Genomic DNA, 72,089 nt, shown 5'->3' on the forward strand with positions numbered 1-72,089 from the left:
TACACTTGCTTGTAATTGATTATAAAAGGATGATCTACGCTTTATCTACAATTAAAATACTTAAAAAAATCTAGGAATTGAGTTTTCCAGAAAAGTATTCAAATTGTAAAAAATATTTTAATTGTTATAATTACTATGAGACAAAATTAAAACGTGCTTCAACATTTAAGTTAGTTTCACTAACTCACAAAAGATAAAAATGTTTTTTTATTAAACTATTCTATTTTTGTATTCAAGTTAAGTTGACAATAAAATTTTGAATACTTTTATAAACTAAGAGTAGTTTCAGAAGTGTTTGTAACAAGTTTTTGCTTATTAAAGAATTTAAGTCTAAAACTAAAACTCAACCTGATAAATACAGAAGCTTCAAAACCAAATAACCAAAACAAACAAAAACACAACAAAATCGTCAAACAATTCAACCACTAAGCTGCACAAAATACAAAGACGCAATCTGTCTTTTTATTATGTCATGAAGCTTAAATAAAAGACGAGATGTCTTGATTACACTATAGATAATATTGAATGTTTTCGGTGTTTGATAAAAAGATGTGTTTACTAAAAGATTGAGATTGTTAAACTAAAATGTTTACTTTGAGAAGACCTTAGTACACAACGACTCTTTTGATCTTTTTAGATTAGTAAAATCTAAGCTTAGATGTTAAAAATTGTTTAAATAAAAGTTTGCTTAAGGATTGACAAGACAAGGATTTAATAAATACATTGAGCTTTTAAGAATCTAACTATTTGTAAATTCAAACTTCTAAAAACGCAACTACTTACTAATAATTTCCTCATAAAAAAAGTAAAACACACTTTTAATTTCAATCTTCAAAGTAAGTGCAGTGTCATCTTTGGATTTGCCGCCTGTAATAAATACAACGATTTTGAACGCCTCCCTTCTCGAATATTCGAAACCCATGAGATAAGCGTAGTTGAGCGCCAGTCCCGTCGTTCGATTATCGTTATCGTAGCTGTACAACACTCTTTTTGTGCAGCTTAGTGGTTGAATTGTTTGACGATTTTGTTGTGTTTATGTTTGGTTCTAGTTATTTGGTATTTTTAAATTTGATTATAATAATAATGTTAAAACTAAATCTGTTACTTATAAATACTATCAATTTCTAGTTTGACTTATTAATATTTTGAAGGTAAATTTTTATCTTTGAAATCATATAAATAAGAGTAGATTTAGAATATACCAAAAAGTCAACATTATTCTCAAAATAAAATTTTTACTATCTAAAACTAACTTCAAATGTCGCAATCGGAGCAACAGGTCCTTTTTTGTGGTGTAAGTGGACAATGGAGCCACGTATCTCGCCTCGTTCGAGTATAAAATGATGCCAATTCTGGTCGCATGCCACAACATAACACTTCATAAACGATAGCAAAAGATATTGACTCAATTCTTCTAATTTATTTATTCGTTTTATTTTTTTTACAGAATAGCAAAAAAAACACTTTATTTATTTAAACGTTAAATTTACTTTTTATAATAAAACTACCTTATCATATTGACTAATTTAATGTATTTTACTCTAAAATATTTACATCAAATATATTAACATATAAATTTAATATTTTGTATCAACAGCTACTTTCTAAATTTTAAAATAATTCTCCTAATGTTTTCAATTAATTCTTCTTTTAAATATCTTAATTTTGTTCGTAAAATCTAATAAATACAATAAAAAGTTCGAACGGGAACACTATTGAAAAATTAATTGAAAAAAAGCGTGCAAAACATCAAAGAGCCGATAACATCTAGTTCGATTCGTTCTGAAAGCTTTATTTTCCAAAATACTTATCATTCTAAAACCATAATGTATTTCATAAGCGTTATCAGTAGTTTTTTAATACATATGTGTTTTGGAATGTTGGTCCATTAGTTTTAGTCATTAAATAAATACTGTATAAATGCTAGAAAATTAATCATGAAGTTATATTTTTTTTTACACAATTAACTTTATTTTATGACTGAACATTAACTTTAAAGTTTTTATGAAAACGGAAGCAAAATAATAACTAAAACCTTTTATAGTTGTGTTTTAAATCTTGACATAAATCATTATTTAAGAAATGTACCAGAAAAATATAAGTACTAAACTGAACTTTCTAAAACAACTTATGTGACCTTGTTTTATACTCATTAGGACTCATCAGGTAGACAAAGTCACAATCGTTTCAGTTCAAAAAAAAATCAGAACCAAGCTTGCCTATATTTTAAGTAAAAACTTTAATCATTTTTTATTATGTTTTGCATGAAAAAAAACTCTAAGAAAAACTAATTTAAAAGTATTTCATATAATGACGTCGTACTTGGAAGTGTCGATAAGGACGAGAATGTCGGCGGTGATGCTCGCGCACGACATGTCAAACTCAAACTTGTACTCAGTTGATGACGTATTCATACCGTATGACGTCATATTCATCTCGTACTCGGTACTCTCCAGATTTTTAAGTCGCACTCTTTCTGGAAAACTATTACTTCACTAAGCAAAGAAATATTGTAAGTTAAAACTTTACTTTAAAATTAACACACCTGTTTTAACATTTTGAATGCTGTAATGCTGCTGATCACCGTTTAGAGTTTTGTACTTTATTGAGCAGAAATCAATGAGACCTTTGGGGCGATTCTACCTTATCTTGGCAGAGAAGTGATGATTTATACCAAATCTTATGTATTTTGATGCATCAATGGGCGACAAAAACATATCTGTATACATCTATTTTAAATCAATTTAGTTTGAAGTCAGACTAAACAATACGTTTAAAACGGTTACATGAAAAATAGTACAAAATTCAGATTCTGTACTTATTTTAAGAAGTTTAAAAAGAAAGCTGTTAATAATAAATTCTTTTTCAGTACAATTTTGGTATTTGAAACGTGTTTTTAAGATAAAAATTCACCAAAATACGTGTTTGTTAAAAATAAAAAATAAATGTTTTGTGATTATTTTTCTGCTGTTTTCCAAAAAAATATCTCTACTGACGGCAGGAGTGAGCTTGAATATTAATTACGACGTCATTTTGATATAAGCTGGAACAACAAAGCTTGTAATTTTTGTTGGAAGATTAAAAATAATATAAACTACAAAATATAGAGGCTTTACTGACGGTCTGAGCTCATATTCAGAAGCCTTTCAAAGGCCATTACTGCATTCACGTTAGTATTTATTGTTTTAAACTGAACTGGTTTTTAATAAAAAAACAACGTTGCTTGAATAAATAAATAGAAACTTATTTTAGCACAGATAAAATACGAACATGTAGCTTTTTAAGTTAAAATTTGCTTAATATAGGTATGATAAAAAAAAAGAAGTTTAATAACTATTTTTAACTATATATGAGAATAATAAATGTAAAACTAACAGCAACCTAAAGTTAACCCGAGTAAAAGCTTTAAAATTGATTCGATACTTAGTTTTGATTTTTGTTAGTACGAGAGCAATAACCAGCAATAAAAATGTTATTATATGCTTATTCATTTTATAATAAAAATATCTCATTTTATTACAAAAGTTCTGGCAATTCTTAGAAAGAAAGACAAACGGCAGTGGGGAGGTTTAATTGTTAACGAACTAACATAAACGCTCTTGATAATGAATGACAAATTAATGAAACCGCGCTGTAAGCACAATGCAATCTCGAATACACGTCGACTACATTTTCAGACGGCACTGACAGTTATATATAATAGCTTTTTATGAACAGTTTGAAATAACTTCAAAGAATGAAAAAGTTGCTTGCAGTCTTCTATTGTTGCTAAAGCTGTGTGGTTTCAAATTGAAGGTAATCATGTCCGTGACACTGCATTAACACTGTCGTGATTACCTAATGTGCTGGCTCTTTATGTTTGAATGAAGCCTGCGCTTTTTTTTATTCACCGTGGAAAAATCAAACTGTTGATTAGAGCACATCATGTAAACAGAGTAAACTTTCTTAGTCGCCGGACGCAACTTTAAAAAGTATTAAAAATCAAAACCACCGCGGTCTAATAGGCGATTGTAGATTTTATTTGCATTACACATACATGTTTGTTATAAATTTATTCTGCACTTTTTAATATACTTTTGGAAAAATCGCGTTATTATTCTTCGTCAGGAAATGCAATAAACTTTAATTTTTATGCTTCAATTTTAAAAGGAAAATGTTGTAAAACCTTACAGTGACAGTTTTCTACTGTTTTTGTAGCTTAAACTGAATTACTAAATCATTGATTTATAACAAATGTAATATTGTAAAGAACAAAACACTTTTAATATATATAGGCTATACTTTTATTTTGAAATTGTGTAAAGATACAAAGTGTTTCAAATGTTTTAAAATAAACATTTAGAATATAATTTTAATTTTAATATAAAATACTTTTTATCTGTCGAGTTTAAAATTTGATAGTGTAAGTATTACTTAAAGCCACTTTATAACCTCATAGATAAAATCAGTGGGTTTTGTCATCTTTAATCTAACGTAAAATTGATTAAAAGTTAATTTGTAACTCATTAACACCAACTTTTCTGTTTAAAATACTTATTTCATTCTTTTATCAAGGTCATATCTGTTAAAATGTATATTGTTATGTATATCATCCAAAAAACCTTTTAATTTTTTTATTTGTTGATTAATAGAAAATTTATTTATACATAAAAATTTTTTGCATCAAAATGTAAATTAATCTTTTCGGTAATTGTGATAATCAATGTACCTCCGAAACGAAAAGTCTACGTGGGGTGGGTCTCTTGGATAAATCAGGGTTATATGGACCTAAGGTACAATAATATACTGTGAAACCAGCATTTTAAAACTTAAAAAAGTGAACTAATTTATATTTTGAGAATTTTCATACTTTAGCTAAACTTAAGCCACTTCAGAAAGCATTGAATTCTGTATTCAAAAAACTCGATACGTAAGGCTTACAGTATAGTGGGTTGGCATCTGAACTTTACACTATTACGGCTCGAAAAGGCTATAAAGCTTGGAAAAGATAGAAATAGGTTGGAAAATCTAAGATAAACTACCATGTCGTCTAAACTGTGAGCAATCTATGCCAATTAAGTCGGCCTATGACGGATCAACAACTAATTATTTGTCTTTTTAGCAAACCACTGCTATCTAGTATACAGTGCGTTTCATTCATGAGAGCGAGTTTTCGTATCAAGTGGCTCGAATTCGTGTTAAGATAAAGATCGTCAGCGAAGTTATGACGTCACAGTAAGATACTGAAATTAGGTAACCATCGATCATGTCACAAACAAGTCGCAAAACACCGCGCCGTCCTCTTAAGTCACCCTATCTCCAATATAAATCAGCTGTTGTTGAGCAAAAAAGCAATTAGTCTTGTTTTGTGACAGCGAAGGCTTTCATATGAGGTTATGTCTCGTTTTAAAATATTTTTTTTCAAAATTTAATAAGTAAGTAAAAAAAACAGTTTATAATTTTTTATAACCCTAATAACTACACTTCAATATAACATTTTCTATACATTTCGAATTTTGAGCAATGTGAAATTGGTATTGACCTAATTTTAGAATGTAAGTATGTAAAAGATACTATATTTCTTTTGTCGGAAATTTATAACTTTTCTAACGTACTTTGCTTGCAAGCTTTTTTTTAATTGAGGTTTATATTCTAAATCATTATGGTACTTAACACTACTAAAAAAGTTTGCAACTAATAAAGTTAGTAATAAACTTTTTTATCACCGGTAAAGATATTTACTTTATATAACCTATTATTTTTAAAATAGTACAATAAAAAAAAGTTAAGTTACTTGACTAGTTGATAAAATTTTATAGTTTTCTTATTTTTAGAAGTTATGTTAGTTTTAAAAAGTTTACATACTTTATACCTTTATAAACAGCTCTATTTGATAAAATATTCAACTAATTTATAATCTCAACGGCAAGTTTTTAAATAAAGTTTTTAATGTTCAATATAAAAACATTCTTACAAAAGAATTGTTGAACTTTTTAAAGTAAATGAGATTATGGTAAATGCACCTGCTAAAAAGTAAACAAGTGTTTTAGTTTGTTTTTATTTGACACTAATCCTAAATGCAATATTAATTTAACAGATTATATGCAAAAACTAAATGCTGATTGATGTACAAATAATGCTTCAGAATTTAATAAATGTACAATCCTGACATCTTTCTGACAAAAATTTGTATTTATAGTTAATTTATCAGTTTAAACCCACTTGCTATAATTTTTGCAGTTTCAATAATTACTCTAATCAACTTATCACACTAAAGGCTTATTGAGTGGAAATAAAAGTACTTTGATCAAACACTTATTTGAATTAACTAGCAATAGTTTATTTAAATTTACAAATTAAGTAAAAATGTAAAACAGACATGTGAAAAAGTATTTAGTTATTTTTTACACACTCTTTTGTTTCTGTTTTATATCTTGCAGATTAAAACTAAGCTGAATAACTATATATTCAACCTAAAAAAAAAAACTAACTTACCTTGATTACATCCAATATTTATATCTCTTCCACCAAGTAAAGACAACTCTGTTAAAATTTATAATATTATTATATAAAATTTTACCTTTTACTTTCTATTAATAATCGAGTTTTTTTTAATGAAACTATATTTGAAAATTGTATGAAACAACCTTTTTATTGCACTAAGAAAGTTTAAGTTAGATAGTTCAATCCTATGAGTAGCTGGTTGCAGTTGTAATTATACTAGAAACTGATTAATTTATTTTTCTCAGATAATATGAAGGCCATCTTAATATGACGTAGTAAAATTTGTGTGCATATGTTAAAACAGTTTTATGGTAAAATACAAGCTTATGGTTTTTGTTTAACAGTTTAATTTATTCAAAAATTATTCTTTAATAACTTTTTTAATTACGATTGTGTTTATCTTAGTGTTCTTTGTTTTTTTTTAACTTAAATTAGACAAGTTATGTATACTACAGCATGAATTTAACAAACCAGTAAATAGTCAAATAAATTTATTTTACCTAGTTATCTAACATCTTACTAGCTAAAATCGGCAATAACGTTTTATTTTACAAGTAAGCTACAAAAAGATAGCATTTTATAACACTTATTAAAATTTTGTTTGCTTTTATGACTTGTAATGTATTAGTTTCTTTCGAAACTTATCTATAAGTTGTCTACTTAAATCGGCACTGCACACCCTAAAACTCGTAAACGTTTGTCCATCACAAAAATATCTAGACTGTACAATAATCGTATAACTGCTCAAAAATATTTTAGCTAAATTATGTTCAATAAAAAAGTATCAAAGTATAGTCGATACAAAACTGTCTTTAAAAGTTTAAATACGGATTGTTGTTAAAACATTTCAACATTCCAATTCAAAATCATAGTTATCTTTGCACCTTTAAACTTTCAAAAATTTATGTTTCAATTTTACTTAAGCTTGTACTGCTAAGTGTTAGAATACCATGAATGTAGCTGCATTTTCAAAATCTACTTTTGAAATACATTTAGGTTAAATTAAGTTAAACATTCAATATTTCAAAATCTAGATAGATTACTTTAAAAAAAGATGATTAAACTGTTTGACGGTGCCAATAGTTAACGAAAATTAACTTAAAGATAATATACGTTGGTTGATTTAAAATCAAAGGTTGTTTACTTGGCTAATTAAATTTTATTGAATTATTAAATTAACCCGGTAACAGTTTAACACTTAGATTTCAACTTCAAGTAGTTCTATAGTATTTCAATTGGCAGCATAAATTGTACACTAAACTTGTAAAAACATTTTGCTGTTTTTATTAAAACTTAGATATTATTTTATAAATATTAGTTGTACTGTTAACTAGTTTTCTAACTTCCGTGCTTGTGATAGTTCTCATACCCTATTTTGGATGGTTTTCAGAATATATATTTTATTTGAAGTTGTAGTTTCGACTAGGAAAATTTTTAGCTTTGATTTTATAAAATTCTGACCTAAAAGTCATCGAAGATTTTAATATTGTAAAAAAATAAGTGATAATTTCAGTTTTATACTAGTTTTTATTTCAATATAATCAGTTTCAGATATAAAAACAATGACCAAAAAACTTACAGTTGTTATAAAATAATTAAATGTTACATTTAAAAAAAAAACACTTTAAAGTGTTTATATACTAAACACAATTTTGAAGGTATTTTAAAATCAAGTTAAGCAAAACTCACTATAAAACTTTGAAGTTTGATAAATTTTTAGAAGTAATAACCCTAACCGGTCGCAGTATACCGAAGGCTTGTGGTCTGATGAACAAATTAATATGATCAACCCTTTTGTTAAATTTGAGCTTGTCTCACAGTATACGAAATTCTAAGATTCTGCTCTGCAGACTTTCACCAATGTTTTTGTTGGTAACAAACCTAATTTTTTAAATATTTATCAAATAACAAGGTTTTACAAAAAATTATAATCTTTAACCACTTTTACCTAAAATAAAATAAACTACAATCATCCATAATTACTAGATCCTAATGAAATTAGTATATTAATGAGTTAATTTTCTAGATACATCTTACTCTAATTACCATTAAAAACTTGCTTAAAAAGTCAAGAAATTTGTTCTTTAAACTTTCACTATAATTAAGATTTTGATGTAAAGTATACACAGATTAAATATGAATGCCAAGAACTAAAATGAGCAATCCAAACTAATGGTTTAATTCCACCAAAGTTCCAAAAAGTGATTATATACGTACCAATAATGCAGCTATGCAAACACGTTATTATTAAGTTTAATTTAAGAAGCATATGTGTACGCTCAAACTATCTTGAATAATGGGTATTATAATAAAAACCGTTTCGTTTTTCGATCAGAAGAAACTATGCAGCTTAACATTGCCTAAATTAAAACAGAATTTAATGCTAAAAAGTCCACTGAGTTTAAACTGGTTCAAACCTCTTAGTTTTCAATAATTTTTAAGATAACAATGTGGTAAGATCAAAGTAAAAAATTTGTAACAGATGGGAAAAATAACCCAGTTCAATAGAAATTTAACTGGTTAATCTCGCAAAAGTCTGACTATTGCGGCTCTTTTCATTAATAAACAGCTTGTCTAGTGGTAAGTATTTAGTAATCAGATTATTACGGGTGGATTGCACACTAAATTATTCTGCGAACTTCGGTAATATATGATAACCACAAACTGCTTCCTAAAAAAATATATTTGTTACCTTCATTCCTTTTTACTGAAAAACAAACAGTTTTGCTATTAAAAAACCTTTTACGAATGTTTTAAGTAGTTTAAAAATTAACTAAAAAGCTGTCAAAATTATATTTATGGTTTTCAAACTTGGGTGACTTATTAAGTGCTTGTTTCATATCCGTTTGTAAAAGCTTAACAAATATTTTTCTAATTTTCTAATGTTTTAACAGTAAGTTTTGAATCAAGCTAAAAAGATAGTCATCATATAATTTAACACATCACTTGTTCTGAGCAGAATAATCTGCCACTTGTTAGGCATTTCTTAAGTACGGAACTGCCAGTATGGTACACACTTTTTAACCTAAAAGCGTGGTGTTCATTATTTTTTTTACTTTTAATTTAAGAAAACAACCTAAAGTTAAGAGTACAAAAGTAATATTCGTTTAAGATAAATTGTACTGTAGTAATTTTAAATAAATTAAATTTAAATAAATCAAGAATTTACAAATTGTACACCAAATCCAATATTTAAAACAAAAAGATTAAAGCTTATACTTTTGACGATAATAACGAACGGTGTAACTTAAATTTTCATACCCCATGATTAAAACATAGAAATAATGAATACTAAAAAGGTCACACAAAATTTAGATAAACGAAAATAATGAACAGCGCAATTATCATTTACATACCCAACGATTGAAACATAAATGTAAAGTTTGTAATAAACTACCAAATTTCTTAGGTACACTCTGGTATGGTACGCACATTTGAGTACCAAGGTGATAGGTTAGTGGTAGTGTATATAAAAAACGTCGAGTTCAAATTTAGAATATAATATATTTAATCTAGAATGACGATGTAAACTAAAAACTTAGTAACTGTCTAAATTTGTGGTAACTTTTTTTCAACATAAAAATCTTTTGCTTGAATTGAGTTTTCTGTTAAGTCTGTTTGAAGCCCATATTTAAATTTTAATCTAGTAACTTCATATAAAAAGTTTGCGTGTTAAATTAAAAAAAAACTCTCGTTTGGATGGAAAACTAAATTATTATGATTAAATTGAGCCAAAGGGTCGCTTCTATCAAAAGAAACTTGTGGCATTAATTTGTAATAAATTGACAGTTAATGAGTATTTTTTTCATTATACTGTTATTATTTAATAAAAAGTACTATCAAAGCCAAATCGATGTGTTATATGTTTTAAATTAATGATAATAATTCAATGTTCAATATTAGGCGCGAAATCTGAGTCTATACAAATTTTTAAACATATAAGTATATGTCTTATAAAAATTATTTGTATAGTTTGAACTACACTGAAAAAGTTTTACTCTTAAAACTAAAAACTAATACAAATATTAAAGTGGTCATGAAAAAATCTATAATTGCTAATGTAGTCTTATTAATTATTTTTAGCCAGTTTAAACTAAAAAATTATTTACCTTAACATATTTTTTATTTTACAAACCATTTGTTTTAAAGCTAAAGAACTTTGTCAAATTTTAAGTACTGTAAAAAATTATTATGGTCGTTAAAAGTTTTACTTTTCATTTGTTATGAAACAATTTTTCGATGCTTCACTTTGTTCAAGCCACTAATTCTGATTATATAACTCTTATATAAATATTAAAAAAACTGTAAAATCAAGTCACGTGTGAATTGTAAAACATTATATAAAAAACTAAAGAAGTATAACAGTTCAATAAATATTACAAAATGTGAAAAAAAACGTTGTCATAATGTTTTTTGAATACCATTGACAGTGAAAACTTCGATTTTGAAAGAAAAATGTATACTTGAAAATCAATACATTTTGCAGTTTAACATAAAAGGACTTTAATTTTTGCATCTATAGTGTGAAAAAAACGAGCTATAAAATTTAAATAGTTGATTAACTGTTAAAATTTGTTTATTTAAAACTTTTTACAAGGTTAATGAAAAACAAGCTATGTTCTTTAAATTAAATATCATGAAATTAAATATCATAATATACTTCAATATTAAGTTACTTAAAAGATACTTTTGTTACATTTTGTACGTGAAAAATTTAGATTATCCCATAACAAAATTATAAACCACAAGTAGACTATAATATGACGTAACAATAAGAAGCTCAGTTAGAATGAATTTCCGTCTAGAATGATTTAATCCTAGTTTTTATTAATTACTACTCATTCCACAGGAGCTAAGCAACAGTTTTGAAATATATTAGACGCAAACTAAATTTTAAACTAATCTTTAACAACTGTCTATTTTATTTATTTCAAACAAATAACTTAGAGAACACATAATTATTTTTAAAAGCCTTTAAAGCCAAGATAAAGTTTTTTCTAGTTCAATCTAATATAAATTTACTTATAATTAGACGAGATTTTTTTTAGTAAAATTTATTGCTTTTACCTAAAGTTATTTTTAAAATAAATATAAGGTATTTTTCAAAAAGTGCAATTCAACATTTTTTTTCTGTTTTGAATATCTAAAAAAAAGTAATTTAATCCAATTAAGTTAATTTCCCTAAACCAAATCAACAGTTTAAAGATATTTTAGCAGTTAAAAGACGAATAATTAAACCTTTTTTAAGGCGTTTAAATTTTTGAATTCTGCTTTTAAGTTTATGTAATGTTTAAAAATATACAAGATTAAATGTTAATTATTTCCGGTATACATGCTTGTCATTTTTGATTAAATAAAATACAGCTGAAAATAAATTTCTTTACTTTAACTTTGGTTTTAACATGATTACTAAGCTTCATTGATTTAAATATTTTTTAAAGATAAAATTCTATAGAAAATCAAAGTTTTCAAGTAAAATACTATTTGTTGTACTCCCAAACAGTTTTGTAATTTTAAACAAGTATGTTAAAAAAATTATATATAATAGGTGCTTAATTAGTAAAAGGACTTACATATAATTAAAGTAAACAAAAAGACCTTAAATTTTAAGTTTTATTTTTCTAAAGGAACCAATTGAATAAATCTATAAGCAAAAGCATCAGACATCAAAATATGAAAAAGTACTAAAAATGGCAAGTATGGGCAAGTAAATATATACAAATCACAGTAGACTGATATAAAAAAAAAATTAAAAAAAACACAAATATTAAAGTTGCAACAAAACAAAAGAAATTTTGAAAAAAAAGTTGTAAGAGACACTATTCATAAACTTTAAAAAAAATTTGCTAAATGTTTTAAACAGTTATAACATTTCTAAAATGTAGTTTCAAAAGTATGTTTAATTACTGTAATTTGTAATAATACTTTACCATAATGCGTAAAAATATTTTCATATAACTATCTTTTCACAACTATTTTAAATCTAACAAAGATATTTATAATATTTCTTTTTTATTTGTATAACATATAGTAATAAGTTTTTAAATTGATTTATAAAACATATAAACTATAATATTGGAAAAACGACATGACAATAAAAAACAGATTCTTTGTAAAATTTCAAATAATTTCTTTATAAAGTTTTCGATACAAAAATATCGATAAAAAAGAATTTAAATTATTAAAATAATTTCTAGAACTTATTCAAAAACTAGTTGAAGAGAAAGTGAAGCTTATGAAGTTGTTTTCTTTTTCTTAAGTTCTGCACTATTCTTTTTTCTGATCAGTTTCTCTAAAGTTTTTATTTATATAATTTTTATAAAAAGATTGTATAATTTTATATAACATGTTTATGCATTTGAAGAACAGAAAAACACCTTCTTTTAAAGTAAGTATAAAATTAAATGCTCACTTGTTGTTGATTTATCATTTTTTCTCATAGCAGCTTTGCATATAACTTCTTGCAATGTTTTTACAAATTTTGAACTGTCAACTTGATCATCGCTGTTCAAATTGTACTTACTTCTTGGTTTGGACGCTAGTGCTTCTAATGTTTTACTTTTACTAATTCCGATATCTACCGTAATTATGCGTACTTCTGAAAAATTAAAAACATATTAATGTAATATTTATTATAGCCTTATTTTTATAATGAGGTTTAAACAACCTTCGTTTTGTTGTTTAATTATTTTAGATCTTTCTACTGCTTTTTGTTCGTTATTATCTCCTGATAATATTATAATAATATCTCTAATTGATGTTGTGTATTTAGACATCGAATTTTCTTGCAATAACATCAAAGCTTCATTCAAGTTGACTTTTCCATCTGAAAATTACAAACAAATATAATGCACAATATGTTTTCTGTTGAGATAATCTTTAATAAACATAACTTAAACTAAAAATATAAGTACTAAGCAAATTAAAATTTGTAAGCGTATTTGCATTTAGAATGTATAATATCAATAGTATACCAACTATTGTTTATTAGCTTATACTATTTAAAAGGTTATTGATTTTCAAAGAACCATAAAAACCTAATACCTAAGACAGACTTAGTATACTTTATTAGCTAATCTATTTTAAAAACTTTAAGTAAACGGAGAAATAAAAATATCTGTTTTAAATGCAAGCTTACTTATTTGCTTTATGTCTTCAATAGTTCTAGATAACTGTTTGTTAGTCGTCTTGGTAACCAAGGGTAAATGGGTGACGCTTGTATGGGCAAACTGAACTATTGACAATCCAATTCCATGCGTCATAACTTTTGGTATCTTGTGCAAAATTCCTCTCCTTTCGAATTGACGCTTTTTAGACTCTGCTAGTCTGTTTTTTTATTTGCAGTTAACAATATATTGTTTGTCTTACGACAAAAAAGCGCTTAAAAAGTTTGGTCTAAGGACCTAGTGTATGAAAAAACCTTTCGGTTATCGAGTCATACACTATATGCTTTTAAGTAGTTTAAAAATAATTTCAAGTTTAGAAAAACAAATCTAATCGTTATATGGTAGAACTTTTTTTTCTTTAAAGAAACAAATTGGTTTTAAATTGACAAAGTAGTTTTTTATTTTACATAATGTGCCAATTTTTAGCTCTATAATTTAAAACAGGTTGGTTTGGAAATATACATTTATAAATTATGTTAGCCACCAAGAAAGAAAATTAGACTTGTGATTAAGATACTAACACGGATAGTTTTAGGCATGAGATTTTCACCATAGTAAGCTGTTAGATACATAAAACTAAGCTCGACTTAGGAAATAAATAGATGGTATGCTAAGAATAGAACTCAATACATTATTTTACACACAAATTGCTACTATAAAAGGTTATGCGGCTTATAATTCCTTTTGTCAATCTGTAAGTTTTACTTTAAATTACAGCTAGAACGAAAACCTGTTATTTAAATACGGCTACATAATTACATCATGGCTTAAAGTAATAGTAAATTTTTTCCAGTAAATTTTAAACGGTCTACTTCAAATATAAAGCTAACCAAAAATTATTCAGACTTTACTTATGGTTTTAGTGCGTTAGTATAATATAACTGTCTAAATCTTTTTCCACATAAACTAGCTTGTCTGAAATAGTTTGAATAGTTTTGTCAATGTTGACATTCGTTTTTCTAACTTAAAAATTTTAAGTTTTCTGATTAATAGTTTAAGCTGTTTATAAACAAAATCTTATGTTTCAAACTTACCTTTTAACTAAACACTTATGACACTATTTGATAGAAAAATAGTCTAAATAATAACAAAAATTTTATAATATAAAACATCCAAAATATATTCTAACTTATATGAAAAACCTTGCACTAAGTTACAAATAAGTAAATTAAACGCAAACTAGATAATTTTTGTTTAATATAAGAATCACGTTAAAGAGTTTTTAAAGAAATATTTTTTTAACTGTTTAAAGTTTTTTAAAGATTCAGGTTTTTAATAAACTTTAAGATAGTAATATAACTTACTTTATTTGCTTTTAGAACTAAAGTAAATTCTGCTTAATTTAAAAAATGATACAGTACAAGCTTAATTGCTAAATAAGATTTATTTAAACAGTGTATCAAACAAATGTTCATACTTTTCTATGCCTTCAATCTTTAAACTTTCCACGAGCTTTTTAAGCATTGATTTTGTTTGAAGAAATTTTTTATTGTTTATAGAGTCTGATCCATCAATCAAAAACAACAAGTTGCTTCCTGACTGTAGACATGTTCCTATTTCTGTTTTGAATAATTTATTATTTGACAAAACTTAATTAACAGTGAAAAAAATTAGCTGATATTAATTTTAATTTACATTTTACAAATATAACTAAAACTGTAAGCTATACGCTTATGTTTTTGTGACTATACAAGTTGTGTTAAATATATAATAATCTTGTTTCTTTAACTTTTTTTAAGCTAAAAAGTATATCTTTTTTAATAAAAGTAAGTAAACTTTTTTTTAAATCTCCAAGAAAGCTGTCAAATTAAAAAGTATAAGTCTTACGACAAACATGAAATGAAAAAAAGTCATAATACTTTTAGTAGCAACTTTTAAGTGCTTGGTGTGCCTGGCTTTTACTCTCAAATTTTTCAGCGGCTTGTTCACTGCACAGCACTGCCCATTAGGAAGCATGACTTCTTTGTTTGTGAAAAGATGATTCCCTAAATAAAAAAATATATATATTGTAATAAAAGCAGCAGTTATGTCACAAAAAAAATCCTTACAATTCGTCTCGCTTCTGCGTATTGACGGAATTCTTCCTCTCGAATCGGTATGAAATGGCACGGTGATTGCTGCACTGAAGTTTCTACCGGAGTGAGCTTCCAGTACAAAGTAGTAGCTTGTGTCAGCTTGTAAAGTTGACATAAATCTGTATCCATACTGAACTCTTTTTCTATAAAAAAAATATATATGTACAGTTTTTTTTAACTTTTTGCTATTTTTACCCACAAATGCAAGAAACAATTCTAAACTTTTTTAACTAATAAACTTGAATAAATATAAATTTGAAAATGATGTTAGAAAATGTAACTAAAAAAAATATCCTAGTTACGAACTTTACAGTGACATTTTGGCTCCAAACATAATTTTCACTATTTGCAAGCTGAAGACTCATGCTATAATTTCTAGGCCAGTCATTTGGTGCCCACCATTCTACTACGTTTTTTCTTTAACAAAATATCATATCATAAAAAATCCAAAATAATAGCTTTATGTTTGTAGAATTGTGCTAATTATAAACATTGTTGTTTTATTAAAAATACAACTGTTTTTAATATTATTGATTTTAATTAAACTACTAAAACCTTAAACATAAAGTTTACAAAATGATGTAGTTGTTTAAACTCAAAAAATATCAACATAAAACAAATACCGGGTCGTGTCGCGGAAAACAGCGACTGCAAGCGGTTTAACGTCTCTTTCCTGTTCGACAATTTTCAGTGGAAATTGAACTGACCTGACGATGTCGACGACTATCAAGTTTTCCACTAGGTGGAGTTGGTCGTAAGAGCTTAGAACGTATCTGTGCATCACCGACTGACTGTGAAGAAGAAATTTTGAAATATTATAACACTCCACAGTAATACCTATAGTATTATGAAACTTGTTGGTAAGAGTTTGAGTAACTACAGTGAACGATATTAAAAAAAAGTTAGAACAAACTAAAATGTTTGATTTGTTTAACTTTGTAATACAAAATACAAAGTATCTACAGTTTAAACGCTTAGAAAACTTTCAATAAAAAACTAAAAAAAAAAAACTTTCCCACTTTGAATAGATAGGTTGCGGTTCAAACGCCATCTGAAGCACGACTGACGTGATTCCCTCGTCGGCGAAATCCTGCTCGTGTTCGGGCATCAGGTTGGTGTAGTGCTGGTTGGTTGCCAGTAGAAACATGATCCTCGGAACCCCACTCCGCGCGTGTTTGAACGTTTTCTAAGTTTGAAAGAGAAACAAGTTGTGTAAACATAATGAAGTCTATTTTTGTTTGTAAATAGTTTATAAACAATTTTTGTTTAGCTCGTTGTATATACTACAAAAGTATTTTCACAATGATTAAAGTTTGACTTGTGTTCTGTTTAAAATATATAAGATTAAATTAATTCTATAGCTAAATAGTATTTTTGTGACAATATTGCTATAGGATTAAACGACTGTAAAGATAGTGAAACATTGCTTATAAGCACAAATAATTCGATTAATAAAAAGTAAATACAGTACACTACCGCTTAAGTACGCAAATTGAACCCGACCAAAAAGTGCGTACTTAGCACGGGTAGTGCGTACTTTTTGACGACATAGTATAATATGAAATTTAGTTGTTTGTTTTCTTTCTTACAACTAGCCACCAAATAATTAAGCCATACAAACAAGTCTCTTTATTTTAAATAACATTTAATACATAATTCTAATTTGTAAAATTTTTTTATAAATTTTAAAATGGTTTATTTTTTTTATAAAAAGTCTCTACATAATTAATACATACATTTAATATAGAAAGTCAATGTCAGTCAATGATTTTAAAAAAAATATTAAGCTACATTTTGTTTTGTTAGAGGAAAAGTACCAAACCACATTGTGTTTACCAAACATTTTCAAAACATCAATGTATGTACATTTAAATTAATTTATGACTTAACTATTTTGTATTTGTAGGTTTTTTTTAACTTTGTCATCTATATTTATTTATTTTATAGCATTACAGCTCAAATATCATTATTCTTTTTACTTTTCTGCAACCACTACATAAGTATTTAGTTTATTAACATTAAATAACAGGACTGTCACAATCTCAGGTTACTTTAGACTACTCAGGATTACTCACCCTAGTTTAAAAGTTGTGAAAGTCTCAGGCTAACTCAGCAGGTTGGCCATTCTACCTAGAAACATAAAATAATCTGGAAAAACTTGATGATTGAAAATTTAGGCAAAAAAAGTGGAATTTCTTGAAGTTCTAGTATAATATCCTTTACTTTGTCTTTCTGGATAAGTGCGTACTTAAGGCGTGATGCGTACCAAAAAAAGTGCGTACTTAAGCGGTAGTATACTGTATATAGTTTTTGTGTTATAAAGTCTTCAAGTATTTTTATAAGTTTCCTAAGGATGTTAAAAAGAGTAAAAAAGTTTCTTACAGATATAAGTTAAGCTAGTTATTTATTAAGTTATTGTTTTTATATCACTGGATCATTGAAACTTAGTAAAAGGTTTTAAAGTTGAGTTAATGAAGTAAATTTTTATTTGGAAAAAAAAAGCTTTAAAGTATGTTTAAGTTTAAAAATGAACAAAAAACTTTCTTATTGTTGTTTCATTTTATTATTTGTAATAGTATTAATGTTAAATGACGCGACAATTCCCCTTAAAAGACAGTTTTTAATAACTAAACTATGCTTACTTTGAAAAATGTGTTATAAAAACACTACTATACTCAAAATTTAAATATTTTTTATTGAAACCGGAAATAAATTATTTTTGAACCCTTTAACACAAATTGTTAAATGAACCTTCACTGTTTCAGTGAAATCTTCAGGTTTTAGGTTTTCTGAGCCAGAGAGCGGATACAAAGACCCCAATGACGTCATGATTTCATTCTCACTGAGCTTGTTTTGCAATGATATTTTTTCAATAGGGTGATTAGTAAGTTGAGTTGCTCCGAAGCTAAAGTTTGGAAAATATATTTAGCTTTTTATTTATTTTATTTATATCAGCATTAAATTAAACTGTTAGAGCTCGATGTTTATAAGGCAGTTCTAATTTAACCAAAATTATAACTTTGAATAGATTAGAAAAGGTAACTTCTGTAAAAGTTAAGATTAAAAACTATAATCCAAATATACAAATCTATACACGAAACATATATATGTACGTATAATTGTAGTTTTTAAACAAACCTTACAACTCCCTCTGAGTCGTGATCGAATGCACCTGCTAATGACTTTAGAAAGTTTCTGGTCGATATAAACTCTTCTTCCATAAGTGATGGGGAAATTTCAACTAAAAACGCAATGTCTACGGCCAGTTTGACTTTCTTTGTTTTAAAGTGGATCGTTGACACATGACTGCTTATATCCGACCCTAGTGAAGCCTTGAAAAGTAAATATTAAAGTCTTAATTATTAAGTTAAGTAAATTAATCTAACTTAAATTAAACAAATTCAGTTTGTTTTATCTGAGTTATTTTTTATGTAACCAATAAATTAAGTACTATTATGGTTTTCGTACTTGTAACGTTGCAGTAAGACTTTTTCCCGGTATTAAATTTTCGACCCAGCAATAAACAGTCTGGTTATCGTAATCCAAATGTTCGGATATCGAATTGTTGTACAGCTGCTGCTGGCCAACCAGGTATCCTCGATTGTCTGTCACTTGTACATAGTAGGCCAGCTCAGTGCTCTTGTCTTGCACCTTGAAGTTCAGAAGGTCCCAGCTCAACTGGACCTGGGTCTCGTATGCCTTCGACATTCGAAAGTTTGCGGGTTTCGGCATTTCTGCTCATTGTTAACAATTTTTATATATTTATTAAATTGGAAATATAACTCATGTGTTTGTTTGATCTATAGAACAATATGTTATTCTAAATGTTGTCATAAAAGTTACTCTTAGTGAAAGAAATCTCTTTGTTTGATTGTCATATGTACATCTCTTTTAATCAAAAGAAAATAAAGAAAATAACAACAAGGGTTAAGCAACTCAACAATATAAATACAAGTATTTTTAAATTAGAAAGCATTAACTAAGTTCAATAAAAATTTTTAGTAATATATAAACCTGTTACAAACAAAGCTTTGCTGGGTTTGCTTTTTATACCTCTGCCATACATGGCTAGCACCCAAACCTCATATTCTGTGCCTGGGTACAACTTGTTTGTCTGGTAACTTGTCTCGTATTTATCTGTTATTAGAAGTTTAGAAAAATGTATTATAGTTTTTTGAGCTCAAACAACACATAAAACACGCTAAAAAAGTTAAACTGCCTTAGAAATAGCTAATAATGTAATAGAACAAAAATTACTTAATAGCTTAGAAAAGAGTGATATTTTAAAACGTAAACTGCGTTTTATATAGTATAAGTATAAATTTTTAAATTATAAGCTCTTTTCATAGTAAAATTGACTAAAAAGTTAACTGTACTAACCAAGAAAAATATTGATGACGGCCTGATTATTGCTTGTAAGGTAAACTGATACCTGGTATTGCGACACGTAGCGGACAGAATCTGGAGGCTGCCAGAAAATTTCAACCAGTGAACCTGGAAGCTGAAAAACTTCCGTTCGTTTCGGTGAAGGAGTTTCTAATCAGAAGAAATAAGACGTGTAAAATATTACTTTGTTCTAGCATTAAAATATAATAATCTATAACAGTTTTTTACATTCTAGTTCATTTTTAAAAGTGTGTTTCATGTTTTTATTTTAGATAAAATCTTAGCTGTGTTATGAAAAATCAAAGAAAAAACTATCAACTTAGCTTTAAAGCTTATTAGTTTATTTTAATTAATAAAAATGTTTTAAACTTTTTAACTTTTTAACCAAAATTAATCATTTTAGATTTAATTTTTTCAACTACAAACAAATATTCAAAAAACTCGACCTAACATAAAAAACAGTTTCAGAGTCAAAATAAAAACAAGTACAAAAAATAGCCAACCCTCAAAAAAATTGTTTTGTTTGTAAAAATAAAAGTAAAAAATACTATTTTAAAACTAAGTTACTGAAACATACACATCTTATCTGTTTATAAGTTTATAAATACTTCAACGCTCTATCAAAACTACAAAGCGTTACGGCGCGTGAACTTGACAATGAAATTGAATTATCTAATTGTCAGACAAAAGAAAGGCGTTAGTGTTTTCCGAGTAGCAACTTTAAAGTTGTCTTTTTCATCAAGTTGACATTAACACCCAGCTGCGAATTAAACAGAGAATAAATAAGACCGGTAGACAGTTTCAATTAAAAGGATTAAAATATATTTAGATTTCTGTATGCTGATAATATCTCTTTTATTTTTGCTTTTACCTTGTTCAGTGAAGTACCTGTAATGGTTTATTTATTGCACATTACAAATACTTATCAAAAAGTCATAAACTGATAAAACTGCACAACATGTTTTGTAAGTTCTATTAAAAACAGATCATAAATATCAGTTGGACTGTTTGATACTATTTTAATCAAGGGTAGTTTCGAAAAATGCAAATAAAATAGTCTTGTGTTTTGTACCTACGCCCTTAACTATTCTTATGTATATAAATTCATAAAAATATTTGTGCAACATTGCAAACACTTAATGGGATTAAACTTAGTCAAGTTTATAAAGACCTTTTTGATCAGTTCGAATGCTTAAAGAAATTTTTACAACTGCAAAATCTTAGGTCAAACATAATTGAAACAAATTTGTTTGAATACTAAATTAGGATTTCATTTACTGATAAAATAATTACCGTAATATTACTTGAAGCTACTGTTTTTAATATTTTTATCGTAAATATTATCGTGAAAAACACCTATTTGTAATAGCCTACAAAAGTTACAACGTTTTTGTAATGCCTTTGTCGCTTGTTTTTCTAAAAAATTAATAAAATAATTTGAATACTGAACTTGATATGCTTTAGTTAAAAAGAAAGGGTTGAATTGCTTGTTTGGAGAAACATTCTAGCAATAAAAACTAAACCAATAGAGTACTTTTTGTAAATATAACTAAGGATTTGTTTTTGTAACTAACAGGTCTTAAATTTTTATTGTTGCAAACTTCATACAAATAATGCGGTTGTAAAAATAAAATAAAAACTTTTTAAGTGGTAGGTGCTTAGTAATCAGATTATCACAGGTAGAAACTGATAATTACGTTTATATTTCAATTTTGAGTTAGACGTAATTACACACAGAATGTATCAGAATTAAATTCGAGATATGCAGTTGTGGTAAAAATAAAGTTTGCACCACACACAACACTTGTCAAATGGATATAAATTATAAATTTTTATAATCAAATATTTTCAAGATTAGTATAAGATTTTACAGCATCAAAATATAATAATTTTCTAACCACACACTTTATATACATACTTCAGTTTTACAATTATGTAATTTATATGCTTGTTCTATCAAGGTTTGTTTTATTAGAATAAATAAAGTTAAAACTAAGGCCTAAAAACTTGAACTAAAAATATAAAACCTTAAAATTTTAGAACTTTTTTTTTTTCAAACTTTAATAAACAACACGCTAAAATAAGTAATATTCATTAAATGTTTAAGAATTTTAAAAGTATTATAATTGTACTCTGGTTAAAAAAAATCAGTATAACAATAACCTATGTTAGCATTACTGAAAGAGAATGTTTATTATTTAAGTATTTTTTAAAGTCTATTTCTTAAATTAAAAATAAAAAACTTACTAGTTGTCGCGGTGACCAATCTTTTAGAGCTTCTACGTCCAAGACCAGTTGCCGTGACAACTATATTGTATTCGTGTCCTGGTAACAAATCCCACAATTTGAAGTTTCTAAAAATAGTTTGTCAATGTTTTTAGATTTAAAACTTAACTATTTTTGATAGTTATTGTAAAAAGCTTAAAATTGAAGTGAAAATACTGAAAGAATATGTAAACATTTCAATGTTTTAGCATACAATAGAACAAGTTAACCATTTATAAAACCTTATAGATAATTAAAGTTATTTAATTCAATTTAAAAAAAAAAAATTCAAATTAACTTCTCTCGCGCACACTGCTGTACATACAAGCTTTAAGGGATTTTCAAATTTTGCAAAGTTGTTTAACATACTAATACCTTAATCCGGCAGCATATTAAAACAAAGTCTTTAAAGAAATAAACATGTTTTAAGTGTCATTTTTGACACAAATTCTATTTGGAAAGATTAGAGGTGTACATCAAAAAATACTTGAAGTATTTACTGTTTGTGCTGTTTCATATATTTTTGAAATTTAATAATTTGATGATCATTGAAACGGGAACTGATCGACAATGGTAATACTCAGTGTTCAACTTTACACACGTAATTGTTACATAGCATATATTAAGTAGAAAATTTTATTAAAATTCTTAAGCCTTTTACATCAACTACTTTTTAATTTAAGTAAAAAGTTTCCTCACTTTTACATAAACTAAAAATAAAACTTAAGAAAAGATTCAATTTTGTTTGACACTATAGAACTTTTAAATGTAATTTATCTTTTAAACATATTTTTAGTACAAACAGCTAAATTGTAACTAGAACACTAATTTTTAAAGTTATATAAGCAGTTATCATAAAATACAAGACTTCTATAAAAAAGATATAAAAAATATTGTTCAAAAAACTGAAGCAAACCTTCTTCTTCTTCCGATTGAGTAAGTTTTTCCATTACTGTCGATTGTGACGTCATAACCTGTGATTTTTGATGAACTCGATTGCTCCCATGTGACTTCTATTGTTGTGTTTGTGACGTCACTAACATGTAAATTTATCGGCGACGGTAATACAGGATTAACTACAACAATTATAAAATTCATTATTTTTCAATTTTAAACTTTTCTTATGTTTACAACAAATATCTGTCTGTATAACAACTAAGTTATTTAAACAATTTAAGTTTAAGTTATCTAGTTTTTATGTTAGTATAAAAAATTACTTAAAATAAACAACAATAAAGACAGAGAAAATAAATATAGCAGATTTTTTTAGAAAGCTCAGGATATTACCTTTTCTGTAATATCTGAACGCCTCATTGCAAATCACATCAGATATTTTGTGCTGAACCGCCTTCAACATCTTGTAAGAAGGAACTGTGAAGTTGTAATCCAAATATTTCGCATCAGTGCTGTTCAACCAATCAGATTGCTCCAAATACTTGTTTGTGCGAACTCTCATGTTTAATTGGCTACTTGATTTGCGATTGCTTAATTGTGATTGGTCCACTTCGATCTTAAGCGTCAGAGCTCCGTCTTTTTTCAATCTCTAACAATATGTAATATTCAATCTTACAGTACATGTTTTAATTTATGACTTTTTTTAATTTTTATTTTCAGACAATTTTACATACACCGAAAAATTAAGGAAATATAAATGTGTTAAAAAAAAAACAAAATTAAAACACAATCAACTTCTTAAGAACAAACATGTAATAAAAGTATAACGGAACTAAATTATACTGTATTTATTAAAAATACTAATTTTGAAAAATTTTCAACTAATTTTTTCTACTTTGTTGCGTAGCATAACAAATATAAAAACTTTTTTTTTAATTTGTCTATAAATAAAAATTAAATTATAAATCTTAAAAACATTTTCACAAAACTTTTATATCTTATTTAAAGAAAAAAATGAATGTATGATCTGGGAAAAGAATTCCTTAATAAGAGAAAAAGCCACAAAACAAATTACTATCAGCGTGATCATAAAAAACAAAATTCCTGTACAATTTGTATGTGGCTAAACTCGTGATTCTTTATTTACACTTGCTTGTAATTGATTTCAAAAGGATGATCTAAGCTTTATCTACAATTAAAATGTTTAAATAAGTCACGTAATCGAATTTTCCAGATCAGCTTTTATAATTACCAATAATCTCTTTGGTTTAAAAAGAAAACTTTTTATTTAACTGTAAAACAAATATTACCGATCAATTTTTTTTTTATTAAGTTTAAAACTTAAAAAACGTTTTTGCAGTATTACTAGTTGTTATAAAAAAGTATTAAGTAATTGAATAAGATTATTAGAATAGCTTTTTTAAATCAAATTATGTAAAACTTTTGTATTTTAGATAATATGAGATAAAAATTATTCATATTCAATAGACTTAAGTTTTTCTTTTTTGTATACCATATATTAAAAGTAAAAATAAAACTAACCTAGGAACTTTTAATTTACAAAATAATTTTTTTATGTTTTTATAAAGTTAAAACGGTTTTGGAAGTATGTGTACCTAGTTTAAGTTCAGGAAAATATAAAAGGTTTAAAAGTATCAATCAGAAGTCATAAGCTTTATAAAACCTCACGTACGAATAATAAAAATAACAAACAATGCAACCACTAAACTACAAAAATGCAAAGAACATAATTTTTTTTTTCTTATGTCATAAGGCTTTTATAAAAAGTCGAGATGTCTTGATTACTCTCGAGATAGTATCGATTATTAAAAATGATGACTTGCGGTGTTTGATAAAAGTCTGTGTTTACTAAAATATTAAGTTTACTTTGTAAAACCTTATATATATATATATATAATGTCATTTTACAATATGAAATCATGGATATATATCAGGGTTACCCAAAATGGACCTTTTCAGAAATTTAGGGGGTCATAAGCTGCAAAGGTCATTATTTTAAAAGTTACTCTAGATATTCTGGTGCTGATTGTTAAGAGAAAAAGAAAAGATCTTAGGCATATTTAAGGGTGGTTTTGAAACTTATAATAGATAGTATGGGAAAATTCAGAAAATTAGAGAGCTATTAGTTGTAAAAGGCCATAATTTGAAACTAACACTAGATATTCTGGAGTTGATGATGAAGAGCAAATGTTATTTTTTGCGTATTAAAAGATATTTATATAAGAAATCTTATCGAAGGGGGCCATAGTTACTAATTTCTTTAAAGGGAGTCCTAACTTAAAAAAAAGTTTCGAAAGCTCTGGTTAATATCTTATAGTAAAATTTACATTTATAAGTTTTTTAAAACTGTTTAAATAAAAGATTAATTTTGGATTGGTAAACTAGAAAATTTCAAGTACACTACACTTTTAATGTTTACACCCTCATATTTTCTATTTTAAAAAACGAAAAACACATCATCTTTACTGAAAGTTTATGTTTCGAAAATCAATAAATCAAAACAGTAGTAATGCGTTTAAACCTTCAAAGGAAGTGTTGTGTTGTCTTGGGATTTGCCGCCTGTGATAAAAACAACAACTTTGAACGCCTCCCTTCTCGAATACTCGAATCCACTAAGATAAGCGTAGTTGAGCGCCAGTCCCGTCATTCGCTTACCGTTATCGTAGCTGTACAATATTCACTTTTTTTTTTAAAACTTAGCTTTGAAAAAAATCCTATTTAAATCAATTTTTGTATGTAAACAAGAGTGAATTTAAAAAAAAATAATTAGACTAAGTCACTAACAATATAAATAGGATTACTTGATACAAACAGTACAAATAACTTAAACTAACTATAAGTGTCTCAATCGGAGCAACAGGTCGTTTTTTGTGGTGTAAGTGGACAATGGAGCCACGTATCTCGCCTCGTCCGAGTACAAAATGATGCCAATTCTGGTCGCATGCGGGGCCACTACATAACCTTTCACAAATGACAGCAAAAAATTTTGACTCAATTCGTCAAATTCCGACTGTTTTATTCTATTAAAATGATAATTTATTTACGCTGTAGCCATAGATTTCTAATTTATTGACAAATAGATATTATTTTAAATATTTTGATAAATCTAGCAATTAATTTTAATCCAAAACATTAATATCAAATAAGTTTATTAAAAGTTTCTATATATAAAACAATAGTTTTCTTTATTTTAAAGTAACTCTGTAAATTCATTAAATTCCTGTTTCGTTTTTTAATTTCTTATTTTTGTTCCAAAACCTAAAATAATCGTAGAAAATTCCAACAGGAATAAAGTATTACATAACTCTAGAAGCGTGCAAAACATCAAAGGTGCTGATAATATCTAAAACAATTCGTTCTAAAAATTTTATTTTTCAGAAAACTTATCTTTTTTAAACCATTAACCATAACATATATTTTCATCTTAATTGTTTCAATTGCAGTTGTTTTTGGAATGTTAGTATTTAAATTTTTGAAAACTTTTTGAAAAATTAACAGAACGTATTAAAAATTTATCAGCATTTTATGCAGAAAGTAATTTTAAGAAACAACTACATTTAAATAATGAAGTTTAACAAAACCAACAACAAATTGTAAAATTAATTTTAATTAACGTGACACATATATTTTAAAACCTATCAATTTCTTTTTTTTTTACAGTTTTTCAAACTATTTCTGAACATTTTTCAGTTTAAAAAAACATAGTAACAAAATACTACTTATAAAATTTTTGTTCAATCATTAAAGATTATGACGTCATACTTGGAAGTGTCGATGAGGACGAGAATGTCGGCGGTGATGCTCGCGCACGACATGTCAAACTCAAACTTGTACTCGGTTGATGACGTATTCATACCGTATGACGTCATAATCACTTCGTACTCGGTACTCTCCAGATTTTCAAGTCGCACTCTTTCTGCAAATATTTTTGATCTACTAAACATCAAAACATTTAAAACTTTTCTTAAAAATTAACACACCTGTTTTAACATTTTTAATGCTGTAATGCTGCTGATCACCGTTTAGAGTTTTGTACTTTATTGAGTAGAAATCAATGAGACCTCGGGGGCGATTCCAACTGATCTCGGCAGAGTAGTGATGATTGATGCCGAATCTGATGTCTTTTGGTGGATCAATGGGCGACAAAAACATATCTGGTTTTAATTTTTTAATATATTTCCTAGTTCTCAACTTTAAATGGGTTAATATAAACTTGAAAAACAAAACTGTACTTTGATATGTGTTTACTTGCTTATCATATTTTATAAAACAGCACAACATACTAAGAAAAAACATTTTAAAGATCAAACAAACATGTTTAAAACATACTGAGGAGCTTCTCACGGAGTCTTTTATGAACGTCCTTCCACAAACTGCACAATCCGTGAGACTTTCTCTTGTAAAAAGGTCGGTATTTCTCTCCGGACGCACTCGTCAGTTTTTTCAATTGTTTCTGTTTTTGACAAGCTTTCAATTAGCAAGAATTTTCGTTAATCGTTGTACTTGCGGTCTTTATACACGCGTTAAACAAATTAAATTAAAACAATTTAATGTGTCGTAAAGTTAGTTTAAACGAGCTCTTATTTACTAGAACGATATCAAAAATGTTAGATAAAATAATTTACATGTGCAAAAATTTTGGCCATTACCATGTCGTATTCAAATTCATTTTGACAAAAAATAGAAAGTGATGATTTAAAATTATTTGCATAAGTACTCTAAAGCAAAACTTATAACTATTTTTTACAAACACTAAAAAAGTTATACCAATCTTAGTTTTATTAACTATTATGTAGTTAACCACGGATAAATTTCTTGAAAAAATTTGGAGCAACTTTGACAGTTTATCAATTTTAAAAGCTATTTAGTTTAATTGGTCTAAAATAAACAAAGTTTTACCAATTATTAAACAAACAAAATCCTTTTTAAAAACTAGCGTAACAAATTGACAAGCAAAAACCGGTTTTCACCTGAATATCAATTTCTTAGTACAATGTACTTTGGCACAAAAGTTTTTTAAATATTACTAACGTATGAAGCTCCGTCATAACCAACTGTGAGAAACACTGTTTGTGGTCTGATCGAAAGTAGTTTCAGTTCTTCAGAAAAATCATCCTTAGAAGGTGAGGCCAGAACTAATACAATCACTTTAGCAACATCTCTTCTCACTCCATAGTTGTACTCATTGACTAAAACCCTTTCCCGAGCAAAGTTTAGGGCTTTTCCTAATGCTAATTGCCTGCCCGGTTCATTTTGCATATATTCTAAAGCTGTTAAAAATTATAACCTTTTAGCATTACTTAGCATGATAAGCTTCTATAGTTATTTGTTAATTATTTTCACAGCCTAAAGTTTTTTCGCTATAAGTTGTGTTAAGTTAAAGGTAAATAATATGTAACTATAAAAATTAATAGTTCTTTTATTATCTTGTTTTATTCTATAATATGAATTAAATAGCAAAATTTCAACAATTTTCCAGCGTAGTAGAAAACTAAACTGTTAAGTATGTTCAAATTGCATTATATAAAAAGTACTACGAAGTTTAGAATTTGTACTTATTCCAAATGTTAAGTAATAACTTTTTTATCAATAAAACTTATTTTGATATAGTTATTATATTTAGCACACGTTTCAAATAAAAATCACCAATGTACGCGTATTGGAAAATGTAAAAATATTTTTCTCATTTGTTTTCCATAAAGTCGTAATGCTAAACCATTATTTTCCAATAAATAATCACTACCGTCATTACGACGTCATTATGACTTAAGTGGTAACGCTAAAGCTTTTAACTTTTTTTTTTTGGAATATTGTAAAATAATATCATTTATTAAGTATATTGAGGCTTTGCTGACGGTCTGAGCTCATATTAAGAAGCGTTTAAAAGGCTATTACCGCATTGTCGAAAGTGCTGTTTTAATAAAATTGAATAAGTTTAAAAACAAACCTTGTTTTCCAAAAAAGATAAATATATTTTCAGTCATAGATGAAAAAAGAATGACTTAAAAAGTTTAGTTGAATTACTTATTTTAACCATAAAAAATATGTTCTCAATAATATGTTTACTTAGATCATTATGTTAAAACTTTCGTAGTACTATTTAAACGTGTACAGTTCAATTTTATAAATGTTTAAAAATTTAGATAGTAAAAATAAATTTAAAACTAATATAGCCTACTATAGTCATCCCCTGTGAGATTTGTAAGTTTTTTTTGCTAAACTGTTTATTTATCCGAGAGAAATAACTAGCAGTCGATATGATGTTTCACGCTTGATTTGGATTAATCTTATAATAACAACCGCTCAATCTATTACAAAAGTATTGGCAATTCTCAGAAACAAAGACAGACGGTAGTAGGGAGGTTTAATTGTTAACGATTTTTATAATGACAGACAAATTAATGAAACCGCGCTGTGAGCACAATGCAATCTCGAATACACGTCGATTACATTTTCAGACGGCGCTAGCAGTTGTATATATAAGCTTTTAATGAACAGTTTGAAATAACTTCAAAGAATAAAGAAGTCGCTTGCAGTCTTATATTGTTGCGCACGCTGTGTGGTTTCAAATTGAAGGTAATCATACCCGTGACACTGCATTGACACTGTTGTGATTACCTAATGTGCTGACTCGTTATGTTTAAAAGTAGCCCACGCTTTTTTCAATATCGACTGTGAAAAAATTCTACTGTCAATAAATGCAAATTTGTAAAGAAAGGCATCCTTTTTAGTGACTCGACGCGACTTTGAGGAACTTTTAAGATCGAAACTACTGCGATCTAGTGGCGATTATATGTTTAATTAGAAGTACACATGTGTTTTTTGACGGTTTTTTTCTCATTAATGTATGTATACTTTAAAAAAAGTTGTGTAAACATTCGTCGTCATAAATTCGTTACACTTAAATTTTCATGATTGAATTTCGAATGGACAATGGACATGCTTGTACGAATATACAATGACAATTTTATTAACATCTTTTTTAACTTTAAATGAACTGCTGATGCATTTATATACAACATTTTGATATTGCAAAGTGTAAAACACTTCTAGAAGTTATAAGCTATATTTCTTTATGCAATTGCAGAAAATTATACTGCATTTTAAAAATTTATAAATAAAGCCTTAAAATTTGTATAGAAACTTAAAAATATAAAATATTTTTATCTGCCAAGTTAAAAATTTGACATTATAAGTACTACTAAATGCCACTTTATAACCTCATAGATAAAATCAGTGGATTTTGTCATCTTAAATCTAACGTAAAATTGATAAAAAGTTTATTTGTAGCTCATTAACACCTAGCTTTCGGTTTAAATACTTAAGTAAACTCCTTGACCAAGTTCATAGAAGTAAAATATTTACTATACTATACAATTTTTTGAAACTAAGTATCTTTTATTTTTTTTTTCTAATTGCAACATTATTGGAAATTTATTAACCTTAAATATAAACTGACCTCTTTGGTAACCATAGTAGTCAGTGTACCTCCGAAATGAAAAGTCTACGTGGGGTGGGTCTCTTGGATTTATCAGGGATATCTGAACCTGAAGTACAAAAATATACTATGAAACTAATACTTTGAATAATTTTCAAGTAGGTAAAAATTTTGAAAACTAATTTTGTTTTGAAAATATGTACACTTAGGTTTATTTTAAGCCTGTTCGGAAAGCGTCAAGTTTTATATTGTAGAAATTGATACGTAAAGCTTACAGTATAATGCGTTGGCATCTAAGCTTTACACTTGTGCGGCTGAAAAAAAGTTTAAAAGCTTGGAAAATGCAGAGATAAACTACATTGCCGTCTAAGCGGTGAGCAATCTATGTCAATTAAGTCGGCTTATGACGGATCAACAGCTAATCATTTGTCCTTCCAGCAAACCACTGTCATCTGGTAAACAGAGCGTTTCATTCATAAGAGCGAGTTTTAGCGGGAGTTCGTGTAAAGATAAAGATCTTCAGCGAATTTATGACGTCACAGTGAGAGATGGAAACTTGATTATTACGTAACAATCGATCATGTCACAAACAAGTCGCAAAACACTGTGCCGTCCCCTTAAGTCACCTTATCTAAAACATAAATCGGCTGTTGTTGAGCAAAAAAGCAATTAGCCTTGCTTTGTGAGAGCAAATGAAATCAATTGAGGTTACGTTTCGTTTAAACATCAATTTTAGCTTAATTTTTAAACAGAAACCAAACAGTTTATAAATATAAATTTAAATATTTTTTTTACATTTCGAAGTGTCAGCGATTTAACTTTGGTGTTTAGCTAATTAAAGATTATTTTGCACAAAAAATAAATAATATATGTATAAACTTTGCAAATCTAGTTTTTATATTACGGTTTTGCATTTAAATTTTATTTCTCATTAAACTTTATACTTTGAATCTTCATAATAAAAAAGTTATTATTTTATAAAGTTTTTGAGAAACAAGCTGTAGGGCTTCTTTTTTTTTAAATTTTATTGATAAGCTTAAGTTAAAACTTGTGTTTTTAATTTTTAATTTAAAACTTTTATATATCTACTAGCTACCACCACTTGTTATTATTAAAACGTTACTTTAAATTGCCTCATTTGTATGTTTAAAAAACCCTGTTTGTAATACAAAATTACCATAAAGCTATATTATTAAAGTAGCTACTACTTTAAGTATAACAGCTTTTGGTAAAGTAGAAACTTTTTAGTTTAGTTTTAAAAATTCAAATGATGTAACCTTTGGCTACATAAAAACAAAATTTAATTTTAGAAACTTAAAGTTAATTGAATTATAAGTTTATACAAACTTTGACTCCTTATGTCAAGTTCTTTACGATTGTCGCTTACTGTACAACTCTAACAAAATAAATTTGCTAACAAAGGAGTTAATAACTAACTTTTCTTCCACCGGTAACATTAAAGTAAGTGGTAATATTTCGAAGCAAACACTTAATTCCTCTCAAATCAGCGTCATTATTTGACGATTTATCCACAATGTATAATACGTCTAAAGAGAGGTCTATCAATTCTATAAAAATAAGCTCTATAAAAGTCATATTGTTTTCTGAACTAAAAATTAAAAAAAATTTTTTTAGGATTTTATAAAATATTTTAGTGTAAGTTTTAAATACTTTAATTTTGAAAAAAAAATCCTGCAAAACTAATTATTTTTAATTGACTTATTTGTAAAAGTTACAGTTATGAATTTTCTAATTACCATAAATTTAGATGCTCGTAAAAAGTTGTAAAGTTTATTTTCCTTTTCGAACAGTTTTGTACTAAAATACAACGTTTCTATTTTAATTTTTGTTGTACCCAAAACCTAGCATCTTAATAGCTAAATTTTATAACTTTTTATTCAACAATATTCCAAATTACTAAAATAAAGTTCTTATAATAAGAGTTTATTTACTCACTTTTAAATGTTTATAAAAAATCGTAATTTGAAAAAAAACTGATTGAAATTGTACAATTAATTAACATCAGGTTTAATGCATTTTCTAAAAAAGTAGACAGCTGTTTAGTTTTTATTTTAAAGTTAATCCTTAAAACAATATCAATTAAACAGATTATCTGCAAAAATTAAATACCAATTGATGTATAAACATTACTTCATACATTATTGCACAATCCTAACATATATCTGACACGAATATGTATTTAAAATGCTTTCAAATACGTATGAGCTACGAATTTATAATTTAAAGCTTTTGCTTGTGGTTTTTATTTATTTAGATGATTACTTTAAGCAGCTTAATCACATCAAAGGCTTTAAAAGTGTAAATAAAAGTAATTTGATTGAAAACTTATTTAAATAAGCAGCCGGTTTATTAAAAGAAAATCCTAAGAACTAAGTTTAAAACAATTTTTAAATCTAGTTGTTTTTGTGTATTCACTTTTAAATTTTTTTGCTTGACGTCAATCACAAGTAAGCTAGAAAACTACATATAAAAAAACCTACCTGGAATGTATCCAGTATCTATGTCTCTTCCACCGAGTAAAGATAACTCTGTTAAAAATTTATAGCTTTAATAACCTTTAACTCAAAACTTTAGTTTTTATCTTAGTTCATACTTTAACCTTTAACTTATAACCATATAAAGAGTTTTTTAATGACATATTAATTTAGAGATATTAAAAACTGTTTGATACAACCTTTTAAGAGCGCTGAGTGATATTAAATCACATGTTTCAATCCTAAAAGTAGCTGGTTGCGGTTGTAATTATACTAGAAGCTGATCAAATTATTTTGTTCGAAAAAATGAAGGCCATCTAAATATGACGTATTTATAATGTGTGCAGATGTTAAAACAGTTTTGTGGTAATATACAAGCTCATGGCTTTTGTTGAATAGTTTTTCGGTTTGATTAAGAAAGTTTCTTAAACAAACTTTTTGTATGACAACGGTTTTTAATGATTGTTAATATTTTTCAAACTTTACTTTTGTTTAAATAAACCATGTATGCTATGGCACAAACGTATTAAGCAAGCCAAAAGTTTAGAAACACTTTTAAATCGTTGGTATTTTAAAGACGTAATTATGTTTCGTTTTACAAGTACGCTTTTAAAAAATAAGCAGTTTTTTATGCATTTTTCAAAGTGTTGTTTAAACTTTAAGACTTGTAATATGATAATTTCTTTCGAAACATTTTGATTAATTTTCTACTTAAATCGGCTTTGCACACCCTAAAATCCGTAAACGTTTGTCCATCACAAACACGCCTAGACTGTACAATAATCGTACAACTGCTCAGAAAATTTTTTGTTAAGTATTGTCCAATAAACATGAATCAAAGTAAAGTAAAAGCTAAACTATCTTTTTAAATTAAGATAAGGATTATTGTTAAAATCTTTCAACGCTCAAATTGAAATGAGTAATTAACTTCGCACCTTTAAACTGTCAAAGCTTTTTGTTTCAATTTTAGCTTATTTTGCTATTTAAAGGGCTTCACTAGAAAAAACGTTGTTTTCAAAAGCTTTTCTTTAATACACTTGCGTTATTTTTTTCTAAAGCGAGATAGTTTACTTTTGAGCAATAATTAAGATGTTTCACGTTGCGAGTAATTAAGGTAATTTAATGTTTGTAAACACAATATACGTCGGTTAGTTGATAAGTAAAGGTTGTTTATTAACGAGCTATATTAGATAAAATTACAAAATTAACCCTGTAACAGTTTAACAGTATATTTAAACTTTAATTAGTTTTACAATTTTAAACGATTCTAATAAATTGTATACTAAACTTAAATACTTTATTTTTTACAACAAATGAAAGTTGTCAAAACGAAAAAACAAACTAGTTTTAATCTTTTTCAATATTTTAGTTTAGCACTCATACCGTACTAAAACGACATTTAAAACCTTTAATCAGACCCAACCAAGTTTAATGAAAAAATTTAATTAAGTTTTTCAAAAACCACCCAAATACACACAGCTGCCAGTCGAAAAACACTTGTGCTTTTCAATCACCTGGATTTTTAACGATTTCCTTCTGCCGCTTCGTTTTAGATGACTCCGCCAATTGACACAGTGTGAAGAACAGAAGGGAAATTTTCGCAGCTGCTGCTTTCATTTTTCTTGATTTCAAAGTTATGTTTGAAGTAAGTTTATTTTAAGTGATCTTTCTTTTGCAAAAAAACAAGTAGTCAAAAAGTTAGAATATAATTTTGTTTCATAAACAAGTCTTAAACGATTTTATGCGAAATATCAATAGTACATAACAAAGTTAAGAATAGTGATTACTATTTTATCATAAAAAACTTTTCACTACATTTGAGTTTTATTTAACATAATAAAAAGTGGAATGGTTTTAATAGTTTTAATTAAAGTGTAGTTTCAATGTTAAAACAAGTTAAACGTACATAGTAACTGAAGTTTTAGCAACATCTTAGAGAAAGGTTTTATTCAATACTTTTTTATAAAAAAAAAGAGTTTTTAATACAAAAAGTATAAAACTTAAGTAGATAGTATTAAACTGTGAAAAAATGTTTTTTATTAAAAAAAAAAACTTAAGTCAAACTTAAATTATAAAACTGTTTTTTTTCAATAAAGATATCGAATATCTATTTTTTTAACTAACTGTGTTACTTTAAAGAAAAAACAAGAACAAGTTTATTAGGCTAGTTTACGAAATTTTTCTTAAATCGTAGTTACTTGAATGTCGTAAAAATCTACTACCTTTTTTTCTTTTCTCTTAAAAATCTTTTTTTTATTTGAAACTAAATTTCAATGAAAAATATTGTTTTGTCTGTTATAAAAAAGCAATATACTGCATAATTTTATAACATTTTATGACTTTTAAGTTTATGACTATTCTAACCTAAACAAAAAGTTTAAAAAGCTACTTTATTGACAACACAGTTTTACATACTTTATTTAAAATCTGACAACTATAAACACAAGCTTTGACTATTTAAGTAACGGAAATCTAAACTTAATGTGTCTAGAAAATTAAAATAATTTCTTAAAAAAACAAAAAAAATCAAAATTAATTAACAAAATCTATCAACAAAAAAGTAATTGTGAACGAAATAAAAAGTAAACAAAGTACCAAAGAAAAAAATATTCATATAGTTTCGAAGAACAAGCTTAAAAATGAACTTATTGGAAAACAATAGATTTTATGTCTGACTATACACTAAAGATGTACTTTAGACTGAAACATTTTTTATCCAACATAGGTATTTATACAGTATTTAATAGTTATTTTACCCAAGCGGAAAAAAATGAATGCTCTACTTTTCAAGAAAAAGTTTGTAGCGTTTTGAACATTTTTCTGTTCAAGACACTATAAAAAGATAAAACGACTGTAGTTACTACTTTATTTTCAAATTGAAATTAATAATATTGAACAAAATTTTAATTTACTTTAAACCAGAATATATACATTATGGTTTGTATTTTTGCTAATTTTTCATAAAAAATAATGTTTTAATGCTTTATTTTTAATAGAAGTTGTAGCTATTGAATTAATCGCGAAAAAAAAATAAATTAAAGGTTGTTTACTAAAGTCTAAGGTATATTTGAAAAAATAACACAAAATGAACGCACCTACTTTTTAAATATTGTAATTTTATACAAAATTTCAAAGCAATTACTATCAAAGGGAGGAAATAATATTTATTTTGTTACTTATTCATTTTTAACGACCTTTGTGGTATTAAATCGAGTTATCTTTCCTGAAAAATAACTTTTTATTAACCGAAATTGGATCGGTTGAAGCTAAAAATTAAAAAATTGCTTCAATTTTCAAATTTTTCGAAATATACAAAAATTTAAATTTTTTCTACAACGTTTTTATACTTCAATGTTTTAAAAAAATAAACTTAAGCAGCTAGTATTTGTATTTTAGTATAAAGTAGTAAAATTTAACATATTATATTATTAACAGTTATATTACTCTAACATATGTATTTATTGTGAAACTATAACAAAATATTACATTTTATCTTTTATTTATCAATTTGATAACAGGTAAACTTGCATTTTGATATAACTTGTTTGTAAACATATAAAAACATTTTAAAACCAGTAGTAGTTGCTTATTTTTATATCAAAATTACTACTTTTTGTGACGTACAAAACAGGAATAAAAACACAAAGTAAAAAATTAATTTGTAATTTTAAAAGAGTAAAACATTAAATAAAAACTATTACTTTGTAACAAATGATTTAAGATAATAATTCACTTTGACAACTTAATTTTTAAAAATACAACACACTATCACAGCTTTGAACGACACATCTTAAATGTTCCAAGCAGTTTTTATAAAATTTTATGACTAGAAACTATTATATCTCCAAAAGCAGTTTTATACTTGTTAGACTACTTTATGTTCTTTAGATATATTTTTTTTCTCTAACTGCTGAGAAAACTAATATACCAATTAGTTAGTAGTTTTTCACTCACATTTTAACTTTATACTTTTTGAAAACTAAGTGTTTTGTGGCAAAATTAGACGTAATGACGTATTTGTTTTTGACGACGAAATTCTAAAATATATTTTTCATTCCCATACTTTGGTCTTATAGTATTTTAAATGCATTAATTTGGTGTTTTAGATTTTTAATTGTAAAGAAAAAAATGGCTTTTGTTGTTATTGGTTAAACATAATAGTAGTTTTCCTAAAGTTTTATGATAAGTTTTTTTTGATTGCGTTTATCATTGCTATACAGAACAAATTTGTTTAAAAAAAGAGACAATTTTTTACTAAAAACAGCTTATAATACACGCTTACTGAAGTAGCAGACAAAAACCAAGTGTTTGTAGAAATGATGTATCGAATTCGTTGCTTAAAAGTTGAGCGACCCTTACTGCCTATACTTTTGTCAGCTAGTCTAAAGTCTGTTTGACTTCGCTACACAAACACATTAGCAGCTAACAGGATTTTCTGATATTTTACGAAAAACTAATATCAGATTATTGTTGGTTATGAAGCTCTCATGAAAACTGAACAATCGATAAAAAAATACTGTTTTTTGTATTTGTATAGTAAATTGTAATAAAAACACTCATAATCTTTTAAGAATTACTAAGAATTAAAGTTTTGTATACATAAACTATTTAAAACTAATAACTTTAGTTTTATTTAAATGGTAAGTTCAATATATATATAAGTAAACTAAATTGGTTTAGAACAGATAGTTTTATAATAAGTATGAGTGTAATTAGTTTACTATTAAATGATTTAAGATTTAGCATTTCATAAATTGTTCGCAGAAAGCTAAATATTACACTTTATGTATCCTTTTTAAATATGTTTTTAATACATTTTGGTACATACAATACTTAAATGATACGTTTTGTTGTCAAGCACAACCACTTAAAGCAGCTATACAAATTTATTCGGACATTAATCATGTAGGAAACATAAATAATTCAAAATTATATTAATTAGCTGTAAATTAGATTTCCTAACAAATAAAATAAGAATGTTATAGTACAATGATTACTGGTATTATTCTACTTTTTTATTTCATGACTATCAATGTAAAAACTTTTTTTTTAAATCTAAAAATATTTTTTGTTTTAAGTAAAACTAATAGCTTTAAAATCAATATTTCTTTTTAAATCATAAGTCTTGTTAAACTAATAGTAAAAATAAGGTTTTTTTTTGCTCTCATTTATTACAAACTTCTTTTAATTCGATTAAGGATTGTAAAAACTACTTAAGTCAGTAAACAAGTCAAATACTAATACAAAACATGTTTTGGAATTAAAAAAAATAGTAGACTTATTAAATATTGACAAACAGTTATATAAATACCGTTTAACGTCACTAACTAAATAGTATTAATACTTTTTTCCAATAACTAGTGTAATTATTTTATTTAAGCAAAGTTATTTTACAACTGTTAATTTTTACAACCTTACAAGTTGTGTATCTGCTAAACAACAAAAAATGGGTATATTAACCAACAAAAGTGTTAATTGCAATTTTAGCTCTAGATACTAATAAGCATTTTTTTATTTTTGCAACTTTTTACGAACTACTCACTTAATTTATCAAATGTAAAGATAGCAAAAACTTGTTTACATATTCTAAATTTCATAATATATAGTCGAAATAAATGCTAAACAGTGTGTAATGTGTATAAGCTCTAATTCATTTATTGATAAACTAAAACTGCTTAAACTGATACTTCTACAAATTTTCTTATATTAATGGTGTTGAAACTTTTTTTTGTAACTAGAAACTAAATTTCGAACTCTAATACAACTTTTAGACATTAGTAAAAATTCGAAAAATATATAAAATTGAATTGTTTTATAAATAAAAATAAATTAACTTGATACATAAATACCTCTTTTGACTACTAGGTTTGAAAATAAATTGAGTAGATTGAAGAAAATTATGAAAAACACTTTAAAAACTGTAAAAAACCTAAAAAACAATAATTAAAAAGTTTAAGAATTATAAAAAAGTCCTATTAGTCGAAAAAATCGAAAGCCACAAGTTTGTAAAGAAACAGGTCAAACGTTTAAAGCGTTTTTCAAATGCTCATTTCAGAGAAAAAAAATAGCTTACGAAAAAATGAATAATTTGACGGTTTTGAAAAATATCTGCCATAAAAAAAATTAATAATTTAAATTACATCTGAACTGACAGTCCCGCGGTAAGATTTAAATTTATTGTTCTCACCTAAGTTTGAGTGCATATATCAAACTGCATTGTTCAGTCATGACTATATAGATCAAACTTTGACATAAAAACTATACAACTAGGACGTATATATTGATGCAAACTTATGTTTTGTGGGAAAGTAGGAGTAAATGTTGTTTTAAGTTTGTGTGAGTAAAATTAAACTATATCGTGCTAACTTCCTACCCAGGTTTTATTTTATAAATTTAATTTGTTATTCATTTAAGTTTGTTCGAATTTTTCATGAAAATTACTTTCGGCAATGCGGTAATAGCCTTTTAAACGCTTTGAGTATGAGCTTAGACCATCAGAAAAGCCTCAATATTTAATATTTGATATTATTTTACAATATCGCAATAAAAAGTTAAAAGCTTTAGCGTTACCACTTATGTCAAAACAACGTCGTTATTACTATTTAAGCCCACACCTGCCGTCAGTATTGCTATTTTTATTGGATAAAGATCGTTTAGCATCATGAATTGTCGGAAAACAACAGCAAAATAATAAAGAAATAGATTTCACAATTTTAAACATTTCTACATTGGTGAGTTTTTTTATTTTCAAAACGGCAGCTAAGTACTAAAATTATGCTGAAAAAAATACAATTTTATAAAGCTTATTATTTAACACCCGGAATAATTACAAAATCTAAACTTAGTACTGTATTTCCTAAAAACTTATTTTACCATGATAAATAATCTTATTTTCTTATTAATTGAGAGCTTCTTAATACTTGTTTTATTATTATTCCAAAACAAAACATTGCAAAATATATAACTTTTTTGATAGTTTAATATAACTTGCTTTAAACTGAAAATCAGTTTAAATTTTCCAAACTTCTATAAATAAAGTATAATGCATGAACAAAATTGAACATATTGATAAGGATATCATACTAAACAACTGATTTAAATTTCACAGCTTAAGAATATATGCAAAATAAACCGGGCAGGCAATTGGCATTAGGAAAAGCCCTAAAAGAAACACTTTGTCCGGGAAAGGGTTTTAGTCAATGAGTACAACTATGGCATGAGAAGAGATGTGACTAAAAGAAGTTGTTTTGGTTCTGGCCTCACTATTCAAGGACGATTTTTCTGAAAAGTTGAAACTGCTTTCGATCGGACCACAAACAATGTTTCTCACAGTTGGTTATGATGGAGCTTCATATGTTATACTTAGAAATTTCTATTCAAGTGAAAATGAAATATTCGATCGATTTTTGTTTGTCAGTTTTCGATGCTAGTTTTTGAAGATGATTTTATTTGTTTACTCGTTTATAGAGCTTTGTTTATTTTATACCATTAAAACTAATTAGCTTATCAACTAAAAATCTTTTTTTTTTCAAAAAACTGCAAGCAGTTTTGTCCTAGGTAAACGACTAGACAACAAGTAAATACAATTTTGGTATGACTTTTAAAGTTTTTATGTAAAGCATACTTCTTAGCTTTTTTCGTTTTATTACATAACTTTATTAAGCAAACCTGTTTAAAATTAATGAAAATAGTATAAAAAAAATTATAAATAGCACGCATCAACTTAGTTCAAAGTATACATTAGTTACGTCATAATAATAGAAGCGATGTTATTCTAAAAATTTTCAATGCAATTTTAAATTAGTATAATTTAGCTCCAGACAGCTAATAGTTTATGTACTTATATTTTCAATTCAAATCCCTTTATTAATGGTAATATGTAAGTCATTTAGTTTATTTATTTACTTTAAGCTGATTGTATTTTTTTAATTTAGTAGTTTTATGTTCAATACCTAAGTTAAAGTTTTCAATTTATTAAGTAATTCAAGTACATATAATTTTAATGTTTAAGACTCGAAACTTTCTAAATATCATAAGTTACAAATTCTAATTCAATTGTTTTGTTTTACTTTTTAGCATCTTCCATGTTTTGTTTTACTTTTATTTTTCAGATTTAAATTGTAACTGAAGATCCCTTAAAGGGTGAAACTGAGTTTTGCAAATAAAATTTTGATTAATTAATGTTGTATATGCTATTTATTCAATTTTTATCAGAAAATTTTTACATCATACTTATTTTTTATTAAATGTAGATTAATTTTTTTTTTTCGTTTTTAAACAATATTTTTTATAAAAATAACAAAATCAAGACTAACATTCCAAAACACAACTGTATTTATAATATTAATTATTAAAGTTTCAAAAGATATTATTGTTTTAGAGAGACAATTTTTCTGGAAATAAGTTTTCTGGAAAATTAAATTTTCTGAACGAATCGTGCTAAACCTTATCGGCTCCTTTGATGTTTCGCACGCTTTCAAATTAATCTAATTTTTTAATAATGTTCCTGTTTGAATTTTTTACGGTGATTATTGGCTATTTAAAACAAATTTAGAAATTTAAAAATATTACTGAAGTTTATATGCATTTAATATTAATTTAAAATAAAAAAAAGCTAAAGTTTGACAAAATGTTTGATATATATACTACTTAAGTAAGTTTATAAATTTGTTTGCTTATTATGCAAATACAGTAAAATAGAATAAGTAATTTGGTATAGTAAGGTACAAAATATAATCGTAATAGTTAATTTTAAGTTTAATTTGCCAATAAAAACATTGAATGAACAGAATTGTACTCGGACGAGGCAAGATAACACGACGAAGGTTCGAAATAAAATGGGTAATTAAATGTCTAAAAAGGGTTAAATCTATCCAATTAAAATATATAAAATTTTAAAAAGTGTAATTCATTTATTAAAGCTAAAAACTATAATGATTGTTCATAAAAAGTAAAGTGTATTTATAAAAAACTATTTTACCAATCCTACAATTTATTTAAACAGCTTTTAAGCACATTTGAACTTAGATTTTTATCAAAATAATATTTTTTGAGAAATGCCTCAGATTATCTAGGGATTTTAATAGTAAACATTTTAGTTAAACAATCTTAATCTGTTAGTAAACACAGTTGTTTTTCAACCGCAATTTTTTATTTTCAAATATTCGATACTATTTCAAGTGTAATCAAGACATCTCGACTTTTCTTTAAGCTTTATGTCAAAATGAAACTTCAAAATAATAAAAGTTCAAATTATGTTCTCAAAGTTTTGTTCAGCTTAGTTTTATTTTGCGTCGATAGTTTCTGTTGTGTTTATTCCGGGTTTTGTATAATTTTGTGGCTTCTGTATTTAGCAGTTTGAGTATTACTTTCAACCTTAGATTTTTCTTCTAATCCTAAACATACTTCCAAAACCGTTTAATCTTCAAAAACTTATCAAAAAGGCAAAATAAAGTTACAAAGTTATGTTTTCTAAAATAGGTACCTATAACTTTCTTTAAAGTAAAAGAATAACTCAAATTATGAAAAGCAAGTTTTTAATTTGATTATAGTATCTCAAAAGATGGGCATTTATATGTTTCTTTAAGTATCTAATTTTTTTTTCTAAAATATTTTCTAAGTATTAAATTATTTTGTTGATAAAAGTCATACTTTTAAGGCTATAACATGTAAATATTAAAAAAAAATATATATATAATATTTTCTTTTGTGTCTGTATTACCTATTTGGGTAAAACATTATTTATGTTAACTATCAAACTAGTCAATGGTAAATAGAGTTTGTTTAAATTATCTATTGTAATACTATGGTTATACAGAAAATTATTTGTTTATAGCATTTTATATAGTTTTAAATTAAAACATAAGGTTTGCTAATTTTCGTAATTAATTCTGAGCAACCTTCACCCATATGTTTACATATTAGTGACGTCACAAACACAACAATAGAAGTCAGGTGGAAGCAATCAACTTCATCGGAAATCACAGGTTATGACGTCACAAATGACAGTAATGGAACAACTTAAAAATCGTAAGAAGAAGAAGGCTTGCTATAGTTTAATATTAAGTTTAAAATTGATTAGATAAAGGTTTTAGTAAAATTTCAACTGCATATATTTTAAGCATAACTAAAAGATAAATTAAAATTTGAAATTATCTAATGCCAAACAAAAATGGTAAGTTTTATAACCTTTAGTTTTTTTAGGTTAAATGTAAATAACTTTTTAATTAAAATAAAATACTTTTAAACTATTAAAACATGAATTTTAAACAACTTAAAACAGTTTTCAATAAAATATACTGCTTAATATATGCTATGTAACAATTACGTGTGTAAAGTTGAACACTGAGTATTACCATTGTCGATCAGTTCCCGTTTCAATGATCATCAACTTATTAAAGTTCAAAAACATATGGAACAGCACATACAGTAAATATTCAAAGGAATTTTTCACGAGTAAATTTAATCTTTGCAACCACAATTTGTGCCAAAAATGACAGTTATAACGTGTTTGTTTCTATAATAAGGGTACAAAACTATACTTTGTTTCAATATGCTGCTGGATTAAGGTATAAGTATGTTAAACAAGTTAACAAAATTAAAAAACCCTCATAGGTTGTAATTATATAATTCAATGCATAGCAGTGTGTGCAAGAAAAGTGAATTTAGTTTTTTTACTTTAAAATTGAGCTTAATGATTTTCATTACCTTAAAACTTTTATGAAAAGTTAACTTGTTCTATTGTTTGCTTGATGAAGCATTTTAATCTTTACATGTTTCTTTAGTATTTACGACAGATTTCAATTCCCTACGAATATTAATGACAGATATCTAAAACTTTAGTTCCTAAAATATTGGGAAAATTAAAAAAAATCAAACTGTGGGATTTGTTACCAGGACACGAATACAATGTAGTTGTCACGGCAACTGGTCTTGGACGTGGAAGCTTTAAAAATTTGGTCCCTGCAACAGCTAGTGGTAATATATAGAAGTCCTATAAACTTATTCAAAAAACTTAAAAAGTTACTCAACTATCTAATGTGAATACTAACATAAAGCTTAACTTCAAAACGAAAGATCTTTTAAATTAAAATTCAAGTTATTTTTTTATATTTCTGTGTAAACTAAAAATATTTCTCAGTACAGCGTGAAATTACTTATTTCATCAGAAACTGAAATAAATTCCAGTTTTTGTGTTCTAAATTTATAAAGTTATTATTAAAAAATTAAATACTCGAAATGTTATACTGCTACTCAAAAAGTTCATTACATAGCTGTAAAACTATAGTATAAATATAGAGTTTATATTAGAAATTTTCCTCCTTTAAAAAGTATTTTTACTGTGTTTTAATATAAAAATGTATTTTTAGCCTGCCAAAAAGTTGATTAAAAAATTATAGTTTATAACCATTTGACAACTGTTGTGAGTGGTACAACTTTTATTTTTACCACAACTGCATACCTCGAATTTAAATCTGATACATTCTGTGTGTAATTACGTATAATTCCAAATTGAAATATAAACGTAATTATCAGTTTCTACCTGTGATAATCTGGTTACTAGGCTCCCACCACTTGACAAGTGTTTTATTTATGCTTACAACCGCATTTATTTGTAAAAAGTTTGCGCGTTTAGATAGAAAATCAGTTAATCCTAATTTTCACAACTGTTAATAAAAAATACTTTTAGCTACTTTAAAAAGTTTAGGCGGTTAGTTAAATTATTATTGCAATACTATTTCTTTAAAACCAAATACTTAAATTTTTTCGATTTAACTATGGAATATCAAACTTAGTACAAAAAAAATTTAAAAAATAAATTTCATTTATTTAATCTATTTTTGTTGTATACAAACATTTTTTTATTTTAGTTAAATTTCATATTTTAAAGCATCTTTTTACTTTTCTTTCAGAAAACAAGTTTAGGCGTTGCAAAAAATATTGTAGTTTTTGTCGGCTACAGAAAATAATTATGCTTTAGGACAAAAATATTCGAAATAGTAGCTTTCAAGTTTTATCATTTAACGAAACACTAATTTAGTATCCAAACAAGTTCGTTTCAATTATATTTGACCTCAGTCTGTTAAATTTGTAATATAAGCTACAAACATTCAAACTAAACAAAAAAGTATTTATAAACTTTACAAAGCTTAATACTATTACGTATTTACGATGTAATGCAAATATTTAGATGAAAAATGTTTACCGTTTTGATATTTATCAAAATGTATAAGTGTGTCGGTAAAAAGTATAAGGATATTTTATTTGAAATTTACTAAACCACCCCTGATCAAAATAGTATCAAACAGTCCAACTGATGTTAACAATCTGTTTTTAATAGAGCTTACAAAACATGTTGCGCAGTTTTATCAGTTTATGAATTTTTAATAAGTATTTGTAATGTACAATTAATAAGTCATTAAAAAAACTTCGAAACACAGATTAAAGATATTATCAGCAGAACAAACTCCAAATATACTTTAATAATTTTCATTGAAACTGTCTACCGGTCTTGTTTATTTTCCGTTAAATTTGCAGCTGGGTGTAAATTTCAATTTGACGAGAAAGACAATTTTAAAGTTGCTACTCGGAAAACACTAACGCCTTTCTTTTTTTCTGACAATTAGATAATTCAATTTCATTGTCAAGTTCACGCGCCGTAACGCTTTGTAGTTTTGATGAGACGCTGAAGTGTTCATCAGTTTACAAACAGATAAAATATGTGTGTTAAAATTGTTTAAATTAGAAATTTTAATAATAATTACTGATAAAAAAAATGTTAAGTTTTGAAATGTTTTATAAAGAAATTTAACAAACATCCTGTGTGGAAAACTATTTCTAATACTTTCATTATACTAGCATGCTAAAACCATAAAGAAAGTTTGTTTTTTTGTTAGCTGTATATTTGAAGTGCACCGTATAAAATTTTCTAAAATTTTTCGTACAAGCTATGATGTAATTATGTTGTCTTGTTTAAATAACATATGTTTTTCTAACTGTAAATTAAAATAAAAGTTACAGATTGAAAAAAAGAATTTCAAGCCACACAAACCTTTTAATAGTAGCAATTTGTGTGTAAAGTAATGTATTTAGTTCTATTTTTAGCATTACAAGTCTTTATTTTCCTAAGTCGAGCTTAGTTTTATGTATCTAACAGCTTATTATGGTGATAACTTCATGCCTAAAACTACCCGTGTTAGTATCTTAATCATAAATGTAAAATTCTTTCTTAGTGGTTATTATTATCTACAAACATACATTTATATTCTAATCTGTTTTTAAATTTTATAGCTAAAAATTGGTATTTAATGTTAAGTAAAACACTACCTTGTCAATTTAAAACCAATTTTGTTTATTTTTGATAAAGAAATTACTATCATCAAAAAGTCAGAGTTTTTATCTAAACTTGAAACTATTAATAACTGTAAACGAAAAACAGGCTAGCGGAGACTAAAAAACGTCAACTCGAAAGAAGAGGAATTTTGCACAAGATACCCTAAGTTATGACGCATGGAATTGAATTGTCAATAATTCAGTTTGACCTTAAAAGCGTCACCAATTTACCCTTGGTTACCAAGACAACTAACAAGCAGCTATCTAGACTAGCTAAGATATACAACAAATAAGTAAAGTTGTATTTAAAATAAATAAAACCTTAATATTATCGTTTACTTTAAGTATTTTTTAATAGATTATCAAATAAAATATACTAAGGCTGTCTTAAGTATTAGGTTTATATGGTTCTTTAAAAGTTAGTAAACAAAAATATACTATTGCTATTAAGCTTCTCGAAAGAAAATACCCTCAAAAAGTAAATATTTTTATACTTCTAATTATAATTTAAAGTAATATATGTTAAAGATTATCAACAGAAAAGATAATGTACATTATTTTTGTATGTAACTTTCAGATAGAAAAGAAAATTTAAGTTAAGCTTTAAGGTTATTGCAAGAAAATTCGATATCTAAATACATAAAATCAATAAGAGATCTGATTATAATATTATCATGAGAAAATAACGACCGACAATCAGTAAAAAAAAATCTGAATTGATCAAACAAAAAACGAAGGTTTTTAAACTTCATCACAAAAAAAAAGACTATAATAAATGTTACATCAATAGTGTTTTAATTTTTTACAAGTACGCATAATCACCATAGTTATCGGAATTAGTAAACGTAAAACATTAGAAGCACTAGCGTCCAAACTCAGATGTAAGTAAGTAAAATGTTTAAGTCTTATGAAATTATCCTTAAAATTAAATAGTTACCCAACTATCAAGCGTGAATTTTAACGTAACGCTATATTTCTTTACGAATAATCTTTTTTATTAAAGTTTGAGTTAAATTATTTTAGAAATTTCTGAATAAACTAGAAAAAATCATTCAGTACAGCGTGAAATTACTTAATTCATCAAAAACGAAAAAAAAGTTTAGCTTTTGTTTTATAAAATTATAAACTTACATGTTTTTTGTTTAACATGTAAAAGAGTAAAATATTCGAGATTTTATATTACTATTACAAAAGTACATTACATATCTGTAAAACCATATTACATATATAGAGGTTGTTGTTGAAAGTTTCCCGTTATTGAGAAATATGTTTACTCTATTTTAATAAAAAACCTGTATAATTACCTTGACAAAGTTTGATAGAAAAACTCTTAGTTTATAACCATTTGACAAGTGTTGTGTGTGGTGCAGACTTTATTTTTACCACAACTGCATATCTCGAATTTAATTCTGATACATTCTGTATGTAATTATGTCTAATTCCAAATTGAAATATAAACGTAATTATCAGTTTCTACCTGTGATAATCTGGTTACTAGGCACCAACCACTTGACAAGTGTTTTGTTTATCCTTATAACTAAACTTATTTGTAAGATGTTTGCGCGTTTATACAGTAAAAATTCGGTAATATCTAATTTTTCACATCTGTTAGTAATAAAATATTATTAGCTATTTTACAAAATTTAGGCGGTTATTTTGATAACTATTGCTACACTATTTCTTTCAAGCTATATACTTAAACTCTTTTCTTTTAATTATGGCATATCAAACTAAGTACTAAAAAGAAATTTAAATGTTTTAATTTCGTTTTAGTACTTTAATTTAATTTTGTTGTACACAAAACTTTTTTATAATATTTGTAAACTTCAAGTTTAACATTTTTTTTTAGATAGCAAGTTTAGGCGTTACAAAAAGTATTGTAGTTTTTGTAGGCTACTGCGAATAATTAAGTTTCACGAAAGTATTTACGATAAAAATGTTAGAAATAGTAGCTTTCATATTATACTTCGTTGATGATTTCTATCAGTAAATGAAACACTAATTTATTATCCAAACAAGTTTGTTTTAATTATAGTTTACCTAAGTTTGTTAAACTTGTAGTTTAACTTACAGACATTCGAACTGATTAAAAAGGTCTTTTTAAACCTTACTAAGCTTAATCCTGTTAAATGTTTACGACGTAATGCAAATATTTAGATGAAAAATGTTTATCATTTAGATAGTTATCAAAAAATATAAGGATGTAGGTACAAAGTAAAAGGCTATTTTATTTGGAGTTTTCGAAGTTACCCCTTATCAAAATAGTATCAAAAAGCCCAGCTGATATTAATGATCTGTTTTTAATAGAACTTACAAATCATGTTGCGCAGTTTAATCACTTTATGACTTTTTGATAAGTGTTTGTAATGTGCAATAATTAAGTCATTACAGATACTTCACTGAACAAGGTACATAGATAAAAGAGAAATTCTCAGCATACAGAAATCTAAATATATTTTAATCCTTTTAATTGAAACTGTCTACCGGTCTTATTTATTCTCTGTTTAATTCGCAACTGGTGTTAATGTCAATTTGATGAGAGAGACAACTCTAAAGTTGTTACTCAGAAAACACTAACGCCTTTCTTTTGTCTGACAGTTAGATAATTCAATTTCATTGTCAAGTTCACGCGCCGTAATGCTTTGTAGTTTTGATAAGGCGCTGAAGTATTTATCAGGTTATAAACAGATGGAATGTGTGTGTTGTATTTGTTTAGATTAAGACTATTTTAAGCTAATAATTTTAATAATGATTACCGATAAAAATAATGTTAAGTTTTGAAATGTTTTATAAAAAAATTTAACAAACATCCTGTGTGAAAAACTATTTCAAATAGTTTTATTACACTAGCATGCTAAAACCATAAGAATGTTTAACTTTTTGTTAGCTGTATATTTGAAGTACATCGTATAAAATTTACTAAAATTTCATTTTTAAGCCATGATATAACTATGTAGATTTATTTAAATAACAGATTTGTTTTTAACTGTAAGTTAAAGTGAAAGTTACAGATAAGAAAAAAAGAATTTTAAGCCGCACAAACCTTTTTATAGTAGCAATTTGTGTGTAAAATAATGTATTTAGTTCTATTATTAGCTTATCATCTATTTATTTCCTAAGTCGAGCTTAGTTATATGTATCTAACAGCTTATTATGGTGAGAATTTCATGCCTAAATCTACCCGTGTTAGTATCTTAATCATAAATGTAAACTTTTTTCTTGGTGGCTATTATAATCTATAAATATACAATTCTATTCTAATCAGTTTTTAAGATTGTAGAACTTAAAATTGGCACTTTATGTTAAGTAAAACACTATTTTGTCAATTTGGAACCAATTTTTGAATGTTCTAACGATTTCTTTTTCTTTCATACATTAATTACAGTTTTTATCTAAACTTGATACTGTTAATAACTGTGAACAAAAAACAGGCTAGTAGAGTCTAAAAAGCGTCAATTCGAAAGAAGAGGAATTTTGAACAAGATACTGAAACTTGTTATGACGCATGGAATTGGATTTTCAATAGTTCAGTTTGACTTTAAAAGCGTCACCCATTTACCCTTGGTTACCAAGTCAACTAACAAGCAGCTATCTAGACTAGCTAAGATATACAACAAGTAAATAAGTTTGTATTTGAAATAATTAATAATTTAATATTTCCGTTTACTTAAAGTTTTTTAAGTAGATTAGCTAATAAAATATACTAAGGCTGTCTTAAGTATTAGGTTCATATGGTTTTTTAAATGTTAATAAACAAAAATATACTATTGATACTAAGCTTCTCAAAAGAAAATACTCTCAAAAAGTAATTATTTTTATACTCAAATTATAAATTAAAGTTATATATGTTAAAGATTATCTAAACAGAAAAGATAATGTACATTATTTTTGTATGCAACTTTCAGATTGAAAAGAGAATTTAAATTAAGCTTTTAAGATATTGCAAGAAAATTAGATATCTAAATACATAAAATCAATAAGAGATATGATTATAATATTATCATGAGAAAATAACGACCAACAACCAGTAAAAAAAACCTGAATTGATCAAACAAAAAACGAAGGTTTTTAAACTATATCACAAAAAAATGACTATAATAAATGTTACATCAATAGTGTTTTAATTTTTTACAAGTACGCATAATTACCATAGTTATCGGAATTAATAAACGTATAACATTAGAAGCACTAGCGTCCAAACCCAGATGTAAGTAAGTAAAATGTTTAAGTCTTATGAAATTATCCTTAAAATTAAATAGTTACCCAACTATCAAGCGTGAATTTTAACATAAAGCTATATTTCTTTACGAATAATCTTTTTTATTAAAGTTCGAGTTAAATTATTTTAGAAATTTCTGAATAAACTAAAAAAATCACTCAGTACAGCGTGAAATTACAAATTTCATCAAAAACGAAAAAAAAGTTTAGCTTTTGTTTTATAAAATTATAAACTTATATGTTTTTTGTTTAATATGTAAAAGAGTAAAACATTCGAGATTTTATATTACTACTACAAAAGTACATTACATATCTGTAAAACCATATCACATATATAGAGATTGTTGTTGAAAGTTTTCCGTTTTTGAGAAGTATGTTTACTCTATTTTAATAAAAAACCTGTATAATTATCTTGACAAAACTTTGATAGAAAAAGTCTTAGTTTATAACCATTTGACAAGTGTTGTGTGTGGTGCAAACTTTATTTTTACCACAACTGCATACTTCGAATTTAATTCTGATACATTCTGAGTGTAATTACGTATAATTCCAAATTGAAATACAAAAGTAATTATCATAATTTCTACCTGTGATAATCTGGTTACTAGGCACCAACCACTTGACAAGTGTTTTATTTATGCTTATAACTAAATTTATTTGTAAGATGTTTGCGCGTTCAGACAGTAAAAATTCAGTAAATCCTAATTTTCACACCTGTTAGTAAAAAATATTCTTAGCTTTTTTATAAAGTTTAGGCGGCTAGTTAAATTTATATTTCAATACTACTTCTTTAAAGCTTACTATTTAAATTTCTTTGTTTTAACTATGGCATATCAAATAAAATACAAAAAGAATTAAAAATTTAATTTCTTTTATTTAATCTATTTTAGCTCAATACAAAATTTTTTTTATATCAGTTGTAAACTTCATATTTTAAAGCATCTTTTTACTTTTCTTTTAAAAAAGAAGTTTAGGAGTTGCAAAAAATATTTTACTTTTTGTCTGCTATTGCAAATGATTATGCTTTAGGACAAAAATATTCGAAATAGTAGCTTTCAAGTTTTATCAGTGAACGAAACACTTATTTAGTATTCAAACATGTTCGTTTCAATTATATTTAACCTCAGTCCGTTAAATTTGTAATATAAGCTCAAACATTCGAACTAAACAAAAGTGTATTTATAAATTTTACTAAGCTTAGTACTATTAAGTATTTGCGATGTAATGCAAATATTTTGATGAAAAATATTTACCATTTTGATGTTAATCACAATGTATAAGGTTATCGGTAAAAAGTACAAGGATAAATTATTTAAAATTTACTAAACTACCCTCTATTAAAATAGTATCAAACAGCCCAGCTGATATTAATGATCTGTTGTTAATAGAACTTACAAAACATGTTGTGCAGTTTTATCAATTTATGACTTTTTAATAAGTATTTGTAATGTGCAATAAATAAGTCATTACAAATACTTCAAGGAGTAAGAAACACAGATTATAGATAGTATCAGTATAAGAAAATCTAAATATATTTTAATCCTTTTAATTGAAATTGTCTACCGGTCTTGTTTATTCTCTGATTAATTCACAGCTGGTTGTTAATATCAACTTGATGAGAAGGACAACTCTAAAGTTGTTACTCAGAAAACACTAACGCCTTTCTTTTGTCTCACAATTAGAGAATTCAATTCTATTATCAAGTTAACGCGCCGTAACGCTTTTTAGTTTTGATAAGGCGCTGAAGTATTTATCAGGTTATAAACAGATGGAATATGTGTGTTGTATTTGTTTAGATTAAGACTATTTTAAGCTAATAGTTTTAATAATGATTACCGATAAAAAATAATGTTAAGTTTTGAAATAATTTATAAAAAAATTTAACAAACGTCCTGTGTGAAAAACTATTTCAAATAGTTTTATTACACTAGCATGCTAAAACCATAAAGAAAGTTTAACTTTTGGTTAGCTGTATATTTGAAGTAGACCGTTTAAAATTTACTGGAATTTCTTTTTTAAGCCATGATATAACTATGTAGTTTTATTTAAATAACAGATTTGTTTTTAACTGTAAGTTAAAGTGAAAGTTACAGATAAAAAAAAAAGAATTTTAAGCCGCACAAACCTTTTTATAGTAGCAATTTGTGTGTAAAATAATGTATTTAGTTCTATTCTTAGCATATCATCTATTTATTTCCTAAGTCGAGCTTAGTTTTATCTATCTAACAGCTCATTATGGTGAATATATCATGCCTAAAACTACCCGTGTTAGTTTCTTAATCACAAATGTAAACTTTTTTTCTTGGTGGCTATTATAATCTATAAATATACATTTCTATTCTAATCAGTTTTTAAAATTGTAGAACTTAAAATTGGCACTAAATGTTAAGTAAAACACTATTTTGTCAACTTGGAACCAATTTTTGATTGTTTTAACGATTTCTTTTTCTTTCATACATTAATTACAGTTTTTATCTAAACTTGATACTATTAATAACTGTAAACAAAAAACAGGCTAGCAGAGTCTAAAAAGCGTCAATTCGAAATAAGAGGAATTTTGAACAAGATACTGAAACTTGTTATGACGCATGGAATTGGATTTTCAATAGTTCAGTTTGACTTTAAAAGCGTCACCCATCTACCCTTGGTTACCAAGTCAACTAACAAGCAGCTATCTAGACTAGCTAAGATATACAACAAATAAATAAGTTTGTATTTGAAATAATTAAAGCTTTGAAATTTCTGTTTACTTAAAGTTTTTTTTTAATAGATTAGCTAATAAAATATACTAAGGCTATCTTAAGTATTAGGTTTATATGGTTTTTTAAACGTTAACAAACAAAAATATACTATTGATATTAAGCTTCTCGAAAGAAAATACTCTCAAAAAGTAAATATTTTTATACTTCTAATTATAATTAAAAGTTATATATGTTAAAGATTATCTAAACATAAAAGATAAGGTACATTATTTTTGTATGTAACTTTCAGATTGAAAAGAAAATTTAAATTAAGCTCAAGGTTATTGCAAGAAAATTAGATATCTAAATACATAAAATCAATAAGAGATATGATTATAATATTATCATGAGAAAATAACGACCAACAACCAGTAAAAAAAATCTGTATTGATTAAACAAAAAACGAAGGTTGTTAAACTTCATCACAAAAAAATGACTATAATAAATGTTACATCAATAGTGTTTTAATTTTTTACAAGTACGCATAATTACCATAGTTATCGGAATTAATAAACGTATAACATTAGAAGCACTAGCGTCCAAACCCAGATGTAAGTAAGTAAAATGTTTAAGTCTTATGAAATTATCCTTAAAATTAAATAGTTACCCAACTATCAAGCGTGAATTTTAACATAAAGCTATATTTCTTTACGAATAATCTTTTTTATTAAAGTTCGAGTTAAATTATTTTAGAAATTTCTGAATAAACTAAAAAAATCACTCAGTACAGCGTGAAATTACAAATTTCATCAAAAACGAAAAAAAAGTTTAGCTTTTGTTTTATAAGATTATAAACTTACATGTTTTTTGTTTAATATGTAAAAGAGTATAACATTCGAGATTTTATATTACTACTACAAAAGTACATTACATATCTGTAACACCATATTACATATATAGAGGTTGTTGTTGAAAGTTTTCCGTTTTGAGAATTATGTTTACTCTATTTTAATAAAAAACCTGTATAATTACCTTGGCAAAGTTTTATAGAAAAAATAAAAATTTATAACCATTTGACAACTGCTGTGTGTGGTGCAAACTTTATTTTTACCACAACTGCATACCTCGAATTTAATTCTGATTAGTGATGTACCGGACCCACAATTTCGGGTCCGGCCGGACCCGGATCCGGACTTTTTTTTCAAATCAGAATCCGGCCGGAACCGGATCCGGACTTTTTTTTCAAATTAGAATCCGGCCGGAACCGGATCCGGACTTTTTTTTTAAATTAGAATCCGGCCGGAACCGGATCCGGACTTTTTTTTCAAATTAGAGTCCGGCCGGATCCGGATATCAGACAAAAATGGCAATATCCGGCCGGACCCGGACCCGGATAGTGAGTACGGAACATCATTAGTATAAACTAGCCTAAGTCACAATGAGGTTTTTAAAAACTAAAAAAAATAACTTTAATCTAATAATAAGTAGAACAGCTAGCCACAAGGTTTACAAATTTAGGTGTTATTTACAATTAAAAATCTGAAATCAAGTTCATGAACAAAATACACTAGAAAATTACAAAATATTGGAAACTAAATCAGCTCAAACTCATTCAAAATCTAAAAGAAAACTAGCCTGAGTTTTTACAAAAAACTAAACTAGCTTGAGGCAGGCTGTCCAAGATTTTCTAAAATTCCAAAAAATTTTCAAACTAGCAGGGTTGCCACTGTTTAAGTCAATAAAATTAGCTAGAGTGAGTATAAACAAGCCTGAGTCAGAATGAGGTTTTTTAAATTACTTTAATCTAATAATCAGATAACAGCTAGCAAAGGTTGACAATTTGGTAGTAAAGTTGTGGACTGATTGTGGTACACTTAACTTTTTAGTAGTACCCATCATAATTAAATCCTACCTTATATAATTAATATCTAACAAATACTAAATTCAAACTGAGACTACTTTCTATAATCAGACACGACAGTTTTGAGTGATGAATCTTTTATGTAAAACACAACAAGAAATACTAGCATATACAAAATTATTAATTACTTTGGTAACACTTTAAAAACTGGAAACTATTTAAACTTATTTCAAAAGACTTAAAACAATATACTAAAAATTAAATAAAACTTTTAGTAAACAAGAAACAGTAAAATTTTTAATAAACTATTAAACTATAAACCTGTCTTAAATATTTAAACAATTAAACACCAGTTGAAATATTCACTTTTAAAACAAAACACTACTTACAATAAGCATTCACAAAAAGTTCAAGATATTTTGTTGCTTCAAGCTGCTCACCAAACTAACTAACTGCTTACATATAAACTGCCTGTCATGTTCTGATGTTTTGTTGCATTAGTATTTAGTTTGAAACATTTCGTCATATGATTCTCATTGGCTCGTACATTCAATCGTATTAACTCTAAATATTCTCTGAGCTCAACTTTAAACAACAAATAATGCAAGTATTCATTCCAAAGTTTTCAATTTTACAACATATGCGAAGAGTTGCATTTCTAAAACGTTTATTTCATAGTTTAAATGTAAACAAGTGTAAATTAGTCACGTGTACAAAATGAGCCAATCGAGGTAGATGTTTAATTTTAAGTGACGGAAATGACTTTTATTAATTAACACAGGGTTTGTTTTTAAAAAAATATTTTTCAATATGCTCTTTTTTACTAACTAGATCCGGGTCCGGCCGGATCTCTGTTAGGATCCGGCCGGACCCGGATCCGGACTTTTTTTTCAAATTAGAATCCGGCCGGAACCGGACCCGGACTTTTTTTTTCAAATTAGAATCCGGCCGGAACCGGATCCGGACTTTTTTTTCAAATTAGAGTCCGGCCGGATCCGGATATCAGACAAAAATGGCAATATCCGGCCGGACCCGGACCCGGATAGTGAGTCCGGTACATCACTAATTCTGATACATTCTGTGTGTAGTTACGTCTATTTCCAAATAGAAATAGAAAAGTAATTATCAGTTTCTGCCTGTGATAATCTGATTACTGGGCATTCACCACTTGACAAGTGTTTTATTTATGCTTACAACCGCATTTATGTGTATGAAATTTGCGCGTTTAGACAGTAAAAATTCGGTAATATCTAATTTTTCACACCTGTTAGTAATAAAATGTTCTTAGCTATTTTACAAAATTTAGGCGGTTATTTTAATAACTATTGCTATACTATTTCTTTCAAGCTAAATACTTAAACTCTTTTCTTTTAACTATTGCATATCAATCTAAGTACTAAAAAAAAATTTAAATGTTTTAATTTCGTTTTAGTAATTTAATTTAATTTTGTTGTACACAAAACTTTTTTATAATAATTGTAAACTTCAAGTTTAACATTTTTTTTTAGATAGCAAGTTTAGGCGTTACAAAAAGTATTGTAGTTTTTGTAGGCTACTGCGAATAATTAAGTTTCACGAAAGTATTTACGATAAAAATGTTAGAAATAGTAGCTTTCAAGTTATACTTTGTTGATGATTTCTATCAGTAAATGAAACACTGATTTATTATCTAAACAAGTTTGTTTTAATTATAGTTTACCTAAGTTTGTTAAACTTGTAGTTTAACTTACAGACATTCGAACTGATTAAAAAGGTCTTTTTAAAATTACTAAGCTTAATCCTGTTAAATTTTTACGACGTAATGCAAATATTTAGATGAAAAATGCTTATCATTTAGATAGTTATCAAAAAATATAAGGATGTAGGTAAAAAGTACAAGGATAAATTATTTAAAATTTACTAAACTACCCCTGATTAGAATAGTATCAAACAGTCCAACTGATATTTACAATCTGTTTTTAATAGAACTTACAAAACATGTTGTGCAGTTTTATCAATTAATGACTTTTTGATAAGTATTTTTAATGTGCAATAAATAAATCTTTACAGATACTTCAAAGAGTAAGAAACACAGATTATAGATAATATCAGCATAAAAAACTCTAAATATATTTTAATCCTTTTAATTAACTGTCTACTGGTCTTATTTATTCTCTGTTTAATTCGCAGCTGGGTGTTAATGTCAACTTGATAAGAGAGACAACTTTAGAGTTGCTACTCGGAAAACACTAACGCCTTTCTTTTGTCTGACAATTAGATAATTCAATTTCATTGTCAAGTTCACACGCCGTAACGCTTTGTAGTTTTGATAAGGCGCTGAAGTATTCATCAGTTTATAAACAGATTTGATATGTGTGTTGTATTTGTTTAGATTAAGAATATTTAAAATTTAAAATTTTAATAATGATTACCTATAAAAATGGATGTTTAGTTTTAAAATGATTTATATAAAAAAATAATAAACGTCCTAGTTTATGCTGAAAAACTTTTCACACAGTTTTATTATACTAGCATGCTAAATCCGTAATAAAAGTTTAATTTTTTGTTAGCTGTATATTTGAAGTACACCGTATAAAATTTAGTGAATATTAGCCTTTAAGCCATGATGTAATTATGTAGTCTTATTTAAATAACAGGTCTTTTTTCTAGCTGTAAATTAAAGTGAAAGTTACAGATTGACAAAATGAATTTTAAGCCGCACAAACCTTTTAATAGTGGCAATTTGTATGTAAGGTAATGTATTAAGTTCTAACCTTAGCATACCAACCATTTATTCTTTAAGTCGAGCCTAAATTTATGTGTTTAACAGCTTACGATTGTGAGAACTTCAAGCTTATAACTACCCGTTTTAGTATCTTTCTCACAAGTGTAAAACTATTTTTTAGTGGCTATTTTAATCTACAAATATACATTTTTATTCTAATCTATTATTAAATTTTAGAGCTAAAAATTGGAACTTTATGTTAAGTAAAACACTCTTTTTTTATTAAAAACCAATTTTTTTTTTTAAATAAAAAATTTACTATCATGGAAAAATCATAGTTTTTATTTAAATTGAAACTATAATTAACTGTAAACAAAAAACAGGCTAGTAGAGACTAAAAAACGTCAATTAGAAAGAAGAGGAATTTTGCACAAGATACCCAAAATTATTACGCATAAAATTGGATAGTAAATAGTTTAGTTTGCCCATACAAACGTCACCCATTTACCCTTGGTTACAACTAGACTAACTAAGATATACAACAAATAAGTAAGTGTGTATTTAAAGCAGTTGATACTTTAATTTCTCCATTTACTTCTAGTGCTTGTATTTGATTAGCTAATAAAGTGTACTAGGTCTGTCTTAAGTACTTGGTTTATATGGTTCTTTGAAAAGTTAATAAACACAAATATACTAATGATGCTAAGCGTCTTGAAAACAAATACGCTCAAAAATTATATATTTTTTGTAGTTCTATTTTTAATTTAAAGTTATGTATATTAAAGATTATCTGAACAGAAAATATATTGTACATTGTTTTTGTTTGTAATTTTCAGACTGAAAAGTAAACTTGAATGAAGCTTTGAGCTTATTGCAAGAAAATTCGATATCTAAATACACAAAATCAATAAGATATATAATTATAACATTATCAGGAGAAAATAACGAGCAACAGCCAGTAGAAAAATCTAAAATGATCAAACAACAAAATGAAGGTTTTTAAACTTAATTGTAAAATTGTGACTATAATAAGTGTCACATTAATAGTACTTTATTTTTCAGAAGTACGCATAATTACGGTAGATATCGGAAGTAGTAAAGGTAAAACATTAGAAGCACTAGCATCCAAACCCAGAAGCAAGTACAATTTAAACAGAAGCGATGATAAAATTGACAGTTCAAAATTTGTAGAAACATCGCAAGAAGTTATATGCAAAGCTGCTATGAGAAAAAATGATAAATCAAAATCAAGTGAGCATTTAATTTTATACATACTTTTGAAGAAGTTATTTTTTTATATAAAAATGCATAAACGTACTTTATAAAATTATACAAACTTTTTACTACAATTATTATATATAAAAACTTTAGAGGAACTAATTAGAAAAAAGAATAGTGCAGAACTTAAGAAAAAGATAACAACTTCATAAGCTTCACTTTCTCTTCAACTAGTTTTTGAATAAGTTCTAGAAATTATTTAACAACCATTTTTTTGATAGAAAATTTTATAAAGAAATTATTTATAATTTTACAAAGAATCTGTTTCTTGTTGTCATGGTGTTTTTCCAATATTATAGTATATATGTTTTATAAATCAATTTAATAACTTATTACTATATGTCATAAAACTTAAAAAGAAATATTATAAATATCTCTGTTAAATTTAAAATAGTTGTCAAAAGATAGTTATATGAAAGTATTTCTACGCATTATGATAAATTATTATTACAAATTGAAATTATTAAACATACTTATGAAAGTACATTTAATAAATGTTATAACTGTTTACAACATTCAGCAAAATTTCTTTAAAGTTTATAAAAAGTTTCTCTTACAACCTTTTTCATTTTGTTGCAACTTTAATATTTGTGTTTTTCACATTTTTCTTATATCAGTCTACTGTGATTTGTATATATTTACTTGCCCATACTTGCCATTTTTAGTACTTTTTCATATTTTGATGTCTGATGCTTTTACTTATAGATTTATTCAATTGGTTTCTTTAGAAAAATAAAACTTTATAGTATACGTATTTTTGGTTACTTTAATTATGTGTAAGTCATCTCTCTAACTAAAGACTTTTTTATATAACTTGTTTTTAAGTTTTAACATACTTGCTTATTGTTACAAAACTATTTGGAAGTACAACAAATAATCTTTTACTTTAAAACCGTTCGCTATAAAAGTATATGTTTTAAAATGTTTTTAAATCAATGAAGTTTAGTAATCACGTAAAAACTAAAGTTACAGTAAAAAAAAATATTTTCAGCTGATTTTTATTTAATTAAAATTGACAAGCATGTATATCGGAAATAATTAATTTTTAGTCTTGTATAATTTTAAACATTACATAAACTTAAAAACAGAATTCAAAAATTTAAACGCCTTCAAAAAGTATAATTAAACGTTTTTTAAGAACTAAAATATCTTTAAACTGTTGATTTGGTTCAAGAATATTAACTTAATTAAGTTAAATTACTTTTTTTAAATACTGAAAACAGAAAAAAAAAGTAATTGGAACTTTGAAAAAAATACCTTATATTTAGTTTGCAAATAACTTTAGGTATCGGCATTAAACTCTACAAAGCAATTATCGTTTAATTATAAGTAAATTCATACTAGATTGAACTAGGAAAAACTTTATCTTGGATTAAAGGCATTTAAAAATAATATGTATTCTCTAACTTGTTTCTTTAAAAAAGAATATAATAGGCAATTGTTAAAAATTAGTTTAAAATTTAGTTTGCGTCTAATATATTTCAAAACTGTTGATTAGCTCCTGTGGAATGAGTAGTAATTAAGAAAATATGATTAAATCATTCTAGACGGAAATTCATTCTAACAGAACTTCTTATTGTTACGTCATATTATAGTCTACTTGTGGTTTATAATTTTGCTGAAGAAAATTTAAACTTTTCACGTACAAAATGTAATAAAATTATCATCGAAGTAACTTAATATTGAAATTAATAAATTTCATGATATTTAATTTAAAGTAGCTTGTTTTTTATTGACCTTGTTAAAAAAGTTTTAAGTAAACAAATTTTTACAATTAATCAACTATTTAAATTTTATAGCTCGTTTTTTTGTACAATAAACAGGCAAAAAACTAAAGTTATTCGTCCCTTTATGTTAAACTTTAAAATATATTGAGTTTCAAGGATATATTATTTTTCAAAATCGAAGTTTTTACTGTCAATGGTATTCAAAAAACATTATGACAACGTTTTTTTTCACATTTTGTAATGTTTATTAAAATATTATATTTCTTTAGTTTTTTATATAATGTTTTACAGTTTTACATCTAATACTTTAATCAGAATTAATGGCTTGAACAAAGTGAAGCATCGAAAAAATGTTTCATAACAAATGAAATTAAAACTTTTAACAATCATAATACTTTTTTACAGTACTTAAAACTTGATCATGTTTTTTAGCTTTTAAACAAATGATTTGTAATTAAAAAAATATAGGTAAATAATTTTATAGTTTAAACGGCTAAAAATAATTACTACATTAGCAATTATAGGTTTTTTGATGACCACTTTAAAATTTATATCAGTCTTTAGTTTTAAGAGTAAAACTTTTTCAGTGTTGTTAAAGCTTCAAAAGTAGTTTTCTAAAGACATACACTTATTTAAAAGTTTTTATAGACTTAGACTTCGCGCCTAATATTGAAAATTGAACTATTACTATTAATTCAAAACATATAACATAACGATTTGGCTTTCACACTACTTTTTATTAAATAATAACAGTATAATGAAAAAAATATTCATAAACTGTCACTTTATTACAAACTAATGCCATAAGTTTCTTTTGATAGGAGCGACCCTTTGGCTTAATCTAATCATAATAATTTTGTTATCCATCCAAATGAGAATTTTTTCAGATTTAACACGCAACTTTTTTACACTAAGTTACTAGTTTTAAGTTTAAATATATGCTTATAATAGAATTAACAGAGAAATCAATTCAAGCTAAAGATTCTTTTGTTAAAAAAAAAATTATCAAAAATTCAGACAGTTACTAAGTTTTTAGTTTATATCGTCATTCCAGATCTTATATGTTATATTCTAAATTTAAACTCGAGATTTTTATATAAACTATCAGTAACCTATCACCTTGGTACTCAGAAGTGCGTACGATACCATACATGAGTGTACCTAAGAAATTTGATGCTTGATTACATAATTTTACATTTATGTTTCAATCGTTGGATATGTAAATTTAAAATGCACCGTTCGTTATTATCGTCAAAAATATAAGCTGTATGATTTTGTTAAAAATATCGGACTTGATATACAATTTGTAAGTTGCTGGTTCCTTTAGTTTCCTTATCTAAAATTATGACAGCATAATTTGTCTTAAAAAATATTACTTTTCTATTAATAATTTTTTTCTTAATTTCATAGCAAAAAAAAAAATTGAATACATCGTTTTTAGGCTAAAAAGTGTGTACCATACTGGCAGTGCGTACCTAAGAAGTGCCCTGCAAGTGGCAGATTATTACTCAAAACAAGTGATATGTTAATTTATATGATGACTATAGACTGGGTTGAAAACTTACTTTTAAAACATTATAAAATTAGAAAAATGTTTATTAAACTTTTACAAACGGATATGAAACAAGCACTTAATAAGTTACCCAAGTTTAAAAACCATAAATATAATTTTGAAAGCGTTTTACTTAATTTTTAAACTACTTAAAACATTCTTAAAGGTTTTTTTGGTACCAAAATTGTTTGTTTTTCAGTAAAAAGGAATGAAGCTATCAAAAATTATTTCGGGAAGCAATTTGTGGTTTTCATATATTATTGAAGTTTACAGAACAATTCAGTTTGCAATCCACCCGTAATAATCTGATTACTAAATACTTACCTTTAGACAAGTGCTTATTTATAAAAAGAGCCGCATTAGTCAGAATTTTGCGAGATTAACCAGTTAAATTTCTATTGAAACCGCTTATTTTTCCCATCTGTTACAAATTGTTTACTTTGATCTCGCTACATTGTTGTCTTAGAAAATATTAAAAATTAAGAGGTTTGAACCAGTTTAAACTCAGCGGACTTTTAGCATTAAATTTCGTTATAATTTACGCAATGTTAAGTTGCATATTTTGTTCTGGTCGAAAAATAAAAACTTTTTCATTATAATAACCATTTTATTCAAGACAGTTTGTTCGTATATCTAAGCTTCTTAAATTAAACTTAATAATGACGTGTTTGCATATCTGCGTTATTAGTACGAATATAATTACTTTTTGGAACTTTGGTGAAATTAAACCATTAGTTTGGATTGCTCATTTAAGTTCTTGGCAATAATATTCAAACTGCATATACTTTAAATCAAATCTTAATTATAGTGAAAGTTTGTATAACAATTTTCTTGACTTTTTAAGCAAGTATTTAATTGTAAATAGAGTAAGATGTATCTAGAAAATTAACGCTATAATATACTAATTGCATTTGGGTCTGGTAATTATGGATGATTGTAGCATCAATTATTTTAGATAAAAGCAAAGAAAAGTAATAATGTTTTATCAAACTTTGACATTAAATAAATATTTATATATTAGGTTTATTATCAACAAAAACATCGGCGAAAGTCTGCAAAGCAGAATCCTGGACTTTCGCATGCAGTTAGACAAGCTCAAGTTTAACAAAAAGGGTTGATCATACTAATTTGATCATCAGACCACAAGCCTTCGGTTACTGAGACCGGTTAGGGTTATTACTTCTAAAAATTTATCAAACTTTATAGTAAATTTTGCTTAAGTTGATATTAAAATACCTTTAAAATTTGTTTATTGTATAAACACTTTAAAGTGTTTTTTTTTCAATGTAACATTTAATTCTTTTATAATGTCTGTAAGTTTTTTTGGTTATTGTTTGTATTCCTGTAACTGATTTTCTATAATAAAAAACTAAAGTAAAACAATAACAACAAACTTTTTTTACAATAATGATAATTTTTAGGTCAGAATCTTATAGAATTAAAGCTTAAAATTTTCACAGTCGAAATTCCAACAAATATATATTCTCAAAACCATCCAAAATACAGTAAGAGAAGCTATCACAAGCACGGTAGTTAGAAAACTAATTAACAGTACACCTAATAGTTATTAAAGTTTTAATAAAAATAGCAAAGTGTTTTTATATGTTTAGTGCAAAGTTTTTGCTGCCAATTAAAAAACTATAGAAATACTTGAATTTAAATTCAAGTGTTAAACTGTTATCGGGTTAATTTAATAATTCAATAAAATTTAATTAGCCAAGTAAACAACCTTTGATTTAAAGTAAAACGACGTATATTATCTTTAAGTTAATTTTCGTTAATTACTTGCAACGTCAAACAGTTTAATATTTTCTTAAATCCTTTTTAAAGTAAACTATCTAGCTTTTGAAATGTTGAATGTTTAATTTAATTTAACTAAAATTTATTTCAAAAGTAGGTTTTGAAAATGCAACTACATTCATTGTATTCTAGCATTTTACATTACAAGCTTAAGTAAAATTAAAACATAAATCTTTTAAAGTTTAAAGGTGCAAAAATAATTATGATTTTTAATTTGAGTGTTAAAATGTTTTAACAACAATCCGTATTTAAATATAGTTAACCTTCTACTATACTCTGATACATGTTTATTGGCTTGTCCTGGGCATGACGTTAAACTGTTCTGGTGTATGACTCGATATCCGAAAGGTTTTTTGTACACCAGGTCCTCAGACCAAGCATTTTGAGCGTATTTTTTTATCGTTCAATAAACAATAATAATACTGAACATTACTTAGCTAAAATATTTCTTAGAAGTTATGCGATTATTGTACAGTCTAGGCGTTTTTGTGATGGACAAATATTTAAAGTTTTTAGGGTGTGCAAAGCCGATTTAAGTAGACAACTTATAGATAAGTTTTGAAAGAAACTATTACATTACAAGTCACAAAGTTAAACAAAATTTAAATAAGTGTTATAAATTGAAATTTTTTTGAAGCGAACTTGTAAAACAAAACGTTATTGCTGCTTTTAGATAGTAACATGTTAGATAACTAGGTAAAACAAACTTATTTAACCTTGACTGGTTTATTAAATTCGTGCTGTAGTATACATAACTTGTCTAACTTAAGTTTAAAAAAAAACAAAGACCACTAAGATAACTACGTTCGTAATAAAAAAAAGTTATTAAAGATTTTTTTTTAATTAACTAAAACTATTGAACAAAAACCATGAGCTTGTATTTTATTAAAAAACTGTTTTAAAATCTGCACTCAAATTTTAATTCGTCATATTAAGATGGCCTTCATATCATCCAAGCACATTAATTTGATCAGCTTCCAGTATAATTACAATTGCAACCAGCTACTTTTAGGATTGAAATATATGGCTTAAAATCACTTAAAGCTCCTAAAAGGTAGTTCGAACAATTTTTAAATAAACTGTTACATTCAAGAAAACTCGATTTTTAATTTTAAATTATAGGTAAAAGTATGAAGAAAATTTAGAAAACTTATTTAAAATATTGTTATAAATTTTAACAAAGTTGTCTTTACTTGGTGAAAGAGATATAAATATTAAATGTATTCAAGGTAGTTTTTCTTTTAGGTTGAATATATAGTTAGTTATTCAGCTTAGTTGTAACTCGTAATATATAAAACAGAAAAAAAAAGGTATACAAGATAAGTAACTAGAAACCTTTATACACATCTGTTAAACATATTTTAAACATAAACTGATGCTAGTTAATTCAAAAAGTGTTTAATCAAAGTACCTTTATTTCCAATCGTGAGGCTTTTGATGTGATTAAGCTGCTTAGAGTCATTATCTAAATTGCAAAAGTTGTAGCAAGTAGATTTAAACTGACAAATTAACTATAAATACAAATTTTTGTCAGAAATGTGTTAGGATTGTATACTTATTAAATTCTGAAGCACTTTTTATACATCAATCAGCATTTAATTTTTGCATATAATCTGTTGAATTAATATTGTGTAAAGGATTAGTGTCAAAAAAAAACTCAAATACTTGTTAACTTTTTAGCAGGTTTATTTACCATAATCTTATTTATTTAAAAAAGTTCAATAACTTTTTTGTAAGTTTTTTCTTAATTAAACATCAAAAATTATATTTAAAAACTTAGCTGTTAAAATTATAAGTCAGTTGCACGCTTTCTCAAATCGAAAGTAAAGCATAGAGCTGTTTATAAAGTTATAAAATTATGTCGATTTTTTAAAACTAATGTCATTTTTATAAAAAAAAAGAAAAATATTTTATCAACTAGTAAAGTAACTTAAACTTTTTTTGATATATATATTTTTCATTGAACGATAAAAAAAGCGCTTAAAAAGTTTGGTCTAAGGACCTGGTATACAAAAACCTTTTGGTTATCTAGTCATACACAACATGCTTACACAATTTCTTACGACCTAAAAAATGAAGAAATTTAATGTAAACTTTTTAACCTAAAAGAAATAAAGCAATTAATAAAATGAATGAATAGAAACATATATTAAACCAGAATTAACTAAGCTATGAGTTTACTTATTTACTTAAATTGTAAAAAGCTGAATGACTTTTATTTTAAATTTTATCAGTGTTTTATGCTAAAAGTTTAAACTTTTTTTAATTGATCGAAATATATTTAGAAGTTACTACTTCAATGAAAAAACTAAAATATATATTAAATTTTTTTTTTTTATTATAAATATGTGAACTTGATCATAAACTCGATCTGAGTTTTACAAATAATAATAAAAAAATAAGCACTGTAACCTTTATACACCAGGCACTTAATGAGAAAAAAACATTAAAAAAAAAAAATTAACATAAAAATAAATAAAGCAATAACAATGAATTTTTTTTTTCTTTTAAATCATTTATTTATGTTATCTTCTGAATAATTTTCTAAACTCAAAAATGTAACTACAAAGAAGCAAATAATGTTTGCGAAACATAAAAAGAAAATGTTTTTAGGTTTTCTCAAAAAAATAGATTAATTGATTATAAGTTAACTTGAGATAGTAATCTCAGCTTACCATTTAATTTTATTTTATACTTTACTCTTAACATCTATCACTTAAACTTTATATGGACATACTGAAGAAATAAAAGAATACAGATAAATAATTTGTAAAAATTCTAAAGTTAGAAATAGTAATCTTAATAAATATTCTAAATAATAGCCAGATAGAAATTGTTGTAATTTAGACTTAACCACTGATACTGTAACCAAACAAATCAACTTTTGAACTATTTATTTAGTAATGGATGACAATTATCATCAAATTCCTAAATAAAAGTAAATAAACAAGTACTTATATAATAGTACTTCGGTTAATTTTTGATAGTACTTATTTAAAAGTAATTGGTTAGAAAAATAAAAAAAGTTAAAAAAACTTAAAAAATTCTAATATCGTACAGCATTTTAAGAGCTAATAATCTTTCTGACAGAATTGATAGACCTTTCTTTAGACGTACTATAAATTGTGGGTAAATCGTCAAATAATGACGCTAATTTGTGAGGAATTAAATGTTTTCTTCAAACTATTACCACTTATTTTAATTTAACCGGTGGAAGAAAAGTGAGTAACTAACTTTATTTTAGCAAACTCTTTTGAAAGAGTTAAGTACTATAAAGATTTAGAATATAAACTTTAATGAAATAATAGGATAACAAGCAAAGCGCGTTACAAAAGTTATAAATTTCTAACAAAATAATTACAGTATTTTTGTAGAGTTACAGTTTATGATTAGGTCAACACTGATTTTATATCGCTCACAGTTAGAAATGGTCAAAAAATATTATATTAAAACTCAGTTATAAGGGTTAAGAAAATTTTAAACTTTTTTTTTAACTAACTTATAAAAGTCAAATAAAATTTATGTTAAAACGAAACTTAACCTCAATTAAAAGCCTTCGCAATCACAAAACAAGACTAATTGATTTTTTTCTAAACAACAGCCGGTTTATATTAGAGATAAGGTGACTTAAGGGGACAGTGCGGTGTTTTGCGACTTGTTTGTGACATGATCGAGTGTTACTTAATAATCAAGTTTCCATCTCTTACTGTGACGTAATAACTTAACTGAAGATATTTATCTTCACACGAATTCGCGCCACTCAATGCGAAAACTCGCTCTCATGAATTAAACGCACTGTTTACTAGATGGCAGTGGTTTGCTGGCAGGACAAATAATTAGCTGTTGATCCGTCATAAGCCGACTTAATTGGCACAGATTGCTCACCGCTTAGACGGCATGGTAGTTTATCTCTGCATTTTCCAACATTTTTATGTCTTTCCTAAGCTTTTTAGGCCGTTTACAACTGCACGATTGTAAGGTTCGGATGCCAACCAATTATACTGTAAGCTTTACGTTTCAAATTTTACAAAATAAAACTCAATGCTTTCCGAAGTGGCTTAAGTTAAGCTTAAGAATGAAAATTCTCAGAATATAAATTCTATAACTTTTTACAGTTTTGAAAATGCTGATTTCACAGCATGTTATTATACCTCAGGTCCATATATCCCTGATAAATCCAAGAGACCCACCCCATGTAGGTTTTTCTTTTCGGAGGTACACTGCTTATTATAGTTACTAAAGAGATTAATTTACATTTTGATGCAATAAAACTTTATTTGGAAATGAATTTTCTAAAAGTCGACAGTTCAAAAAGTTAAAAGGTACTTTGGATGATAAACGTATTTATGATAAAATATATTTTGACTGATATGACCTTGGTAACGTAGTGAATTAAAGTATTTCAAATCGATCTATAGGTTTTAATGAGTTACAAATTAACTTTTAATCAATTTTACGTTACATTATAGATGACAAAATTCACTGATTTTTATCTATGAGGTTATAAAGTGACTTTTAGTAGTACAGTGCTTATTCACTTATCCGGACTTCACTTATCCGGACGCTCACTTATCCTAACAGTTTTGATTAAAAGAAAATGTAAAAAATTACAATTTTAAACACTAAAATTTTTGTATGATACAAGTATTTGAGGTTATAATTGGTGTCAGCCAGAAGCCACGCCGGGAAAAGTAGCATAACTTATTAAATTATGTGAGTTTTCTGCTAAAAAACGTGAAAAAACTATAAAATGAAACGTCTATTCTTTCTAATTTTAGTAAAACTTCCAATAGAATCTAGTTTGTTATGAGTGATTTGTTTTCATTTAATTGACTTTAAACTAAGTCAAATTTTTTCGTTTATCTTTATATCTGTTTTTTTTTTCTTATACAAATTTTTTTTTTTTTAAACTAGTAGTTAGAGCAGGTGAAATTACAAATGATGAGTTTTACTTGCTTGACCCTTAAAAAACATATATCGTTGCAGAGAATTAGTAAACCTGATATTTTTCTACCTTAAAAAAATAAATTAATTAACCTAAAATTAAGCTTCTATTATTTATCATTTTATTATATTTTACTCGGATAACTATATATTTGTTTTTGCCATAACACTATTATTATGCATTGCATTATATGCAGCAGTTATACTATTATATGAAAAATTTGATTTTTTGTACTTATCCGGAATTTCGGTTATCCGGACATGTTTACAGAAAAATCTTGCCCAACGTGTCCGGATAAGTGAATAAGCATTGTACTTAGGCTGTCAAAATTTTAACTTGGAAGTTAAAAAATATTTTATTTTTTTAACTTAAAATTACTTGCTATAAGCTTATTGAAAAGCATTTGAAATACTTTATACCTTAACACAAATTCAAAACTAAACTATAGCTTATATATACTGAATGTTTTTTTTCTTTACAATATTATTTTTGTTATAATTAATAATTTAGTAATTAATTTAAGCTACAAAATAGAGTATAAAACAGTCATTCTAGTTTTCTACAACATTGTCCTTTAAAAATTCAAACATGAAAGTTAAAGTGTAAATTCAAGACGAAAAATGATAATGAGATTTTTTCCAAATAAATTTATATAAAAAGTGCAGAATAAATTTACAACAAACACACACGTGTAATGCAAATGAAATCTTTAACTGCCTCGGTCAAACCGTGATTTCGATTTTAAGTATTTTTTAAAGTCGCGTCTGGCGACTAAAAAATTTACCTCTGTTTACATGATATGATGTCATCGACAGTTGGATTTTCCACGGTCAATATAAAGAAAGCGCGGGATATTTTCAAACATAACGAGCCAGCACATTAGGTAATCACGACAGTATTAGTGCAGTTTCACGGGCATGGTCACCTTCAATTTGGAAGAACACAGCGTGCAAAACAATAGAAGACTGCAAGCAACTTATTTATTCTTTGAAGTTTTTTCAAACTGTTCATTAAAAGCTATTATATAGAACCGCCAGCGCCTCTGAAAATGTAATCGACGTGTATTCGAGATTGCATTGTTCTCACAGCGCGGTTTCATTAATTTGTCTGTCATTATCAAGAGTTTTTATGTTAGTTCGCTAACAATTAAACCTCTCTACTACCGTCTGTTTTTGTTTATCAGAACTATCAGAATTTTTAAGATGAAAAATGAATTTTAAAATGATAGATTTTAATATAAAATGAACAAGCGTAAAATAACATTTTAGTTGCTGGTTATTGCTCTCGTACTAACAAAAATCAAAATTTAGTAAATTATCAACTTTTACTCAGGTGAACTGTAGGTTGCTGTTAGCTTTCAGTTTATTATTCTCATCTAAAATTAAAAATATTTATTAAAGTACTTTTATTTTTTCATACCTATATCAATCAAACTTTAACTTAAAGAGCTACATGTTCGTATTTTATCTGTGCTAAAATAAGTCTCTGTTTTTTCAAACAAGCAACGTTGTTTTTTATTAAAAACCAGTTCAGTTTAAAAAAAAATTAATACTTTTGTCAATCCGATAATGGCCTTTTAAAAGCTTCTGAATATGAGCGCAGACCGTCAGTAAAGCCTTAATGTTTTTTAGTTTTTTATAATGTACAGTATTCCAAAATCAAGTTAAAAGCTTTAGTGTTACTGTCAGATGACGTCGTAATTAATATTTAAGCCCACACCTGCCGTCAATAGAACTATTTTTATTAAATAATAATCGTTAACATTATGAGTTATGGAAAACAACAGAAAAATATTTATGAAACATTTTTTTTAATTTATAATAAACACGTATTTTGGTGAATTTTGGTGAATTTAGAAATCAGTTTAAAGTACCATAATTGTAATGAAAAAGAATGTATTATTAACAGCCTTCTTATTAGGCTTCTGGAAATAAGTACAGAGTCTGAACTTTATACTATTTTTCATATTACCGTTTTGAACGAATTGTTTAGTCTGACTTCAAACTAAATTGATTTAAACTAAATGTATACATATACGTTTTTGTCGCCCATTGATGCACCAAAATACATAAGATTTGGTATCAATCATCACAACTCTGCTGAGATCAGTTGGAATCGTCCTAATTGACGTCAGGCCTAATTGATTTCTACTCAAAACTTAAAACGGTGATCAGCAGTATTACAGCATTCAAAATGTTAAAACAGGTGTGTTAATTAAAATAAATAGTTTTAATTAAAATATTTTATTGCTTAGTGAATTAGTATTTTTTCAGAAATAGTGCAACTTGAAAACCTTAGAGTACCGAGTACGACGTGATTATGACGTCATACGGTATGAATACGTCATCAATCGAGTACAATTTTGAGTTTGACATAGCGTGCGCGAGCATCACCGCCGACACTCTCGTCCCTATCGACACTTCCAATTATGACGTCATGATATGAAATACTTTTAAGTTTGTTTTTCTTTATTTCTTTTTCACACAAAACATCAGAAAAAATAATTAAAGTTTTTACTTTAAATTGGTTCTGATTTTGTTTTGAACTGAAACGATTATGTCTTTGTCTGCCTGATGAGTCCTAATGAGTAGAGAACGAGATCACATAAATTGTTGTGGACAGTTCAGTCTAATAATTAAATTTTTTGGTATCAATTTTTAAATAATGATTTATGTCAAGATTTGAAACACAACAATAAAATATTTTATTGTTTGTTTGTGCTTCCATTTTCATCAAAACTTTAAAGTTAATGTTGAGTCAAACAAAAT

General features: G+C 26.2%; 2 protein-coding genes across 6 annotated transcripts; one reads left to right on the forward strand and one right to left on the reverse strand.

Moving 5' to 3' along the window:
* Window positions 1-12,194: 12,194 nt before the first annotated feature.
* Window positions 12,195-34,887, reverse strand: LOC145849284 (uncharacterized). 2 transcript variants are annotated; one of them, XM_082954444.1, is made up of 28 exons: window positions 34,738-34,887; window positions 33,230-33,277; window positions 32,166-32,296; window positions 30,750-30,837; window positions 28,322-28,560; window positions 27,620-27,743; window positions 27,271-27,444; window positions 27,053-27,206; window positions 26,125-26,310; window positions 25,812-25,956; window positions 23,663-23,918; window positions 23,292-23,451; window positions 22,358-22,464; window positions 20,105-20,260; window positions 19,739-19,861; window positions 19,193-19,458; window positions 18,863-19,056; window positions 18,476-18,629; window positions 16,744-16,910; window positions 16,348-16,515; window positions 16,031-16,141; window positions 15,698-15,867; window positions 15,509-15,634; window positions 15,067-15,208; window positions 13,622-13,809; window positions 13,151-13,309; window positions 12,896-13,081; window positions 12,195-12,775 (listed from the first exon to the last, which is right to left on the reverse strand). In XM_082954444.1, exons 1-28 carry the CDS (start codon window positions 34,838-34,840, stop codon window positions 12,717-12,719), a joined length of 4,284 nt encoding a protein of 1,427 aa, XP_082810570.1. In that variant the 5' UTR covers window positions 34,841-34,887; the 3' UTR covers window positions 12,195-12,716. The 2 variants fall into 2 exon arrangements, with proteins under 2 accessions (XP_082810570.1, XP_082810571.1); XM_082954445.1 differs by lacking the exons at window positions 12,195-12,775; window positions 12,896-13,081; window positions 13,151-13,309; window positions 13,622-13,809 and having other exon boundaries at window positions 15,071-15,208; window positions 15,522-15,634.
* Window positions 34,888-49,216: 14,329 nt separating this feature from the next.
* LOC145831097 (uncharacterized) lies at window positions 49,217-59,948 on the forward strand. 4 transcript variants are annotated; one of them, XM_082938315.1, is made up of 7 exons: window positions 49,217-49,740; window positions 49,987-50,172; window positions 53,288-53,481; window positions 58,403-58,568; window positions 58,856-59,014; window positions 59,082-59,270; window positions 59,391-59,948. In XM_082938315.1, the coding sequence occupies exons 1-3, from the start codon at window positions 49,709-49,711 to the stop codon at window positions 53,475-53,477; spliced, it is 408 nt and encodes a 135-aa protein (XP_082794441.1). In that variant the 5' UTR covers window positions 49,217-49,708; the 3' UTR covers window positions 53,478-53,481; window positions 58,403-58,568; window positions 58,856-59,014; window positions 59,082-59,270; window positions 59,391-59,948. The 4 variants fall into 4 exon arrangements, 3 of the variants coding, with proteins under 3 accessions (XP_082794441.1, XP_082794442.1, XP_082794443.1); XM_082938316.1 differs by having other exon boundaries at window positions 58,955-59,014; XR_014369656.1 differs by lacking the exons at window positions 49,217-49,740; window positions 49,987-50,172 and adding an exon at window positions 52,932-53,040.
* Window positions 59,949-72,089: the final 12,141 nt, after the last annotated feature.

Source organism: Thalia democratica, chromosome 1, assembly GCF_965202585.1.
Source record: "Thalia democratica chromosome 1, ktThaDemo2.hap1.1, whole genome shotgun sequence".
Classification (NCBI taxonomy): Eukaryota; Metazoa; Chordata; class Thaliacea; order Salpida; family Salpidae; genus Thalia; species Thalia democratica.

What these genes read in the sequence shown, in the direction of transcription:
- LOC145849284 (XM_082954444.1), bottom strand. Translation starts at nt 34,840, where the DNA reads ATGAAAGCAGCAGCTGCGAAAATTTCCCTTCTGTTCTTCACACTGTGT. An exon ending in AAGATTGAAGGCATAGAAAA is followed by an intron (nt 13,810 to 15,066) that starts GTATGAACATTT and finishes ATAAAAAAACAG; the next exon opens with ACTAGCAGAGTCTAAAAAGC. An exon ending in TGAAGACATAAAGCAAATAA is followed by an intron (nt 13,310 to 13,621) that starts GTAAGCTTGCAT and finishes TGTAATTTTCAG; the next exon opens with ATGGAAAAGTCAACTTGAAT.
- LOC145831097 (XM_082938315.1), top strand. Translation starts at nt 49,709, where the DNA reads ATGGTGAGAATTTCATGCCTAAATCTACCCGT. An exon ending in TCATGCCTAAATCTACCCGT is followed by an intron (nt 49,741 to 49,986) that starts GTTAGTATCTTA and finishes AACAAAAAACAG; the next exon opens with GCTAGTAGAGTCTAAAAAGC. An exon ending in CTAGCTAAGATATACAACAA is followed by an intron (nt 50,173 to 53,287) that starts GTAAATAAGTTT and finishes AACAAAAAACAG; the next exon opens with GCTAGCAGAGTCTAAAAAGC.